Raw genomic sequence first — 60948 nt, 5'->3', positions numbered from 1 at the left:
TTTTTATAGTGAAGAAAAGTCAAACATACTCTTCCTATTTATTTGAATACTTCATTTCTTTTTCTTTTCACTACCCAATATGAAATTGGAAGAATTCATTATTTGACCCAACAAACCTAATAATATGTACCTTTGATCGAGTGGATCTATAAAATAAGGATACTAACAAATTCTCTCTAAAATATCACATGAGTCAGAACTATCCAAACCTCATTACACTCAAAAGGCTAGAGTTTTTATACTGAAGAAAAGTCAAACATTCTCTTCCTATTTATTTGAATATTTCATTTCTTTTTCTTTTCACTACCCAATATGAAATTGGAAGAATTCATTATTTGACCCAACAAACCTCAGCCCATTATGAACTAAAAGATATTTCATACAACTTGAGGTAAAACAATAAAACTTTAAAGATTTAACATATATTTTAAAGATTTTAGCTCACGATTTAAAATAAATGATATATATAACTAGAAAGTTTGCTCCAAACAGGAAGTGACAGGTTTAATTCGAGGGTGTCAAGTTAAATATTCACAAAACTAACTATACGTAACTATATGTACAAGAATAAACGAAATTCTAGATATTTGTAGAAAAAATTGTTAGAATAATTTATATTGAGATTTGAAAGTTTATTGCAATGCAACTCCCCTGGCCTCTTAAAATTGTTGCACTTGTGCCTAGTAACATTTTTAAGAAACGAAGCGATAAAAAAGATCATGTTCTTTGCTCATGAAGTCTTCTCTCAGCAGCTATAACTGCCGCAATTGATGGAGGAAAGTCTCTCAGGTTTGTATTTGTATTAGGATTTTCATCGGTTTCTGGTGCCATTAGAGGTGCTCTTGCCAGCAAGCATTCCACGTCCTTAAAGGTCAAAACAGGTTGATCTTGATTTTTTGTGTTGCCACTGATGAATGAGTGGTTGCTTCTGCTTCTGTTCAATTTATATATGCTCTCTTCGACTGTGTCTTTTACCTAACAGATGCAAGAACAAAGATATAAGAACAATTCTTCATGTATGAATTTCTGAGACAAAACTTAGACCTGAGGCAAGAAAGGGTAGAGAGAACATTAATTCATGTTCTTTGCTTTCATTCACTCAAATAAATCTTAATATTTCCAAAACATCTACAAAAGTATAGAGAAGGCTGTTGGAAATTCCACCGTCATTGGGGTCTGACCCCTAGTCGCCTTAATGCGGCATTTGAATTTCCTTTATTGGAGCCTTTGATAGGTGGATTTAGTCCCACATTACTTAGAGATATGGTTTAGAGATATGGTTTGTGTAGTGTCTATGAAGCTTGCGCAACCCTTACTTTATAGCCCAGTTTTATAGGGATTAGTTAGGTCCAACCCAAATTCTAAGAACCCATTTTGTATGAATAAGTTAGCCTCAACCCAAAATTTCTAAGATGGTATCCGAGCTTATCTAAATATGTTTGTTGGGTTTCCCGCATTGTCCACAATTCAGGCTCATTGAGACCTGAGCGTGAAGTGTGATGGAATCCACCTTCATTGCGATCCGCCCCTAATCGCCTAATTGCGGCATTTAGCTTGCTTTCATTGCAACCTCAAACACCTTAATTGTGTTGAGTTTGAATGGGTGGATTTAGTCCCACATTGCTTAGATATATGACATGAATTGGGTTTATAAAGTTTGAACAACCCTCACCTTACAAACCGGTTTTGTAGGGATAAGTTAAGCTCAACCCAAAAATTCTAAAAGAGACATTTCGAAGAGTTTAAACAAGCAAACAAACTCGTCTTGTGATTGGATTAGAATATCCATAAACTATTTTTTTTTTCGAAGAACCTAAACAAAACTTATATAGTAAAACAAACTCATCTTGTGATTTAAACACAAACATGGAAATATAGCTTAGAATATGTCCATAAACTATTTTTTGTTTTTCAAAGAATCTCGTAATATGTTATATGCTTGTACAAAATAGACTATAAAAAGCTTGTACAAAATTTTCTCACATTTGCTTGTACAAAATTTTCTCACATTTGCTAATCAATTGTAAAAACAATTTATACACGAGCACTTAAATGAAAACAATTATTGAATAACTTTTAATCAAGCTATTTACCCCAAATACATTTAGTGGTTACTGATGGTTGTTTTTAGAAATTAGGTTCACCCTAACTCAAACCTTAAAAAAATGGTTTGTAAAGGGGTAGCTTTCAAGTGTCAACCACCACTTATAAACATATTTTTAGATTATATCTCGTTTAATGTGGGACTTTTAACATACTTAAACGTGATTTGAGTGGTTTATCGGCCCAATGAATGGTTTATCGGCCCAATGAATTTTGGATAGACTGTGATACTATTTTAAAATTTTGAATTAATCCTAACTTAACCTTTGCAAAACTGACACGTAAGGGGAGGATTGTCATTGCCACCACTTGTATATACATATTTTCAAGTCATATCTTATCTAATGAGAGACTCTTATCCGTGGCAATTGTCTCTTAAGAAATATTAGCTAATCAATGAAATGAGCAAATCCATAAGTCCTCACAGAAATCATATAGAAGTAATGCAACAGATATTTAATATGATTTAAGGAGTGGAGTGAAGTATTAACTATAATAAAAAAATTCATTTAAAAGAATAAAGTAATGTCAAACATATCTTTATATGACTTGAGAAACAAAAAATTATGCAACTAAAATTCAAATATTCAAAGCAAAAAAACTTGGACATGAATACTAGAAATGATCTAGAGTTAATTCAAGTGAAGAGCACATCCAAAGACAAGGATGATTGAATTCGAGTGGTGATAGAAAGAGAGAGACTTACTAAGAAACGATGAATGAGGGTCTTATTCCTTTGACCAATACGATGTACACGACTGATTGCTTGTGCTTCAACAGCTGGATTGAGTAATGGCTCTACAAGGACCACATGTTGTGCTTCCAAAAGATTAAGACCATTGGCTCCATGTTGGATTAAAAGCAACAACACCTGAATAGATTTTGGTTCTGACCCCTCACATCCTTTTGAGTCATTCTGTTTTCCTCTAAATTGACTGATGGCGGTGTGAGCTTTCCTGAACTCACAAATTCATACCAAAAATAACATTGATTAATTTTTAATATGAAATTGAACCAAAATAGGATTTCGATCATGATTTTTGCCTTCCTATTCCATTTTTTACGCCTCTAAAAGTCTTCTAGTTCAGCATAAATACTCAAGTAAAATATGAAATAGAAATGGCATAGATTATTATACCTGCCTCCGTTCATCCGGATGAAGGTGATGTTATTGGTGGCAAAGGCATGTTCCAGTACATCAAGTACATCTTTCCAACTTGAAAATACAAGAACTTTTGATTTATGATTTGCAGCCTTAATCCACAAGATTCTTCTTGTGACTGCTTCAATCTGCAAAACATCATCAATACAAAGATGAAGAATAGTATTAAAAAAAATCCAATGCTGACTTTTTAGCAGGAACATGAAAATTACAAATTGGAATGTATTATTAACAATGATATACACATTAATAATAATAGATATTCTAATTTTAAAAATAGTTAGCATGTTGTCTTTTGTATATTCTATTCGAATTTAATTCTTCTCACTTGGAGATTGTCCTCGCCTTACCGTACAAGTCGGTGTTGTGGGGTTGACTTAAGTCCAACCTAAATTCTATGATATTAGAGTATAACCTAGATTCGTTGGACCATCCGTCATTATGCCACCTGGATCACACTTCAAATTCTCAATCCTAGAGGGGTGTTGATAATCCCACATTAGATAGTGAAATGACCAAAATAGTAATGGTATGTGTTAGACATCCCTCCCCGTACAAGTCACTGTGTGGGATTGAGTTAAAACCAATCAAAACTTTAAGATGGTGTCCAGATTATCATCGATTTGTTAGGACACTGGTTATCGGGCAACTTGGTTCATGCTTCAAATATTTATAGCCCTGAGTGTGAGAGGGGTGTACTGAGATTCTACATTGAGTACATATATGTTTTGAATAGTGGTTATATGCGGTCAGCATTCCTCATCTACCCACTCTCTTCGAACAACAAAAGGAACACAGCTATCGACATACTTTGCCATGCCATTCATTCATAAGTAAAATCTCAAGTAGAAAGCAGTACAAAATCATGCCAGTTCAGACTTAGGCATCACAACAAGTAGATCCCAGTGGTAGTGGCGTGTGTAAACGAAGATGGAATATGATCATTATTCATCTAGAGATTATCAATACACTTAAAGTTGCAATGCGATAAAACACCTTGGTTCCATACGAGCCTTTGACAGTAATGGATGATTCATGTTTTCCACAGCTGTCAGGTGTATGCAGCATTGATGAATTGGGAGATTCCTTTTGTGCATCAACAGCATAGGCAATGTTTCCAAAATCAGTATGCTGTCGACATGTAGGGCACATCACCCAATTATGAGTCTTGCTATGTTGAAGCCTCTTCTCAGTCATAGCAAATAAACCTGTGAGAAATAGATGCATAGTTATGTTTTATACAATATTCTTAAATTATGTCAAAATTCAATTCTCCTAGAAACATATGCTGTTAAAGATTGATAAATGACTATCACATCTCTAACACAACTAAAGAAAGATAATATGAAGTTTTGTCATATAATACTTACATTTACAGCAGGTAACGTGCCCACATTGAAACACCATTCTCTGATGGCCTAGCTTTTCTTGGCAAATTGGGCATGTTTCCTCATAAGTTTTAGATATGAGTTCACCCTTCTCTTCTGTAGAATTTGACATAGCATTTGTGTCTTGAGTGCATGAAGAGTTAACTGGACTTTCCAATGGCAGTTTTTGCTTAGACTGAACCAAACCCTGAAAGGTAATTCAGCTTAGATTTGATGCCCAAACCATAAGATCTATTGGACTACCAGCTATCAGGTCCCCGCTATCTGACCACTTGGGTCATGCTTCAAATGTCCAGCTAGACGTGAGGGGGTGTTAAGAGTCCCACATTGGATTAGATATGAACTTCCAATATGTTTAAACGTGAAGCCGGTTATATAAGACTGAGTTAGGAACAACTCATGTTCTATTATAAATCATTCTCAACTTAGTCTTTGAAAGTCTCACGTTTGAGACAACTCAAAACTGGCGTGAGTGGGTGCTAAGAATCCCACATTGAATGAGATATGAACTAACAATATGTTTATAAGTGATGCCAGATTTATAAGGTTGAGTTAAGCCCAAACCCATGTTCTAATAACATTAATGTTCAAATGAACTATTCAGAATTTCCATGCTTCTACATAATATTTCATGATTATTGTCAAGAGCCAACTCTCAAATAGCTTTATATATCTTTAAAAGTCCGCGGTATGTGTATACTTTTTAGTCACCATTAATTGCTCAAGGGGTTAATTTTGATTACCTAGAAATTTGGCAAATACACAGAGGAAATTATATTAATCACATAAAAAATTCTAAGGCTTATTTTTCTATACCTTTAAGTAGCGTAGCTTTCCTTTTATCTGTGACAACAAGGCCAATGACATAAACTTCTCCTGGGAAAAGTTTGAGCTAGCCGCATATAATTCATTTTCACCTAGAGAATCAAGAGATTTATCATCTTCATTTGCCCTTAGGTGTAAACGAGAAACCGCCATCTTTATTTCATCATGGGCTCGCAGATATTGATCTTGAGCTAATGCCAAAGACCTTGCATAAACAAACTCCTTTCGCATTCCCTTACAAAGCCATGAACAAATAATCAGAATCCATTGAATATACATTGTTAGTATGGATGATCTCAAATTTTAAAAAGATTGAATCAGAAAAACTCAGTCATTAATTTCCAGGTGAGCACAATCAACCTATCGCGTATGTATTTATTATTTTAGGATGGGAGGGTAATATTGAAATCAAAACTCTCTAGATTAATACCTCGTATATGAATCACATCTGTCAAATTCAACTATAGATAAGCATAGATTATATTTCATCAAGTTATACCTCCAAAATATGTAAATGCTTGGTGGCTGCTGAGATACTGTCCTTTCCAAACTGAGTCTTGCAATAGTTCTTTATAACTCCAAGAAGAACCTCCAGCATAGATGCCGATCTCGAAGCCTAAATAGATCACCATAATTAATATGGAAGATTAGTAAGTAATTGTCACATATTTCTCAAGCCGGTTTTGTAGGGTTGAGTTAGGTCCAACCACATTTCTTAACAGTAATATACATTGCTAAGGGACAAGATGAATTTAGTACAACAATTCACAAAAACTGGATAATTTTTTCAGGGTAATGCAGTGAAATGTTGAAGTTCTTTCAATTTTTATTTCATTTTTGTTAAGTGACAATTCTGGACTCTGTTTCAATCGACCATGAAAAAGGAGAAACATTATATTTGCAAATGTCATAGACAAAGGAATTTAACTGAAATTAATTACTTACCATAACTCTTTGTCCAACATTCCTTTTTCCAGACTCATCATAATCAATATCAGATACTGATGAACTGTGATTAGACTTTGATAGCTTTGCGAGGAATTGATTACGTGCAAATATTTTCTTTTTAAAACCTACTGCTTCCTCAGCAGATGAAATTAGCCCTCCACGTTCATCCTTGAGAACAAAGAGTCTAGCTTCATAGTTCTGAAGATAAAATTAAAACATGAGACCATATTACATTTGTTAAAAGTTGTGTGAATCAAATTGCAAGATAAGCTCAATTTTCCAAACCTGAAACAATTCATCTAGTTCACACAGAAGGCATGGGGGGCCATCACAATTAGGTTGACAATTTCGACATTTACCAACACGCTCAATATCTTCATCATTTGGTTTTTCCATTGTCTCATCGATTTCTAACAAACGATCTAATAGCACTTTCCTAGAGGCTTCTAACTGATCCAAACTGGTTTGAATTTGATACTTCAGAGAGCTTATGCTCCGAAAACTGGATCAGAAGTAACACGCATTAGTAACAATGCATGTTATAGTAAATTTACTAATTGTCATTTATCAAAATGTCTTAGAAATGAATTTTCAAATCTTAAATTATAAAAGAAACTGTTATGGCAATGCAACATAACCAATCAATACAACTTTGCTATGAGTTTTCACAAAAATCCACTGCTTTACGAATATCTTTGTTGAACAATCTTATACAGCAAAACATCACTAACCGAGTAGCTACTCGTGACGATTTTGAATTGTTTGAATTTCCTGAGATGGCTTCTTCAATCTTTCTAAGCAACTCGGTTGAGAAATCCTTGTTCTGCTCAGCATTATGAAGTGCTTCTAACCACCAAAGTGTATTTTGATTTTTTCTGGTGTCACGATATAAGTTACAAACCTTCAAAGTGTCCAAAAGCCAATTACAGAAAACAGTAAGTGGAGACTACTAAAACAAACCAAGAACAATCCCGCTAGATAAGGAATCTATTTAAAAGGAAACATCAAATATTAAGGTTTTTGGCAATCCATGATAAAATATCAACTTATATTTCAAGATGCTAAATTGGACTTAAAAAATAAAAGAAAAAGCCTCAAAAGTCCAATACAAACAGATAATTTTTATTTCTTAAGAGCCATTAAGGATATTTACCTGCATGTAAGAACTTTGAAACTCCTGTTGAGCTGTAGTTAGCTTTGAACTGAACACAGATAAATATTTAAGTTTTAAATCTTCGCACTCTGTTATCAGATATTTGACGGAACTTGCAGACAAATCATCAAATTCTCTATCATTTAAGTCATTTTCTGAAAGGCTAGATTCAACATTTGATGGTTCTGCAGAAGTTATGTTATCGCAGTTACTTATTTTGTGCCTCTTCACATGATCATGATCAACCTTTGCAAGAGAATGCCTTTTGGTTGTATTAATTGCAGAAGTGCCAGACACTTGCTTTCGTTTGGATGGCAAGATCAAAGAAAAATTCTCAGCCAACGGGGATATATTAGCAAGATTATGATGAATGTGAATATTTAACAAAGGATCAAGGCGGAAATCTTCAGAATGCTCTTCAGCAAAAGTAAGAGCTTCAATGTACAGCAAAGCAGCTTGAGAAAAATCTTTTTGTATTGTAATGATTGCGGCAAGTGCATTCAGAGCGATAACTAACCTCCTGAGAGCTTCCTCACCTTCTACCTTGGTCTTGCTTATAAGGACCTGCAGATTAAGTTCCACGTCAATTGAAAACGCAAAACACATGTGCATTGTTCGTAAAAGCTTATCAAAGATCATTACAAGTAACACACCATTAGTACTTCCTCCATTGTCATAGGAGACTGGTGCAGGGATCGCAACCCAGAACTTCCAACCTGGGGATGACAACAAGCCTGGCGAAGCTTCAGCAAAGCATCCAATAGCTTCCTTGCCTCCGTTTGGGTCATTGAAGGATCAGACAAACCATTCAAAGCTACAGAATCTGGAATCCATGTGAAACATTGCAAGATCAATCATTATCCTATATGCATTGCTTTCAAATGACTTATAAAAATTAAATTAACAACACTGAGCAAAAACCTGGGACTTTTCTATTAAGAATATCATTTCTCAAACTTTCGATAAACTCATGGGAATCTCTAACACAAGCTTCATGTTGCCTCTGGTAAAAGTGCTCTTCTACTGGTGATAGTGTAAGCCAAGAGAGGCACTCCTCTTGTGAAGGAAGTTCCAATTCATCTGCAACATGTTGTTTACAAGAACGCCACATGATTTGTTTGAAAATTCTGTGTGTAAATTCCATAGCTCCCATATCTCCCTTCTGCAAAATTATGGATAAGAATAGAAATGTACAGAAAAAATAAATTAATGAAAGAACTCTGCTGAAAGAAATGATTCAGATCAAGGACGTGACAAATCAGATAAATCAAAACTACAACATAGAAAGGCTGCTCCATTCTCTAGACACACAAAACTTTTAGCATGTGTTATGACAACAAAATAAAGGTTTCCATGTTAACTCTAGCTTCTAAGACTGTTATATTGTTTTTGAATATAAGTTGACAATAAGAGAACATAGCTGCACTACTATTATACTACTCCATGTTTATTTATTAAAAAAAAACGGAGTACTAAGAAACATCAATCTGCAACAATTTAGTATAACATAAGTTATAGATAAAATACCTCGTAAGGATCTCGAATAACTTCACTCCACCATCTGTATATATTGAAAGGACTAGTTTTACTGAACCTTAAAAGTCCATATAAGTCATCAAGCTTTCGCTGAATTGGGGTTCCTGTAACGCACCAACGATGCTTGGAATGGAGTCTAAGAGCCATTTCAGTTGCAGCGGTAGCAACAGTGCTCTCCACCATTTGAGCCTCATCCAAACAAATCCTCCACCAATATATTCTGGTAAGAAGAGTTGGGATAACTGGGTACCTACAAGAAGAAAAAGAACAGGCTACTAAAAACCTTGGATCATAAAAGCACATACAGAAAACTGAACTTATTCTAATAAATAATATTATGCATATCATGTATCATGTGTGGTTCCTGTAAATATTTAAAAAATATATCCACCTCAAACTCACAGGAAATCAGAATCTGAACTTATTCTAATAAATAATAAAAGCACATGCAGAAAACTGAACTTACTCTAATAAATAATATTATGCATATCGAGTATCATGTGTGGTTCCTGTAAATATTTAAAAAATACATATCCACCTCAAACTCACAGGAAATCAGAATCTGATGATACAAATGGGAAAATATCATACTACTCTTTAGAGCTAACCTTTTTTGAAACCTCAAAAGATGTCGATCACCTATATGTCTATCAGAGTCATGGGACAAATCCTCTTTAAGCACATCATATGTAGTGATTACGATGTCTGCACTGGCAAGATCATCGATATCCATTGAAGTTGAATTGGAGAAAGATGTTTCACGCGCACCTTCATAAATACAAGTTTTCAGGGCTCCTGGACGTGTATGACTGCAGTGACAAGTGACAAAGAAAAGTTAACGAGTATGAGACAGATATAAGTTCATTTAGTTTAAATCACTAAATAAGAATTACACAATGTGATCACAATTCATATTCATAACCAAAATTAAAGAAAGGAAAAATAATCCAACTATGCATGTCTAAAAGAAACTAAAACTTGAAAACAGCTGGCAATTATGTTAATATGTATCATGGTTTTAAAAACTTTAGATTGAGTCTCAACATTCCAAAATAAAGGTGGCACAGCTGGCATATCAAATCTGTGCTCCTTTAACAATCTTAATGCATTACTTATGCCCTAACAGGAGAGTTATTATAATCCTTAGGCCAAGTTAACCATTAACACAAATTGATGCAACATGCAAGCATGCAACTCGATATGGGTAACACAGAAAGTAGGACCTTGCAGGCATTATAAAAAACAGTAGGCGCCGAGCTCTAGGTTGATACAAACATTGATAATTTCATTAAGAAAAAACTATACCGAATAATTTCATCATGCCACTGGGGCAAAATAGGAGCTGGGCAAACAATGAGTGTAGCACCAGAGGCGATAGGAGATTCAGTAGCTTGCATTAGTTCAGAGCACATTTGACATACATATTCCCCATTCCTCAAAGCTATAGTAGTTTTATGTGTCTTGCTTTCCAATCCTTGTTTTGATTTCAGTGACTTTCCTTTAGGCGAATAACCAACACAATCTGCATGTTGCCAAGCATCACAAACGTCACATTGAACCCATAGTCCTTCATATTGGAGACTTTCGCTGACAGCTCCACATATGCACTCCACGCGCTCTCTTTTAAGTCTTTTTAAAGCGGCTTTTTCGTTGCCATTGACTTGGGGAACTGAGTCAATTAGTGTGTCGCTTCCATTTGCTGATCTACGGTGAGCAAAGATGCAGGCAAGCAATTCTACAGTTTTTCCTAATCCCATCTCATCTGTTACATTGAAACATTTCATCAGAGAGAACGGAAAACACGATTTGCCAAAATAGCAATAAAGAACAATTGCCTTCAAATTACAGCTACTTAAGCTTCAGAACAAGAGCATTATAATTACGTGCTTAATATTTTAGACTATCGAACATAAATAAATACATAGAACAATATAAAGTAAACATAAGATAATTACAAGTTTCCATAAGAGTTGTCATTGAACCACAACGAGAGACTATGCAAGTAGAACAACACGGCCATACAGTTTGTCAATATGCAAATAAACAACACTACACTTTCAACTTTCTAGCTCTTAAATTTCAGAATGCATAGGTATTACAGCCTCGAGATTCCACACCATAGAGCATAAATGAACATTAGAAAGCAAAAATAAGAGTAAAATTTAAAAATTTAACAAGGGTTTCCTACTCAATGGAATTCTTTAGTATCTCAAGAAAATTTAGGAAGAGGAATTTTGTTCAAAAGAAAGAGGAATATGACACTTGAAACCTGGATTGATGTTCACTATGCAATGTCCATTGTTGACAAGATTAATCATTAGATATTGAAGTTTTCTTAGAGGATTCTTGTGACTTGGTGGGAAAATATGACAACAGGTTTGATGCTTTGAAGCTCGGATTATCCAAAATGGGAGAAGTATCTGTGTCGGACTTGTATCAGATACCGATACTCCTAAGATACTTCCGGATACGGTCATAGAAATATCCAAAAGTACATTATTGTTTTGTTAAAATTAAGTTACCAGATACATTTAAGATACTCTGTGGATACGGCTTCATTGTGGTGCAATAGAGACAATACAACTGGGAGGGTTAAGTTTTTAAAACTCTTTTTTCACAAATCTTTGGCATGTTTTTTAAACGATTAAATACACTTCTAGTTTTTACATCTTAAAAGAAAACTACGTCTCTCCTCCATAAACATAGAGAAGTCCCACATTCACTTTTTGTCTTAGGTGATACAACTTTTGTGTCGACAACGACGTTAAAATATAGTTTAATCTATGCAATAACTCTACAATTTTTGTTTTGATCATAACTATAATTTACAAATTGTGGTCATTATTGTTATACGTTAAGGAGTTATTGATGCCTATTTCTTTACAAGTATTCTACACCTATGTAAGTTTGTGTATTACATTTTATTAACATGCCTAAGTCGTGTCAAATTGAATTTCAAAAATTTCTTGTATACAATATACCTTATTGTTCAACAAATTAGTTACTTCTATCCCAATTTTCCCAGATATGTATATAACAGCGGCATTGATAACATTTCAACAGCACAGAGAGCAGGATGCTATCAGAAGAACCATACTGATCTTGCCCTCACAAGATTCCATGGATTACTCATCGTGCAAAATATTTGACTGAATAGTCAATTCATTAATAAGTCAAAGGAGGCCAACTGGTAAAAAGCTATTTGTTAATAAAAGATTGTTTTTACCACTGTAAAATATAACAACTTATTCAAAATTTAAAAATTAATAAAATCCACTTGATTATTAGAGAAAAATAAAAGAAATATGCAGCATAACTTGGGACCTACCAGCAAGAATGCCTCCGAATACATAAGGTGAAGAAGTCTCTGGGCACAAAGAAATATTTCCACTGAAGCCATTATAACTTAAATAAGTACACGTAAAATGAAATCATAATTGTAGGGGGAGAGAGAAAGTGAAGCCTCCCATATGAGTTATGTAACAAAAAAAGAATGCATGTAAGTTATATTTTGCTAACTGGTTAAAAAACTTACCTGAACGGATTGAAAAACATTTTAGAGCTTGTGTCCAGAAAATCAACCGCCACACATAATGGAGAATGAAATTGATTTATTTCTCTTTCAATCTGACTTTCTTCCATTGCTTTTTCTCGTTTTACCATCCAAAAAGCTGCACGCCGTTGATATGGCCGAAGTTCAGGAAGTAACTCAGGTATGTCATCTTCAAGCATTGGCTCTGCTCTGTGCACATATATACAAAAGATAAGCTAAAGGCTACAAGCTAGATAACAAAATCGAGCAATGTTACTAAATTCCGCTACACTACATTGTTATAATGCCGCTATATGGTGAATCTTAATACTAAATAAAATATCCAGAACAATAATCATTTCGGCAAATTCTGCTACACTAGAGCACCGATATAGCTTCTATTACTATTTGACAACACTGAATTGGAGATTGATTATTGCTAAAGACTTAAGCTAGTCTGTTATTGTATAATGAGTGACAATTGAGCATTATAAGAATTGTTTCTGTCCTAAAATTAGTGATCAAGACAAAAGAGAAAACTCAACTTACTTTGAAGGCTTAATGGCTTCATAAAAACCAGCAGGATCGAACCTTGAGCATTCCCCTTCATAGCTCCCGTTGTCTTCCATGTCTGTCTGCGAATCAACTTCCATTTCCATATAGCTACTTAACCCATACCTAACCTCTGAAGTCATCATTTCTGGTCGTAACCAAGACATGACATTCATCATACTCTTTTTCCATAGCTGTCTAGAACTCTCAAGAAGCGACTCACATGCATTGAAGGCACTCTTTAGTACCTCAACCCTCACCCTCAGGGAAGGTATGTCCTCAGAAAGCCTAATCCCAGGAACCACCCTCAATGTAACAAATTTCAAACTCGTCAAATGAACAAGACCAGAAACACCTTCATCAGGTCCATCAAAAATACCCGATAACATCACTGTGCATGTTTCACTATTGTCAGTTGTAGCTCTTCTAACAAACTCTAAATGAATATCGGTGTAAGGTAATACAGGCCAATGGCCAAGTTTGATTCGACCAAGAACATTACCGACATTACATAACCGAAATCTTAACGAGAATTGGGGATCCTGAGAAAAATCTTCAGACAGTTCAAAACCATTAAAACCTTCTCTTATATTTAAATCCCTAAGAACAACTTCAGAAATATCAAGGTGTTCATCTGACAACCAACCAGAGCGGTCAACTTCAACAACATACGGTTTATCAATATCATCAAAATTACGTTTTTCTTCTTCTCCCGCTTCTACAATATTATCTTTATCCAATTCTGTTTCCGTAGTACCATTTGTTTCTACTATTATCCCACCCGATCGACGTGGTTTATTTTTCCGCCTACCCATCAATTATCACCACTGCATAAAACCAGAAAGATAAAAAACACATCAAACAAAAAGTCAAGTTACACTTAGACTACCTATGGCTCTACTTATAATCACTTAAAAAAACTTGTCCCTGAATATAAGTCTCATATCAAGTTACTGAACACATTTCTTTGTTTATTTCCAAATATAATCCCAATTACTATTAGTACTACTAACTAATGTTTTAAAAAACGGTCCGTTGCCACGAAAACAGTCGCGACAAAACAGTATCGAAAGGTGTCAATACCGATACCGTTATTCGCCGTTTTGGTGATAAAGAACAAATTGTGATTAATTCACATTGCAATGACCGCAATCAGTGTCACAACACATGTACCGACCGAAATCGCGAGAACCTTTAGGCGACCGAAATCGCGAGAACCTTTAGGCGACCGAAATCGCGAGAACCTTTAGGCGACCGCAATGCCCCGCAACCGACCGATATTTGTCTTGGGAAATGAAAAGTTGGGGTTTGAAACATCTATACATGAAAAGGTATTTAAGTAACATTCATATACAAATTTAACACATTAAACATTGTACTTATTTTTCTTAATATAGGTAAAAATGACAAAAGGAGCTTATAAAAAGGGAGTAGAGTACTAGTAACATACTAAAATTACTAATGATGTTACATAATTGAAACTAAAGCACAACATGAAGACACAAGAACTCAAAAAGATGTAATAACAACAAACTAAAGAATAACTAAACATGAACTCAAAAGACCTATGAAGACACGTGAAAACACGACACCGACACTAATAATAATTTAAAAAATGAATAAATTAAACTTAATCACAAGTGTCACCGAAACTTCCAAGCTTTTTTAAGACATGTGAGACTATATAGCAAAAGACACACACTCAGTCAATGTAGAAACATTCAAAAGTTGGAAAATGCAATTAAACAGCAAATGCTTAGAAAGAAGAAAACCTTAACTGAATAAAAGGATAGGTACAAAATATAGAATGAAGATAACACTGCCATAGGCTAGGCATAGTCTAACAATACAGAAAATCCCTAAAAAACTTTACAATTCTACAAATGAGGAGTTTTTGGAATTGGAACCTGGAGAGAAGAAGAGAATCACCGAAGTAAACAAGAGTATGAATCGTTGAACGAATAGAACACTGTTGATAGAGCAGTGTCTGTTATCTTTCTTTCTACGATCAAGCTAATTTTACAACGGAAAGCCGCATCAACAGGTTGTTTTGTTTGCATCAAATTCAACGGTCGTGATTTCACTCTCATTTTAGGAAAATGACCATTTTGCCCTCTTTTTTATTTCATTTGCTTTTCCAAGCAAACACTAATTTGTCGATCAAATTTCTTTTCAACAAAAACATGTGAATTTAAATGCACCTAACGATATTTAGTTATTTACCAAAAATATTTTAACTCAAGAATCACGGTATAAATTTAGAGCATTAACTAACTAATTAATTAATATTATTTTATTTTAATGTTTTCTAAAATCTGTTGACCTAGCATAGAAAAAAATTACTAAATCGTTGAAATCGTTTTGTTTTTATAAAAATTGATTCGATGAGTAATATATATACTGTCAACCAATGAAAACCATTAATCTCGCAAAATCAGACTGAAAATTTTAAAATACTGGTATGATATGGCAAAATGATATATTTTTATTGGATGATAGTGTAAAACTATTTTACACTGTCATATATATATATATATATATATATATATATATATATATATATATATATATATATATATATATATATATATATATATTATGATATAATATGATACGTTAAAAAAAATTAATTATTTTCAATAAAAATTTAAATATTTAATTTTATTTTAAATATAATAAATAACAATAAGTATTTAATTAATTTGTAATCTAAATTATTTTATAATAATTGAGATAATCTCAATTTCACTATTTAAAAATATATATATAATATTGATTATAATTATAAATACTATTAAAATATAATTAATAATATTAAATTTTTAATTTATGATAATGTTAGTGTTCTTTTGTATAATTTATATTATAGACTTGTTTATAATTTTTGTGTAATTGATGTAATTATAAAAATGTACCAAAGAAAGTGAGATAGGATCTAAATATAGAAAAATATATTAAATTTTAAATTTTTGATAATGTATTAATTATTTTGTACTGTATATACTCATGATTAAAATTAAATTAATATTTATAATTTATATATAAAAAAATATAAGCTAAGTATTTGTATTTGATAAATAAATAAAAATTACATAACAAATATTTGATAAATATTAAAAAATGCTACAAATATTTATATTTTTTGATAAAAAATAATATGAATCAAATATGATTGGTGAGTATAAAAAAAATACGACAAGTGTATTTTCACTAACTTATGATGCGTATTTTCACTAGAAAATGGGCATGCCTTCCATATTAGGTTCGTCCAAAAAAAACCTGCAAAAAAAATAGGACAGGGTCGGATTCTTATAATATGAGTGCATGCCTAAATCATTTATCCGCCCCACTAAAAATAGTATGGGTGGGTGCATTGCTCCTTAAAATCTAAAACTTAGAAAAACTATGTTTGATGCGTTATCGTCCGCATACCAAAAAAATGGGGTGGACATACCTAATAGGAGGTGCAAGCCTAAAATATAGGCTCGTCTCACCAAAAATGTAGATAAAACAGACATCTTTGACGGGTCAGATCCGTTTTACCGCTTGTAACAATTTATGCCACTAATTATTTAAATATTTGTTTAATATTATTTTAATACATGAGAGAGAGAGAGAGAGCGCTTTCATTCCAGTTTAATTAACTTTTCATTTCTGTTTTTGGTTAGTTACAAAATAATACAATTGTCTGCTTTTATATTGCAGACCTGATGACCTGCAATAGTAGGTTTTGAATACTGCTTAGACTGAAATTTATCAATCTTGAGCTTATACTAGATATATACGTTAATAACACCCCCCCTCCACACACACACACGCGCGCGCGCGCGCGCACACACACACACACACACACACACACACACACACACACACACACACACACACACACACACACACACACACACATATATATATATATATATATATATATATATATATATATATATATATATATATATATATATATATATAGAGAGAGAGAGAGAGAGAGAGAGAGAACATCATCCTATTTATCAGTGTCATGGATATGAGTGGTTTGAAGTTGTTTGGTCAACACTTTCTCCCTAACAAAAAAATAGGTCAATCTCCATGTGTTTGGTTCTTGAGTGAAAAATAGGGTTATGAGCCAGCATAACAGCAGATTGATTATCACATAAGATTATAGGAAGCTTGAAGGAGATAAACAATTCCTTGAATAGAGTTTGTAACCATAACATATCACTTATTGCTTAAGCAAAACTTTTATAAGTCATCCCTGCCAACACTTCCTTCAAGCAAGGTAACCTTAGAAACATGTGATTGCACAAGACATTTGTCAGTAGTAAAGAGGAAATGGACATGGTTATCTCTATAAAACTAATTGGCACTAATCAAATTCTTTGTGATAGTGGGAATAAGTAAGAGATTGTGAAGTGCGAGAGGTGTGTAGGGTTGAAATGGTGATGAAAAGACAGTTGAATCAAAGGACTGAATGTGCAAACCTTAACCATTTCCCATGAAGATATGATCAGGACCTTCAAAGGGAGCTAGTTGCTGAATGTGTAAAACAAAACAAAAATCATGGAACATAACCTACCCTTGTACAGTTGCAATTGAGTCCTATCATACAAAAATGGGGCATAAGTTTATTAATTATGATAGTAGAAGTGGCGAAGAAGTAAGGTTGTTGAACTGAGCCTAAAGTGGTCGGTATATTCTGTTGGTGTAAGCCCTAGAGGCCAATACTTTTGGTACTTGTATCGAATTATTTATTAATAATAAAAGGCTTTTCCTTTATTATGTTTGTCTAATAAAGTCCCTAGAATAGATAGTCCGTTTAATGTATCAAGTGTGACTTAATCATGAGATCACGTTAAACATAAGGACATTATTCTTAAAGTATCCATAGTCGAGCTTTATTGTGAAGTGGGATAACATTAAATCATTAAGATTATTATGTATATAGACTGATGATCACATCTCATGGATCATGGATAAGGAGTTATCAAGTCTTAAACATAGGTATGAATATTAAGAGTAATATTTATACTGGATTGACCCGCTATGAGAATACTATATAGAATGTTATGCAAAGTGTCATAAGTTATTCTTATGGTGATAACGATGTATACCACCCTTCGACCTGAAACCACTATGAACCCTAGATGTAGAGTCGAGTGCCTTATTGTTGATCAAACATTGTTCGTAACTGGATGACCATAAAGACAGTTGATGGATAGTCCACGAAGCATGCTAAGGGACATGAGTGACTTAGATGGAATTTGCCCATCCTGCGTAACAGGATAAATGTCTATGGGCCCAATATTAAACTGAACAAGGATGACACGGTCTATGCCTTGGGTTCAATATAGACATAAGGGCAAAAGGGTAATTGTACACATAAGTATTATCTCAAAAGGATTTGTCAGATCACATGACATTTTCGTATCTTGGGTAGCAGTGATGTGTTGCTAGATACCACTCACTGTTTATTATGTTAAATACGTGATTTAATATAATTGTCAATGCCGCGAAAACCTACAGGGTCACACACAACCACGCGCTTAAGTGATTTTGGCATATTATAAGATATGGGCCACATACACTTGAGTGGGCTTTTGTAGCTTGCAGCCCACACAAGTGGTTCTATAAATAGAACCCTTATGTAGAAGCATTGGTGCAATTGCAATTTCGTTTCTCTCTCTCTCTCTCTCTCTCTCTCTCTCTCTCTCTCTCTCTCTCTCTCTCTCTCTCTCTCTCTCTCTCTCTCTCTCACACACACACACACACACACCACACACACACACACACACACACACACACACACACACTCAAAGCCTTCATTCGTAACAGTTAGCACTGAGATTGAAGGAATCCGTTCGTGTGAACTAAGTAGAGGCGTTGTCATCGTTCAACGTTCGTGATAGCTCCGTAGATCTGCATCAAAGGTTACAATCGCCACAAGAGGTAATGATTCTATCACTGATCATGCCCATTCGTAAGGATCACTAAAGGAGAAATTTTAAATTCTGCTGCGTTTTGGATCGCTCTTCTCCTTCATATTCTTTTACTTTGATGTTTCAGAAAAACGACTAATAATAAGTTTTCCATTATTGTATGTGTAAAAACACATTCCTTTTAAATGCCAATTTGTAATGATAGATTTGTGCATTCATGCTGACTTCAAGGTACATTTGTTGTAATCAATAATAAACTGATAACCTTGCTCTCAAAACTGGAAGGTTCTTATAATTACCCATGTAGCATAATCAAGTCAAATTCCCATTTTAAGTGATATAGTTGTTAAGTTGTAACATAATGCGATATGAATTGGTTACATTGTTAAACAGACTATAAATTCGTTAAGTTATTAAATAAATTATACATTTGTTACTAATATAAGTCAAATTAGCATACTTCTGTCATATGAATAAATTTATAAGTGAATACTGCATTTAAACCTTAAGTATAAGAAAAGACCAAATTCATTTTGCTCAGGTTTTTGTGAAAAACATAGATCATTTCCAACACTTAGATGGTCAACAAATTTTCATGTACACTAACATAAACATGAAGTAGTTAGTTCCTCAATTCAATGTAACATTGCAAAGTTATACATAACACATAAGTACACCATTAAATAGACATAGTTCTTAGAGGATGAAAATCAACCTTACATTAATGAAGTCAACAAAACATATAAATGCATCAAAAAGTGAGGTATGCATTATATGATCTCCTTCTTGATGTGCTTAGCCTTAGTTGCATATTGCATTGGAATTAGTGTTGGTGTAAGCCCTAGAGGCCAATACTTTTGGTGCTTGTATCAAATTATTTAAAGGCATTTTCTTTATTATGGTTGATTAATAAAGTCCTTGGAATAGATAGTCCGTTTAATGTATTAAGTGTGACTTAATCATGAGAACACATTAAACATAAGGACATTATTCTTAAAGTATCCGTAGTCGAGCTTTAGTGTGAAGTGGGATAACATTAAAGCATTAAGACTATTATGTTTGTAGACTGATGATCACATCTCATGGATCATGGATAAAGAGTTACCAAGTCTTAAACATAGGTATGAATATTAGGAGTAATATTTGTACCGGATTGACCCGCTATGAGAATACTATATAGAAAGTTATGCAAAGTGTCATAAGTTATTCTCATGGTGATAATAGTGTATACCACTCTTCGACCTGAAACCACTATGGATCCTAGATGTAGAGTCGAGTGCTTTATTGATGATCCAACATTGTCCGTAACTAGATAACGATAAAGACAGTTGATGGGTACTCCACAAAGCATGCTGAGGGACATGAGTGTCCTAGATGGAATTTGCCTATCCTGCGTAACAGGATAAATGTCTATGGGCCCAATATTGAACTGGACAAGGGTGACACGATTTATACCTTGTGTTCAATATAGACATAAGGGCAAAGGGGTAATTATACACATAATTATTATCACAGGAGGTTTTTGTCAGATCACATGATATTTTCGTGACTTGGGTAGCAGGGATGTGTTGCTAGATACCGCTCACTGTTTATTATGTTAAATGCGTGATTTAATATAATTGCCAACGTCGCGAAAACTTATAGGGTCACACACAAAGGACGGATTGATGAGAGATAGAATAATTAAGGAACATCGTAAGGTACGGTGTACTTAAGTAGAATACGAAATATGGTAAGATACCAAATACTTAAGTGATTTTGGCATATTATGAGATATGGGCCAAAATGCACTTAAGTGGGCTTTTTTGCTTAAAGCCCACACAAGTGGTTCTATAAATAAAACCCCTTGGGTAGAAACAATGTAACTCACTGAGACAGAAAACACAACTGAAGAGTTGGAATTTCGTATCTCTCCTTCTCACTCAAAGCCCTCATTCATAACAGCTAGCACTGCGATTGAAGGAATCCGTTCGTGTGGACTGAGTAGAGACGTTGTCATCGTTCAACGTTCGTGATCGCCCCGTGGATCTGTATCAAAGGTTTTAATCATTATCAGAGATCTGCACCAAAGGTTTGAATCGCCACAAGAGGTAACGATTCTATCACTGATCATGCCCATTCGTAAGGATCACTAAATGGAGAAAATTTTAAATTTCGCTGCGCCTTGGATGACAATTCTCCTACAATTAGGACTTCATCTTGCAAAATATCATCCAGAGAAGTTGGGACAACAACCCTCTTAGCAGGGGTGTTTCTAGAGCAAGTCGACGAACTACAATCATTTTTGGCAGAAGTTTGTGGGAGTACAAAGAAGGTTTGCTCGGCTGATTTGCTCAACTACAAATGATATAAGTGAATTGTAAATACATTATGATTTAATACCAGAATAAGCAACATATCGCTTAAAGGAAATTAATTGGGAAAGAATGTTAGATAACTTTTCTTTTGTATGTTTACTTATCTAATGGATATTATTTGGTAAGTGAGAATACACAGAATTATGTTAGAATCCGACGATGAATTTCGAAATACCTAATACCAGTCAAGAGTAGAAAATGATTGGGTATGTAAGTCCACAAGATGGGCATTTCGAGGACTTCGGGGAATAGGTCTCACCATAAAACTCGCCTGAATGGATAAGGCATAGTAATTTTCTCCTTTCAATGAGAGTAATCTTGTCCTGATATATCAATTTGACTGGATAGCTAGGAGTTGATGTTCATTTGTCATGTAAGTGATAAGAGTTGCATTCTTTTATACCCTTATCTATTTGTCGTGTAAGTGATAAGAGTTTACGAATGCGGTAATAGATGATCGTGTGATCACACATTATAAGAACTTAAGAGTTTTGAACTCCTAGTTTGTTCGCCTAATACGTAAATGTAGTATTATGTTAATTGAGTAATAATATGTACCTTTGATCGAATGGATCTATAAAATAAGGATAGTATCAAAGTATCACATGAGTCACAACTATCCAAACCTCATTACACTCAAAAGGCTAGAGTTTTTATACTGAAGAAAAGCCAAACATACTCTTCCTATTTATTTGAATACTTCATTTCTTTTTCTTTTCACTACCCAATATGAAATTGGAAGAATTCATTATTTGACCCAACAAACCTAATAATATGTACCTTTGATCGAGTGGATCTATAAAATAAGGATAGTATCAAATTCTCTCTAAAGTATCACATGAGTCACAACTATCCAAACCTCATTACATTCAAAAGGCTAGAGTTTTTATAGTGAAGAAAAGTCAAACATACTCTTCCTATTTATTTGAATACTTCATTTCTTTTTCTTTTCACTACCCAATATGAAATTGGAAGAATTCATTATTTGACCCAACAAACCTAATAATATGTACCTTTGATCGAGTGGATCTATAAAATAAGGATACTAACAAATTCTCTCTAAAATATCACATGAGTCAGAACTATCCAAACCTCATTACACTCAAAAGGCTAGAGTTTTTATACTGAAGAAAAGTCAAACATTCTCTTCCTATTTATTTGAATATTTCATTTCTTTTTCTTTTCACTACCCAATATGAAATTGGAAGAATTCATTATTTGACCCAACAAACCTCAGCCCATTATGAACTAAAAGATATTTCATACAACTTGAGGTAAAACAATAAAACTTTAAAGATTTAACATATATTTTAAAGATTTTAGCTCACGATTTAAAATAAATGATATATATAACTAGAAAGTTTGCTCCAAACAGGAAGTGACAGGTTTAATTCGAGGGTGTCAAGTTAAATATTCACAAAACTAACTATACGTAACTATATGTACAAGAATAAACGAAATTCTAGATATTTGTAGAAAAAATTGTTAGAATAATTTATATTGAGATTTGAAAGTTTATTGCAATGCAACTCCCCTGGCCTCTTAAAATTGTTGCACTTGTGCCTAGTAACATTTTTAAGAAACGAAGCGATAAAAAAGATCATGTTCTTTGCTCATGAAGTCTTCTCTCAGCAGCTATAACTGCCGCAATTGATGGAGGAAAGTCTCTCAGGTTTGTATTTGTATTAGGATTTTCATCGGTTTCTGGTGCCATTAGAGGTGCTCTTGCCAGCAAGCATTCCACGTCCTTAAAGGTCAAAACAGGTTGATCTTGATTTTTTGTGTTGCCACTGATGAATGAGTGGTTGCTTCTGCTTCTGTTCAATTTATATATGCTCTCTTCGACTGTGTCTTTTACCTAACAGATGCAAGAACAAAGATATAAGAACAATTCTTCATGTATGAATTTCTGAGACAAAACTTAGACCTGAGGCAAGAAAGGGTAGAGAGAACATTAATTCATGTTCTTTGCTTTCATTCACTCAAATAAATCTTAATATTTCCAAAACATCTACAAAAGTATAGAGAAGGCTGTTGGAAATTCCACCGTCATTGGGGTCTGACCCCTAGTCGCCTTAATGCGGCATTTGAATTTCCTTTATTGGAGCCTTTGATAGGTGGATTTAGTCCCACATTACTTAGAGATATGGTTTAGAGATATGGTTTGTGTAGTGTCTATGAAGCTTGCGCAACCCTTACTTTATAGCCCAGTTTTATAGGGATTAGTTAGGTCCAACCCAAATTCTAAGAACCCATTTTGTATGAATAAGTTAGCCTCAACCCAAAATTTCTAAGATGGTATCCGAGCTTATCTAAATATGTTTGTTGGGTTTCCCGCATTGTCCACAATTCAGGCTCATTGAGACCTGAGCGTGAAGTGTGATGGAATCCACCTTCATTGCGATCCGCCCCTAATCGCCTAATTGCGGCATTTAGCTTGCTTTCATTGCAACCTCAAACACCTTAATTGTGTTGAGTTTGAATGGGTGGATTTAGTCCCACATTGCTTAGATATATGACATGAATTGGGTTTATAAAGTTTGAACAACCCTCACCTTACAAACCGGTTTTGTAGGGATAAGTTAAGCTCAACCCAAAAATTCTAAAAGAGACATTTCGAAGAGTTTAAACAAGCAAACAAACTCGTCTTGTGATTGGATTAGAATATCCATAAACTATTTTTTTTTTCGAAGAACCTAAACAAAACTTATATAGTAAAACAAACTCATCTTGTGATTTAAACACAAACATGGAAATATAGCTTAGAATATGTCCATAAACTATTTTTTGTTTTTCAAAGAATCTCGTAATATGTTATATGCTTGTACAAAATAGACTATAAAAAGCTTGTACAAAATTTTCTCACATTTGCTTGTACAAAATTTTCTCACATTTGCTAATCAATTGTAAAAACAATTTATACACGAGCACTTAAATGAAAACAATTATTGAATAACTTTTAATCAAGCTATTTACCCCAAATACATTTAGTGGTTACTGATGGTTGTTTTTAGAAATTAGGTTCACCCTAACTCAAACCTTAAAAAAATGGTTTGTAAAGGGGTAGCTTTCAAGTGTCAACCACCACTTATAAACATATTTTTAGATTATATCTCGTTTAATGTGGGACTTTTAACATACTTAAACGTGATTTGAGTGGTTTATCGGCCCAATGAATGGTTTATCGGCCCAATGAATTTTGGATAGACTGTGATACTATTTTAAATTTTGAATTAATCCTAACTTAACCTTTGCAAAACTGACACGTAAGGGGAGGATTGTCATTGCCACCACTTGTATATACATATTTTCAAGTCATATCTTATCTAATGAGAGACTCTTATCCGTGGCAATTGTCTCTTAAGAAATATTAGCTAATCAATGAAATGAGCAAATCCATAAGTCCTCACAGAAATCATATAGAAGTAATGCAACAGATATTTAATATGATTTAAGGAGTGGAGTGAAGTATTAACTATAATAAAAAAATTCATTTAAAAGAATAAAGTAATGTCAAACATATCTTTATATGACTTGAGAAACAAAAAATTATGCAACTAAAATTCAAATATTCAAAGCAAAAAACTTGGACATGAATACTAGAAATGATCTAGAGTTAATTCAAGTGAAGAGCACATCCAAAGACAAGGATGATTGAATTCGAGTGGTGATAGAAAGAGAGAGACTTACTAAGAAACGATGAATGAGGGTCTTATTCCTTTGACCAATACGATGTACACGACTGATTGCTTGTGCTTCAACAGCTGGATTGAGTAATGGCTCTACAAGGACCACATGTTGTGCTTCCAAAAGATTAAGACCATTGGCTCCATGTTGGATTAAAAGCAACAACACCTGAATAGATTTTGGTTCTGACCCCTCACATCCTTTTGAGTCATTCTGTTTTCCTCTAAATTGACTGATGGCGGTGTGAGCTTTCCTGAACTCACAAATTCATACCAAAAATAACATTGATTAATTTTTAATATGAAATTGAACCAAAATAGGATTTCGATCATGATTTTTGCCTTCCTATTCCATTTTTTACGCCTCTAAAAGTCTTCTAGTTCAGCATAAATACTCAAGTAAAATATGAAATAGAAATGGCATAGATTATTATACCTGCCTCCGTTCATCCGGATGAAGGTGATGTTATTGGTGGCAAAGGCATGTTCCAGTACATCAAGTACATCTTTCCAACTTGAAAATACAAGAACTTTTGATTTATGATTTGCAGCCTTAATCCACAAGATTCTTCTTGTGACTGCTTCAATCTGCAAAACATCATCAATACAAAGATGAAGAATAGTATTAAAAAAAATCCAATGCTGACTTTTTAGCAGGAACATGAAAATTACAAATTGGAATGTATTATTAACAATGATATACACATTAATAATAATAGATATTCTAATTTTAAAAATAGTTAGCATGTTGTCTTTTGTATATTCTATTCGAATTTAATTCTTCTCACTTGGAGATTGTCCTCGCCTTACCGTACAAGTCGGTGTTGTGGGGTTGACTTAAGTCCAACCTAAATTCTATGATATTAGAGTATAACCTAGATTCGTTGGACCATCCGTCATTATGCCACCTGGATCACACTTCAAATTCTCAATCCTAGAGGGGGTGTTGATAATCCCACATTAGATAGTGAAATGACCAAAATAGTAATGGTATGTGTTAGACATCCCTCCCCGTACAAGTCACTGTGTGGGATTGAGTTAAAACCAATCAAAACTTTAAGATGGTGTCCAGATTATCATCGATTTGTTAGGACACTGGTTATCGGGCAACTTGGTTCATGCTTCAAATATTTATAGCCCTGAGTGTGAGAGGGGTGTACTGAGATTCTACATTGAGTACATATATGTTTTGAATAGTGGTTATATGCGGTCAGCATTCCTCATCTACCCACTCTCTTCGAACAACAAAAGGAACACAGCTATCGACATACTTTGCCATGCCATTCATTCATAAGTAAAATCTCAAGTAGAAAGCAGTACAAAATCATGCCAGTTCAGACTTAGGCATCACAACAAGTAGATCCCAGTGGTAGTGGCGTGTGTAAACGAAGATGGAATATGATCATTATTCATCTAGAGATTATCAATACACTTAAAGTTGCAATGCGATAAAACACCTTGGTTCCATACGAGCCTTTGACAGTAATGGATGATTCATGTTTTCCACAGCTGTCAGGTGTATGCAGCATTGATGAATTGGGAGATTCCTTTTGTGCATCAACAGCATAGGCAATGTTTCCAAAATCAGTATGCTGTCGACATGTAGGGCACATCACCCAATTATGAGTCTTGCTATGTTGAAGCCTCTTCTCAGTCATAGCAAATAAACCTGTGAGAAATAGATGCATAGTTATGTTTTATACAATATTCTTAAATTACGTCAAAATTCAATTCTCCTAGAAACATATGCTGTTAAAGATTGATAAATGACTATCACATCTCTAACACAACTAAAGAAAGATAATATGAAGTTTTGTCATATAATACTTACATTTACAGCAGGTAACGTGCCCACATTGAAACACCATTCTCTGATGGCCTAGCTTTTCTTGGCAAATTGGGCATGTTTCCTCATAAGTTTTAGATATGAGTTCACCCTTCTCTTCTGTAGAATTTGACATAGCATTTGTGTCTTGAGTGCATGAAGAGTTAACTGGACTTTCCAATGGCAGTTTTTGCTTAGACTGAACCAAACCCTGAAAGGTAATTCAGCTTAGATTTGATGCCCAAACCATAAGATCTATTGGACTACCAGCTATCAGGTCCCCGCTATCTGACCACTTGGGTCATGCTTCAAATGTCCAGCTAGACGTGAGGGGGTGTTAAGAGTCCCACATTGGATTAGATATGAACTTCCAATATGTTTAAACGTGAAGCCGGTTATATAAGACTGAGTTAGGAACAACTCATGTTCTATTATAAATCATTCTCAACTTAGTCTTTGAAAGTCTCACGTTTGAGACAACTCAAAACTGGCGTGAGTGGGTGCTAAGAATCCCACATTGAATGAGATATGAACTAACAATATGTTTATAAGTGATGCCAGATTTATAAGGTTGAGTTAAGCCCAAACCCATGTTCTAATAACATTAATGTTCAAATGAACTATTCAGAATTTCCATGCTTCTACATAATATTTCATGATTATTGTCAAGAGCCAACTCTCAAATAGCTTTATATATCTTTAAAAGTCCGCGGTATGTGTATACTTTTTAGTCACCATTAATTGCTCAAGGGGTTAATTTTGATTACCTAGAAATTTGGCAAATACACAGAGGAATTATATTAATCACATAAAAAATTCTAAGGCTTATTTTTCTATACCTTTAAGTAGCGTAGCTTTCCTTTTATCTGTGACAACAAGGCCAATGACATAAACTTCTCCTGGGAAAAGTTTGAGCTAGCCGCATATAATTCATTTTCACCTAGAGAATCAAGAGATTTATCATCTTCATTTGCCCTTAGGTGTAAACGAGAAACCGCCATCTTTATTTCATCATGGGCTCGCAGATATTGATCTTGAGCTAATGCCAAAGACCTTGCATAAACAAACTCCTTTCGCATTCCCTTACAAAGCCATGAACAAATAATCAGAATCCATTGAATATACATTGTTAGTATGGATGATCTCAAATTTTAAAAAGATTGAATCAGAAAAACTCAGTCATTAATTTCCAGGTGAGCACAATCAACCTATCGCGTATGTATTTATTATTTTAGGATGGGAGGGTAATATTGAAATCAAAACTCTCTAGATTAATACCTCGTATATGAATCACATCTGTCAAATTCAACTATAGATAAGCATAGATTATATTTCATCAAGTTATACCTCCAAAATATGTAAATGCTTGGTGGCTGCTGAGATACTGTCCTTTCCAAACTGAGTCTTGCAATAGTTCTTTATAACTCCAAGAAGAACCTCCAGCATAGATGCCGATCTCGAAGCCTAAATAGATCACCATAATTAATATGGAAGATTAGTAAGTAATTGTCACATATTTCTCAAGCCGGTTTTGTAGGGTTGAGTTAGGTCCAACCACATTTCTTAACAGTAATATACATTGCTAAGGGACAAGATGAATTTAGTACAACAATTCACAAAAACTGGATAATTTTTTCAGGGTAATGCAGTGAAATGTTGAAGTTCTTTCAATTTTTATTTCATTTTTGTTAAGTGACAATTCTGGACTCTGTTTCAATCGACCATGAAAAAAGGAGAAACATTATATTTGCAAATGTCATAGACAAAGGAATTTAACTGAAATTAATTACTTACCATAACTCTTTGTCCAACATTCCTTTTTCCAGACTCATCATAATCAATATCAGATACTGATGAACTGTGATTAGACTTTGATAGCTTTGCGAGGAATTGATTACGTGCAAATATTTTCTTTTTAAAACCTACTGCTTCCTCAGCAGATGAAATTAGCCCTCCACGTTCATCCTTGAGAACAAAGAGTCTAGCTTCATAGTTCTGAAGATAAAATTAAAACATGAGACCATATTACATTTGTTAAAAGTTGTGTGAATCAAATTGCAAGATAAGCTCAATTTTCCAAACCTGAAACAATTCATCTAGTTCACACAGAAGGCATGGGGGGCCATCACAATTAGGTTGACAATTTCGACATTTACCAACACGCTCAATATCTTCATCATTTGGTTTTTCCATTGTCTCATCGATTTCTAACAAACGATCTAATAGCACTTTCCTAGAGGCTTCTAACTGATCCAAACTGGTTTGAATTTGATACTTCAGAGAGCTTATGCTCCGAAAACTGGATCAGAAGTAACACGCATTAGTAACAATGCATGTTATAGTAAATTTACTAATTGTCATTTATCAAAATGTCTTAGAAATGAATTTTCAAATCTTAAATTATAAAAGAAACTGTTATGGCAATGCAACATAACCAATCAATACAACTTTGCTATGAGTTTTCACAAAAATCCACTGCTTTACGAATATCTTTGTTGAACAATCTTATACAGCAAAACATCACTAACCGAGTAGCTACTCGTGACGATTTTGAATTGTTTGAATTTCCTGAGATGGCTTCTTCAATCTTTCTAAGCAACTCGGTTGAGAAATCCTTGTTCTGCTCAGCATTATGAAGTGCTTCTAACCACCAAAGTGTATTTTGATTTTTTCTGGTGTCACGATATAAGTTACAAACCTTCAAAGTGTCCAAAAGCCAATTACAGAAAACAGTAAGTGGAGACTACTAAAACAAACCAAGAACAATCCCGCTAGATAAGGAATCTATTTAAAAGGAAACATCAAATATTAAGGTTTTTGGCAATCCATGATAAAATATCAACTTATATTTCAAGATGCTAAATTGGACTTAAAAAATAAAAGAAAAAGCCTCAAAAGTCCAATACAAACAGATAATTTTTATTTCTTAAGAGCCATTAAGGATATTTACCTGCATGTAAGAACTTTGAAACTCCTGTTGAGCTGTAGTTAGCTTTGAACTGAACACAGATAAATATTTAAGTTTTAAATCTTCGCACTCTGTTATCAGATATTTGACGGAACTTGCAGACAAATCATCAAATTCTCTATCATTTAAGTCATTTTCTGAAAGGCTAGATTCAACATTTGATGGTTCTGCAGAAGTTATGTTATCGCAGTTACTTATTTTGTGCCTCTTCACATGATCATGATCAACCTTTGCAAGAGAATGCCTTTTGGTTGTATTAATTGCAGAAGTGCCAGACACTTGCTTTCGTTTGGATGGCAAGATCAAAGAAAAATTCTCAGCCAACGGGGATATATTAGCAAGATTATGATGAATGTGAATATTTAACAAAGGATCAAGGCGGAAATCTTCAGAATGCTCTTCAGCAAAAGTAAGAGCTTCAATGTACAGCAAAGCAGCTTGAGAAAAATCTTTTTGTATTGTAATGATTGCGGCAAGTGCATTCAGAGCGATAACTAACCTCCTGAGAGCTTCCTCACCTTCTACCTTGGTCTTGCTTATAAGGACCTGCAGATTAAGTTCCACGTCAATTGAAAACGCAAAACACATGTGCATTGTTCGTAAAAGCTTATCAAAGATCATTACAAGTAACACACCATTAGTACTTCCTCCATTGTCATAGGAGACTGGTGCAGGGATCGCAACCCAGAACTTCCAACCTGGGGATGACAACAAGCCTGGCGAAGCTTCAGCAAAGCATCCAATAGCTTCCTTGCCTCCGTTTGGGTCATTGAAGGATCAGACAAACCATTCAAAGCTACAGAATCTGGAATCCATGTGAAACATTGCAAGATCAATCATTATCCTATATGCATTGCTTTCAAATGACTTATAAAAATTAAATTAACAACACTGAGCAAAAACCTGGGACTTTTCTATTAAGAATATCATTTCTCAAACTTTCGATAAACTCATGGGAATCTCTAACACAAGCTTCATGTTGCCTCTGGTAAAAGTGCTCTTCTACTGGTGATAGTGTAAGCCAAGAGAGGCACTCCTCTTGTGAAGGAAGTTCCAATTCATCTGCAACATGTTGTTTACAAGAACGCCACATGATTTGTTTGAAAATTCTGTGTGTAAATTCCATAGCTCCCATATCTCCCTTCTGCAAAATTATGGATAAGAATAGAAATGTACAGAAAAAATAAATTAATGAAAGAACTCTGCTGAAAGAAATGATTCAGATCAAGGACGTGACAAATCAGATAAATCAAAACTACAACATAGAAAGGCTGCTCCATTCTCTAGACACACAAAACTTTTAGCATGTGTTATGACAACAAAATAAAGGTTTCCATGTTAACTCTAGCTTCTAAGACTGTTATATTGTTTTTGAATATAAGTTGACAATAAGAGAACATAGCTGCACTACTATTATACTACTCCATGTTTATTTATTAAAAAAAAACGGAGTACTAAGAAACATCAATCTGCAACAATTTAGTATAACATAAGTTATAGATAAAATACCTCGTAAGGATCTCGAATAACTTCACTCCACCATCTGTATATATTGAAAGGACTAGTTTTACTGAACCTTAAAAGTCCATATAAGTCATCAAGCTTTCGCTGAATTGGGGTTCCTGTAACGCACCAACGATGCTTGGAATGGAGTCTAAGAGCCATTTCAGTTGCAGCGGTAGCAACAGTGCTCTCCACCATTTGAGCCTCATCCAAACAAATCCTCCACCAATATATTCTGGTAAGAAGAGTTGGGATAACTGGGTACCTACAAGAAGAAAAAGAACAGGCTACTAAAAACCTTGGATCATAAAAGCACATACAGAAAACTGAACTTATTCTAATAAATAATATTATGCATATCATGTATCATGTGTGGTTCCTGTAAATATTTAAAAAAATATATCCACCTCAAACTCACAGGAAATCAGAATCTGAACTTATTCTAATAAATAATAAAAGCACATGCAGAAAACTGAACTTACTCTAATAAATAATATTATGCATATCGAGTATCATGTGTGGTTCCTGTAAATATTTAAAAAATACATATCCACCTCAAACTCACAGGAAATCAGAATCTGATGATACAAATGGGAAAATATCATACTACTCTTTAGAGCTAACCTTTTTTGAAACCTCAAAAGATGTCGATCACCTATATGTCTATCAGAGTCATGGGACAAATCCTCTTTAAGCACATCATATGTAGTGATTACGATGTCTGCACTGGCAAGATCATCGATATCCATTGAAGTTGAATTGGAGAAAGATGTTTCACGCGCACCTTCATAAATACAAGTTTTCAGGGCTCCTGGACGTGTATGACTGCAGTGACAAGTGACAAAGAAAAGTTAACGAGTATGAGACAGATATAAGTTCATTTAGTTTAAATCACTAAATAAGAATTACACAATGTGATCACAATTCATATTCATAACCAAAATTAAAGAAAGGAAAAATAATCCAACTATGCATGTCTAAAAGAAACTAAAACTTGAAAACAGCTGGCAATTATGTTAATATGTATCATGGTTTTAAAAACTTTAGATTGAGTCTCAACATTCCAAAATAAAGGTGGCACAGCTGGCATATCAAATCTGTGCTCCTTTAACAATCTTAATGCATTACTTATGCCCTAACAGGAGAGTTATTATAATCCTTAGGCCAAGTTAACCATTAACACAAATTGATGCAACATGCAAGCATGCAACTCGATATGGGTAACACAGAAAGTAGGACCTTGCAGGCATTATAAAAAACAGTAGGCGCCGAGCTCTAGGTTGATACAAACATTGATAATTTCATTAAGAAAAAACTATACCGAATAATTTCATCATGCCACTGGGGCAAAATAGGAGCTGGGCAAACAATGAGTGTAGCACCAGAGGCGATAGGAGATTCAGTAGCTTGCATTAGTTCAGAGCACATTTGACATACATATTCCCCATTCCTCAAAGCTATAGTAGTTTTATGTGTCTTGCTTTCCAATCCTTGTTTTGATTTCAGTGACTTTCCTTTAGGCGAATAACCAACACAATCTGCATGTTGCCAAGCATCACAAACGTCACATTGAACCCATAGTCCTTCATATTGGAGACTTTCGCTGACAGCTCCACATATGCACTCCACGCGCTCTCTTTTAAGTCTTTTTAAAGCGGCTTTTTCGTTGCCATTGACTTGGGGAACTGAGTCAATTAGTGTGTCGCTTCCATTTGCTGATCTACGGTGAGCAAAGATGCAGGCAAGCAATTCTACAGTTTTTCCTAATCCCATCTCATCTGTTACATTGAAACATTTCATCAGAGAGAACGGAAAACACGATTTGCCAAAATAGCAATAAAGAACAATTGCCTTCAAATTACAGCTACTTAAGCTTCAGAACAAGAGCATTATAATTACGTGCTTAATATTTTAGACTATCGAACATAAATAAATACATAGAACAATATAAAGTAAACATAAGATAATTACAAGTTTCCATAAGAGTTGTCATTGAACCACAACGAGAGACTATGCAAGTAGAACAACACGGCCATACAGTTTGTCAATATGCAAATAAACAACACTACACTTTCAACTTTCTAGCTCTTAAATTTCAGAATGCATAGGTATTACAGCCTCGAGATTCCACACCATAGAGCATAAATGAACATTAGAAAGCAAAAATAAGAGTAAAATTTAAAAAATTTAACAAGGGTTTCCTACTCAATGGAATTCTTTAGTATCTCAAGAAAATTTAGGAAGAGGAATTTTGTTCAAAAGAAAGAGGAATATGACACTTGAAACCTGGATTGATGTTCACTATGCAATGTCCATTGTTGACAAGATTAATCATTAGATATTGAAGTTTTCTTAGAGGATTCTTGTGACTTGGTGGGAAAATATGACAACAGGTTTGATGCTTTGAAGCTCGGATTATCCAAAATGGGAGAAGTATCTGTGTCGGACTTGTATCAGATACCGATACTCCTAAGATACTTCCGGATACGGTCATAGAAATATCCAAAAGTACATTATTGTTTTGTTAAAATTAAGTTACCAGATACATTTAAGATACTCTGTGGATACGGCTTCATTGTGGTGCAATAGAGACAATACAACTGGGAGGGTTAAGTTTTTAAAACTCTTTTTTCACAAATCTTTGGCATGTTTTTTAAACGATTAAATACACTTCTAGTTTTTACATCTTAAAAGAAAACTACGTCTCTCCTCCATAAACATAGAGAAGTCCCACATTCACTTTTTGTCTTAGGTGATACAACTTTTGTGTCGACAACGACGTTAAAATATAGTTTAATCTATGCAATAACTCTACAATTTTTGTTTTGATCATAACTATAATTTACAAATTGTGGTCATTATTGTTATACGTTAAGGAGTTATTGATGCCTATTTCTTTACAAGTATTCTACACCTATGTAAGTTTGTGTATTACATTTTATTAACATGCCTAAGTCGTGTCAAATTGAATTTCAAAAATTTCTTGTATACAATATACCTTATTGTTCAACAAATTAGTTACTTCTATCCCAATTTTCCCAGATATGTATATAACAGCGGCATTGATAACATTTCAACAGCACAGAGAGCAGGATGCTATCAGAAGAACCATACTGATCTTGCCCTCACAAGATTCCATGGATTACTCATCGTGCAAAATATTTGACTGAATAGTCAATTCATTAATAAGTCAAAGGAGGCCAACTGGTAAAAAGCTATTTGTTAATAAAAGATTGTTTTTACCACTGTAAAATATAACAACTTATTCAAATTTAAAAATTAATAAAATCCACTTGATTATTAGAGAAAAATAAAAGAAATATGCAGCATAACTTGGGACCTACCAGCAAGAATGCCTCCGAATACATAAGGTGAAGAAGTCTCTGGGCACAAAGAAATATTTCCACTGAAGCCATTATAACTTAAATAAGTACACGTAAAATGAAATCATAATTGTAGGGGGAGAGAGAAAGTGAAGCCTCCCATATGAGTTATGTAACAAAAAAAGAATGCATGTAAGTTATATTTTGCTAACTGGTTAAAAAACTTACCTGAACGGATTGAAAAACATTTTAGAGCTTGTGTCCAGAAAATCAACCGCCACACATAATGGAGAATGAAATTGATTTATTTCTCTTTCAATCTGACTTTCTTCCATTGCTTTTTCTCGTTTTACCATCCAAAAAGCTGCACGCCGTTGATATGGCCGAAGTTCAGGAAGTAACTCAGGTATGTCATCTTCAAGCATTGGCTCTGCTCTGTGCACATATATACAAAAGATAAGCTAAAGGCTACAAGCTAGATAACAAAATCGAGCAATGTTACTAAATTCCGCTACACTACATTGTTATAATGCCGCTATATGGTGAATCTTAATACTAAATAAAATATCCAGAACAATAATCATTTCGGCAAATTCTGCTACACTAGAGCACCGATATAGCTTCTATTACTATTTGACAACACTGAATTGGAGATTGATTATTGCTAAAGACTTAAGCTAGTCTGTTATTGTATAATGAGTGACAATTGAGCATTATAAGAATTGTTTCTGTCCTAAAATTAGTGATCAAGACAAAAGAGAAAACTCAACTTACTTTGAAGGCTTAATGGCTTCATAAAAACCAGCAGGATCGAACCTTGAGCATTCCCCTTCATAGCTCCCGTTGTCTTCCATGTCTGTCTGCGAATCAACTTCCATTTCCATATAGCTACTTAACCCATACCTAACCTCTGAAGTCATCATTTCTGGTCGTAACCAAGACATGACATTCATCATACTCTTTTTCCATAGCTGTCTAGAACTCTCAAGAAGCGACTCACATGCATTGAAGGCACTCTTTAGTACCTCAACCCTCACCCTCAGGGAAGGTATGTCCTCAGAAAGCCTAATCCCAGGAACCACCCTCAATGTAACAAATTTCAAACTCGTCAAATGAACAAGACCAGAAACACCTTCATCAGGTCCATCAAAAATACCCGATAACATCACTGTGCATGTTTCACTATTGTCAGTTGTAGCTCTTCTAACAAACTCTAAATGAATATCGGTGTAAGGTAATACAGGCCAATGGCCAAGTTTGATTCGACCAAGAACATTACCGACATTACATAACCGAAATCTTAACGAGAATTGGGGATCCTGAGAAAAATCTTCAGACAGTTCAAAACCATTAAAACCTTCTCTTATATTTAAATCCCTAAGAACAACTTCAGAAATATCAAGGTGTTCATCTGACAACCAACCAGAGCGGTCAACTTCAACAACATACGGTTTATCAATATCATCAAAATTACGTTTTTCTTCTTCTCCCGCTTCTACAATATTATCTTTATCCAATTCTGTTTCCGTAGTACCATTTGTTTCTACTATTATCCCACCCGATCGACGTGGTTTATTTTTCCGCCTACCCATCAATTATCACCACTGCATAAAACCAGAAAGATAAAAAAACACATCAAACAAAAAGTCAAGTTACACTTAGACTACCTATGGCTCTACTTATAATCACTTAAAAAAACTTGTCCCTGAATATAAGTCTCATATCAAGTTACTGAACACATTTCTTTGTTTATTTCCAAATATAATCCCAATTACTATTAGTACTACTAACTAATGTTTTAAAAAACGGTCCGTTGCCACGAAAACAGTCGCGACAAAACAGTATCGAAAGGTGTCAATACCGATACCGTTATTCGCCGTTTTGGTGATAAAGAACAAATTGTGATTAATTCACATTGCAATGACCGCAATCAGTGTCACAACACATGTACCGACCGAAATCGCGAGAACCTTTAGGCGACCGAAATCGCGAGAACCTTTAGGCGACCGAAATCGCGAGAACCTTTAGGCGACCGCAATGCCCCGCAACCGACCGATATTTGTCTTGGGAAATGAAAAGTTGGGGTTTGAAACATCTATACATGAAAAGGTATTTAAGTAACATTCATATACAAATTTAACACATTAAACATTGTACTTATTTTTCTTAATATAGGTAAAAATGACAAAAGGAGCTTATAAAAAGGGAGTAGAGTACTAGTAACATACTAAAATTACTAATGATGTTACATAATTGAAACTAAAGCACAACATGAAGACACAAGAACTCAAAAAGATGTAATAACAACAAACTAAAGAATAACTAAACATGAACTCAAAAGACCTATGAAGACACGTGAAAACACGACACCGACACTAATAATAATTTAAAAAATGAATAAATTAAACTTAATCACAAGTGTCACCGAAACTTCCAAGCTTTTTTAAGACATGTGAGACTATATAGCAAAAGACACACACTCAGTCAATGTAGAAACATTCAAAAGTTGGAAAATGCAATTAAACAGCAAATGCTTAGAAAGAAGAAAACCTTAACTGAATAAAAGGATAGGTACAAAAATATAGAATGAAGATAACACTGCCATAGGCTAGGCATAGTCTAACAATACAGAAAATCCCTAAAAAACTTTACAATTCTACAAATGAGGAGTTTTTGGAATTGGAACCTGGAGAGAAGAAGAGAATCACCGAAGTAAACAAGAGTATGAATCGTTGAACGAATAGAACACTGTTGATAGAGCAGTGTCTGTTATCTTTCTTTCTACGATCAAGCTAATTTTACAACGGAAAGCCGCATCAACAGGTTGTTTTGTTTGCATCAAATTCAACGGTCGTGATTTCACTCTCATTTTAGGAAAATGACCATTTTGCCCTCTTTTTTATTTCATTTGCTTTTCCAAGCAAACACTAATTTGTCGATCAAATTTCTTTTCAACAAAAACATGTGAATTTAAATGCACCTAACGATATTTAGTTATTTACCAAAAATATTTTAACTCAAGAATCACGGTATAAATTTAGAGCATTAACTAACTAATTAATTAATATTATTTTATTTTAATGTTTTCTAAAATCTGTTGACCTAGCATAGAAAAAAAATTACTAAATCGTTGAAATCGTTTTGTTTTTATAAAAATTGATTCGATGAGTAATATATATACTGTCAACCAATGAAAACCATTAATCTCGCAAAATCAGACTGAAAATTTTAAAATACTGGTATGATATGGCAAAATGATATATTTTTATTGGATGATAGTGTAAAACTATTTTACACTGTCATATATATATATATATATATATATATATATATATATATATATATATATATATATATATATATATATATATATATTATGATATAATATGATACGTTAAAAAAAATTAATTATTTTCAATAAAAAATTTAAATATTTAATTTTATTTTAAATATAATAAATAACAATAAGTATTTAATTAATTTGTAATCTAAATTATTTTATAATAATTGAGATAATCTCAATTTCACTATTTAAAAAATATATATATAATATTGATTATAATTATAAATACTATTAAAATATAATTAATAATATTAAATTTTTAATTTATGATAATGTTAGTGTTCTTTTGTATAATTTATATTATAGACTTGTTTATAATTTTTGTGTAATTGATGTAATTATAAAAATGTACCAAAGAAAGTGAGATAGGATCTAAATATAGAAAAATATATTAAATTTTAAATTTTTGATAATGTATTAATTATTTTGTACTGTATATACTCATGATTAAAATTAAATTAATATTTATAATTTATATATAAAAAAATATAAGCTAAGTATTTGTATTTGATAAATAAATAAAAATTACATAACAAATATTTGATAAATATTAAAAAATGCTACAAATATTTATATTTTTTGATAAAAAATAATATGAATCAAATATGATTGGTGAGTATAAAAAAAATACGACAAGTGTATTTTCACTAACTTATGATGCGTATTTTCACTAGAAAATGGGCATGCCTTCCATATTAGGTTCGTCCAAAAAAAACCTGCAAAAAAAATAGGACAGGGTCGGATTCTTATAATATGAGTGCATGCCTAAATCATTTATCCGCCCCACTAAAAATAGTATGGGTGGGTGCATTGCTCCTTAAAATCTAAAACTTAGAAAAACTATGTTTGATGCGTTATCGTCCGCATACCAAAAAAATGGGGTGGACATACCTAATAGGAGGTGCAAGCCTAAAATATAGGCTCGTCTCACCAAAAATGTAGATAAAACAGACATCTTTGACGGGTCAGATCCGTTTTACCGCTTGTAACAATTTATGCCACTAATTATTTAAATATTTGTTTAATATTATTTTAATACATGAGAGAGAGAGAGAGAGAGCGCTTTCATTCCAGTTTAATTAACTTTTCATTTCTGTTTTTGGTTAGTTACAAAATAATACAATTGTCTGCTTTTATATTGCAGACCTGATGACCTGCAATAGTAGGTTTTGAATACTGCTTAGACTGAAATTTATCAATCTTGAGCTTATACTAGATATATACGTTAATAACACCCCCCCTCCACACACACACACACGCGCGCGCGCGCACACACACACACACACCACACACACACACACACACACACACACACACACACACACACATAATATATATATATATATATATATATATATATATATATATATATATATATATATATATATATATATATATATATATATAGATATAGAGAGAGAGAGAGAGAGAGAGAGAGAGAGAGAGAGAGAGAGAGAGAGAGAGAGAGAGAGAGAGAGAACATCATCCTATTTATCAGTGTCATGGATATGAGTGGTTTGAAGTTGTTTGGTCAACACTTTCTCCCTAACAAAAAAATAGGTCAATCTCCATGTGTTTGGTTCTTGAGTGAAAAATAGGGTTATGAGCCAGCATAACAGCAGATTGATTATCACATAAGATTATAGGAAGCTTGAAGGAGATAAACAATTCCTTGAATAGAGTTTGTAACCATAACATATCACTTATTGCTTAAGCAAAACTTTTATAAGTCATCCCTGCCAACACTTCCTTCAAGCAAGGTAACCTTAGAAACATGTGATTGCACAAGACATTTGTCAGTAGTAAAGAGGAAATGGACATGGTTATCTCTATAAAACTAATTGGCACTAATCAAATTCTTTGTGATAGTGGGAATAAGTAAGAGATTGTGAAGTGCGAGAGGTGTGTAGGGTTGAAATGGTGATGAAAAGACAGTTGAATCAAAGGACTGAATGTGCAAACCTTAACCATTTCCCATGAAGATATGATCAGGACCTTCAAAGGGAGCTAGTTGCTGAATGTGTAAAACAAAACAAAAATCATGGAACATAACCTACCCTTGTACAGTTGCAATTGAGTCCTATCATACAAAAATGGGGCATAAGTTTATTAATTATGATAGTAGAAGTGGCGAAGAAGTAAGGTTGTTGAACTGAGCCTAAAGTGGTCGGTATATTCTGTTGGTGTAAGCCCTAGAGGCCAATACTTTTGGTACTTGTATCGAATTATTTATTAATAATAAAAGGCTTTTCCTTTATTATGTTTGTCTAATAAAGTCCCTAGAATAGATAGTCCGTTTAATGTATCAAGTGTGACTTAATCATGAGATCACGTTAAACATAAGGACATTATTCTTAAAGTATCCATAGTCGAGCTTTATTGTGAAGTGGGATAACATTAAATCATTAAGATTATTATGTATATAGACTGATGATCACATCTCATGGATCATGGATAAGGAGTTATCAAGTCTTAAACATAGGTATGAATATTAAGAGTAATATTTATACTGGATTGACCCGCTATGAGAATACTATATAGAATGTTATGCAAAGTGTCATAAGTTATTCTTATGGTGATAACGATGTATACCACCCTTCGACCTGAAACCACTATGAACCCTAGATGTAGAGTCGAGTGCCTTATTGTTGATCAAACATTGTTCGTAACTGGATGACCATAAAGACAGTTGATGGATAGTCCACGAAGCATGCTAAGGGACATGAGTGACTTAGATGGAATTTGCCCATCCTGCGTAACAGGATAAATGTCTATGGGCCCAATATTAAACTGAACAAGGATGACACGGTCTATGCCTTGGGTTCAATATAGACATAAGGGCAAAAGGGTAATTGTACACATAAGTATTATCTCAAAAGGATTTGTCAGATCACATGACATTTTCGTATCTTGGGTAGCAGTGATGTGTTGCTAGATACCACTCACTGTTTATTATGTTAAATACGTGATTTAATATAATTGTCAATGCCGCGAAAACCTACAGGGTCACACACAACCACGCGCTTAAGTGATTTTGGCATATTATAAGATATGGGCCACATACACTTGAGTGGGCTTTTGTAGCTTGCAGCCCACACAAGTGGTTCTATAAATAGAACCCTTATGTAGAAGCATTGGTGCAATTGCAATTTCGTTTCTCTCTCTCTCTCTCTCTCTCTCTCTCTCTCTCTCTCTCTCTCTCTCTCTCTCTCTCTCTCTCTCTCACACACACACACACACACACACACACACACTCAAAGCCTTCATTCGTAACAGTTAGCACTGAGATTGAAGGAATCCGTTCGTGTGAACTAAGTAGAGGCGTTGTCATCGTTCAACGTTCGTGATAGCTCCGTAGATCTGCATCAAAGGTTACAATCGCCACAAGAGGTAATGATTCTATCACTGATCATGCCCATTCGTAAGGATCACTAAAGGAGAAATTTTAAATTCTGCTGCGTTTTGGATCGCTCTTCTCCTTCATATTCTTTTACTTTGATGTTTCAGAAAAACGACTAATAATAAGTTTTCCATTATTGTATGTGTAAAAACACATTCCTTTTAAATGCCAATTTGTAATGATAGATTTGTGCATTCATGCTGACTTCAAGGTACATTTGTTGTAATCAATAATAAACTGATAACCTTGCTCTCAAAACTGGAAGGTTCTTATAATTACCCATGTAGCATAATCAAGTCAAATTCCCATTTTAAGTGATATAGTTGTTAAGTTGTAACATAATGCGATATGAATTGGTTACATTGTTAAACAGACTATAAATTCGTTAAGTTATTAAATAAATTATACATTTGTTACTAATATAAGTCAAATTAGCATACTTCTGTCATATGAATAAATTTATAAGTGAATACTGCATTTAAACCTTAAGTATAAGAAAAGACCAAATTCATTTTGCTCAGGTTTTTGTGAAAAACATAGATCATTTCCAACACTTAGATGGTCAACAAATTTTCATGTACACTAACATAAACATGAAGTAGTTAGTTCCTCAATTCAATGTAACATTGCAAAGTTATACATAACACATAAGTACACCATTAAATAGACATAGTTCTTAGAGGATGAAAATCAACCTTACATTAATGAAGTCAACAAAACATATAAATGCATCAAAAAGTGAGGTATGCATTATATGATCTCCTTCTTGATGTGCTTAGCCTTAGTTGCATATTGCATTGGAATTAGTGTTGGTGTAAGCCCTAGAGGCCAATACTTTTGGTGCTTGTATCAAATTATTTAAAGGCATTTTCTTTATTATGGTTGATTAATAAAGTCCTTGGAATAGATAGTCTGTTTAATGTATTAAGTGTGACTTAATCATGAGAACACATTAAACATAAGGACATTATTCTTAAAGTATCCGTAGTCGAGCTTTAGTGTGAAGTGGGATAACATTAAAGCATTAAGACTATTATGTTTGTAGACTGATGATCACATCTCATGGATCATGGATAAAGAGTTACCAAGTCTTAAACATAGGTATGAATATTAGGAGTAATATTTGTACCGGATTGACCCGCTATGAGAATACTATATAGAAAGTTATGCAAAGTGTCATAAGTTATTCTCATGGTGATAATAGTGTATACCACTCTTCGACCTGAAACCACTATGGATCCTAGATGTAGAGTCGAGTGCTTTATTGATGATCCAACATTGTCCGTAACTAGATAACGATAAAGACAGTTGATGGGTACTCCACAAAGCATGCTGAGGGACATGAGTGTCCTAGATGGAATTTGCCTATCCTGCGTAACAGGATAAATGTCTATGGGCCCAATATTGAACTGGACAAGGGTGACACGATTTATACCTTGTGTTCAATATAGACATAAGGGCAAAGGGGTAATTATACACATAATTATTATCACAGGAGGTTTTTGTCAGATCACATGATATTTTCGTGACTTGGGTAGCAGGGATGTGTTGCTAGATACCGCTCACTGTTTATTATGTTAAATGCGTGATTTAATATAATTGCCAACGTCGCGAAAACTTATAGGGTCACACACAAAGGACGGATTGATGAGAGATAGAATAATTAAGGAACATCGTAAGGTACGGTGTACTTAAGTAGAATACGAAATATGGTAAGATACCAAATACTTAAGTGATTTTGGCATATTATGAGATATGGGCCAAAATGCACTTAAGTGGGCTTTTTTGCTTAAAGCCCACACAAGTGGTTCTATAAATAAAACCCCTTGGGTAGAAACAATGTAACTCACTGAGACAGAAAACACAACTGAAGAGTTGGAATTTCGTATCTCTCCTTCTCACTCAAAGCCTTCATTCATAACAGCTAGCACTGCGATTGAAGGAATCCGTTCGTGTGGACTGAGTAGAGACGTTGTCATCGTTCAACGTTCGTGATCGCCCCGTGGATCTGTATCAAAGGTTTTAATCATTATCAGAGATCTGCACCAAAGGTTTGAATCGCCACAAGAGGTAACGATTCTATCACTGATCATGCCCATTCGTAAGGATCACTAAATGGAGAAAATTTTAAATTTCGCTGCGCCTTGGATGACAATTCTCCTACAATTAGGACTTCATCTTGCAAAATATCATCCAGAGAAGTTGGGACAACAACCCTCTTAGCAGGGGTGTTTCTAGAGCAAGTCGACGAACTACAATCATTTTTGGCAGAAGTTTGTGGGAGTACAAAGAAGGTTTGCTCAGCTGATTTGCTCAACTACAAATGATATAAGTGAATTGTAAATACATTATGATTTAATACCAGAATAAGCATATAGAAACTTATGTAGTAAATTAAGAATCTAGACATACAATAGGTTCATGGTGAACATCCACTCCAAGGTCTGTGTCCATTACCAATAATGAAGTATTTGAAGTATGCTGGCAACATATGAGTAAACAAATTGAGTGCAATTAATTGATCAGAATGTTCAAATGACAATGCATGATTCTGAGTCAAGCAAAAAGAATATATTCACAAAGTTAATGATTTGTACCTCATTTGGTTTAAGAAATTCATATAAGGTTTTGTAAACACCATGCTCATTAAGGATTGTCACAATTGAGAATTGTCCATACAAGATTGATATTTGATTTTAAATGCTAGATCTTCTGTTCAAAGGTTTGTCTAGGTGTATTAGATATATTTTCGGGTTATCTCTCCAGCCTAGTTCAATAATCAGATTAGTCATTGAAATGTAGTTTAATTAAAATGAAAACTTGTGAATAATGAGTAGGTATTGTAGTTTTAATTACCTCTTTCACGAGTTGTCTCAATTCTCTATCAGTCCTATTAATGTATGGGATACAATCTTTATCCCAAAACACAAAACATCCCACATGATTATCGAACTCTACTTTGATTTCTATTTTGTATCTAACACATGAAAAGAATAATGATATATGTAAGTAAAATAGGCTCATTAGTAATACTTGTAAATTGGAAAATGAAATTGAAATCTTACTTTGAAACAGGTTCAACATCTTTAACTCCACATACACATAGAAATTTGGTTATATGGGACTTGTTTGATGTCTTGCAAGCCGGGCACGCCTCAAAATACCATCCAAACTTAGAGGCCTTAAATCGTTTGGTAGTCCCAATGATTGTGGCAAAACAATCCTAGATTGATATCATAGTTTGTCAGTAAATATATGAATAATACTATCACTTTTGAATGCCAAAAACTGCGACAAACCTTGTCGTTTTCACTGATTTGACGGATACTCTTGACCTCTTTCGGTTTTGTCTATTTTTTTTGCCAGATTGTACAAATGAATATGATGTTTGGGCGAGAGAATGAGATAATGTAATTGTTGATTAGGTTGATGCTAACATGTGCCAATAGGTAAATGCAAAATACACGAAGGATATGGAAGTATATTGAATAATAGTAAAGTATGGCTTAAATGCAAAGTGTAAAACAAAATTTAATACTTGGATTTAAAAGCGTGAACTTAGTGATGGTTTAAGTTAATGTGAAGCTTCGATCCATTCCATGCGTTTGATAGGCTAGACAATTCAGGCACTGCACCTTAGATAAAGACTTTTAGTTACATAATAGAACCAAATACAATGCAGGCAACAAAGTCGTGTTTAGAAATATATGGCTAACCTTGATTTTGCTTACACCACGCGTGTGTTAAGATAAAGAGTGTTGGACCAGGATAGTTGTTAAAGCTATTATAGTTCATGAATTATTTACTGTAATCTTCCTATAACGCGACCTCAATCACATTTCCAGCTTCATCACGTAGAGTTATATTGGCATAAGATTTCTTACCACCACCACCCACTTGCATTTTAACAATATCTTGTAGAACACTTATAATGTTTAAAGCATAAGAAAATAAAAAAAAGTTACAATGTATTCATAAAGTTGAATTGAAGTTAGCTGAAAACATATTAAATGTCAAAGAATATGAAACACACATGATATGTAAACATAAAATAAAGCTCACCATATAAGAGATTAGTGTTGATACTTCCACTCAAAAAATCGACAGTTGGCTTAAACATGAATTGGTGTGGCCGTATTTCGGGTATTGCCATTTTTGAAACATTGGTTCCTCCATTGAATACAAGTTTCAGTTTGTTGGGGCATACTTTGAAAGTGTTGTCATTAACGATAGGCTCTCCATTATAAAGATAATAGGTTTCATGCTTAATAAGTTGTTCAATCCAATCTTTAAGCTCCCGATTCCGAGTTGTAACATGAATTTGGTCACCCTGCAATGTGGTTGTTCATTTAACAAAATGAACAAACGATATATATAAACAGAGCGACAAACAGTTACCTTCGTATCTTGTATGACCATTTCGAGATGATGCAGTCCATTTTTCTCTTTAACAACCCAAAGGTCAACAACTCGAATTAACATATTTTGTACCTAATTTCCTTTCACAAAATCCTTGATGAGAATAGGTGGTCTTGACATGGTTGCTTATAAATGTTGCAAAATATAAAGAACTCATCATATGAAGATAAGTTAGATAAAACAATTTAGAGATATATGATGGATAACATGAAAAACATGAATAATATGAAAAGCAAAGTAAAACCACTGATAGAATTAAAACCACCGACAAAGCAAAGTAACATGCTACATGAAAAACACACCAGTTACAACTAAAATCAATGACAAAGCAAAGTAAAAAGACTTACAGGGTATAAAAATCATGAGATCCTGTATGAAGAGCAACACAAATTCATATCTCGCCAAATAACTTGCATCATATAACATATATTATTTGAAAAGAAAACAACATCTGAATATCAAAAGATTTCATTACAAAAACTTCATTGTAAAATCAGAAGCATGAAAAATACAAAGCTTCAGGCAACTAAGAAATAAACATCAGTGTTAGTCAACCTTATGTCAAAAATCACAGTTGTTGATACAAACATCACAAAATCGACAACATTAAAGCATATGGGTTTTCAACGATTTCATCAGATAAGAAAAAATATACCATCTGATTAAAAGTGCAGACCTTTCTCAACTGTTGTGTTTGAGCGACTGAGCAAATTGCCGGTGACACCATGTGAAAAGGTGCAGATGTCAGAGAGAAACAGAGAAATGGAGAAAGAAAGGAGAGAAATGTAGGAGATAAAGTTGGAGAGAAGCATATAAATGTGTACTGAGAGAGACTTGGCGTGTCAATTGGTTTTGGTGAAAAGGGGGGAAATACTTTTGTTTAAAGTGGTCAAAACTTGATTGGCACTTGACATGTAATTAGATGATTGATTAAGATTTATTTGTGACATTTGTTGATTACAAATTTGTCCAGTTATTAGTGTAAATTAAAATAATTGGAAGGGGAAATTGGTGACATCATCCAATATTATTTTGAAGGTTGATAGTAGAGAATGGAGGTGAATGTAATTTCTTCTTTAAAAAATAAATTTATGCACCGACATTGTAATCTCAATCACTTACTTATCACTTACTTATTTAAAATGTTTCATTTTTATTTTAACTACTTGAAAATTAATTCAAACCAATGATAATACATAATAATTAATCTCCCCTATAATTAAAAACCCTTAATAATTTAATATACATATTAATTAAACTAATACAATATTCATGGTGGAGACTTAAGAAAAAGAAAGATCTTAACCCGAATCCAAATTGATGGAGAAGAAGAAAACATCATAGCCATAAACCAACACTTGCTCCACGTTACTCCTCTTCTCTCAACTAACCTTCATCGTCCATGGCGGTTTCGGGTTTGAGAAGTGGCGCTTTACCGTTAATTCATCATCACCGTCTTCGTTCACCATTGGCTTCTCCTTCCCTCGTGAAGCTCAGTGTTCGTTCGAAGTCCAAGGGATTCACTCTCTTTGCTCGCTACGCTCAAACTCAGGACATTTTCTCCTCTCGTCGATTCCAAGGTTTCTTCTTTCGATTTCCTCTACTCGCTCACAACAATTTACGAAAATTGAGTTTGAAAAAATTAAAAAAAAAATCAATTCAATTAGTCTATAAATTATCATTGTTTCTCTTATTTGGTCATGAAGTATAGAAATATTAATGTAATTAATAGTTAACAGTTATTTATTAGAATCCAGTTCTGAATATTTCACCCTATTAACACGAGGTGTATTTTATTATTTTATTTTATTTTTTAAATTTACAAAGTTATAAAATTGTTCAAATTCAGAAATGTGTAGTGGAGTGATGGAGTAGAACAAAAATAATCATGTAATTGTTGTTAGAAAGTAAATAATAAGACAATTGTTTCATAGTTGGTAATAAAAAATATAATAAAAGTTTTCTTACACCAGTGTTACTGTTAAATTAATTGATCTCTGGCTGTGGAATGGTTTGGGTTTTTGTGCTGAAATGGCTGTAATTTGTGTGCTTATGTTCTGTCAGATAGTATCGAAAAACTGCCCAAGCTTGTGGAAGACATTGTTCAGACATCTGTAGAGACGGGTCCTAGGGGTGTTATTAGGTTGGCTCAAGGTGTTCAAGCCTTCCTTGGAGTTGGTCAAGAGTGGTTAACTGATGCATCAAAGGTAAACTAACATTCTATTTGTTTATTTCCTAGACATGACATTTTGTGTTTTTTTATATCTTGTTGAAGTTTGCGGTCAAACAGCAGATTATATGTATACCTATCTTCTCAATGAGAGAATATAGTTTCACTCTTAAATTAGGACATGACCATTTGTGAAGCACATGTTGGTATGGCATGTAGTGTTGTTAAATAGCAGCTATAACGTAGCAGAATTTGAACAAACGGTTATTGGTGTGATATGCCATTTAAGTACAAAATGATGTCAAATAGAAGCTATAATACTATTATGTTGTGGAATTCAAACAAATTGCTATTTTTTGCAATTGACGACACTTATGGTAAGGAAGGATTGTTTTTAAAATGTATAGGTCTGAGATATCTTGCTTGCTAACCTTTGTTTTTTGTCAATGAAATCAAAAAGTTGCATCTGTTCCTGATTCCTTTAGAATAGTAGTTTGTTTGTTCTATTTTTCTCTCAACATTTTTTTTCATCAAAAGAAGATAGAATTGTTTAGCACTCTTGCATTTTTTTTGCAGTCAACAAATTCATCTGCTGGGTTACCGAAAGAGTTGCAACTTGGTCTAGTGTCCCCCTTTTATTTGAGGAGGTTGTTTGAACGCCTCGGGGCAACCTACATTAAATTAGGACAGGTATAAGTGGATACCATTACTTCCTCCCCACTCTTCTCAGTTTATGTTTTGTAATTGTTAAAAAATTACAGGGTTTTAGTTAAGGAGGGAGGGAATAAAATATTAATGACCTCAAATTCTGTTATGGTTTCTCACACTAAAGACTAGGCACCAACCATCATTTAGACTAATACTAGACTTCTAATCCTAATTTATTGAGGAAACAAATTATGAAATATAAAGTTTAATATATAATTGAACTTTATGATTGGAGCCTTTGTACCAATGGTTATTTTTGGTTTCTGTCTGGCAGTTCATAGCATCCGCACCAACACTGTTTCCAGCTGAGTACGTACAAGAATTCCAGAACTGTTTTGATAGAGCTCCTCCAGTTCCTTTTGAGGAAATTCAATCAATATTGCGCAAGGAACTAGGAAGACCAATTGAAAGTGTTTACGAATATGTCGACCCAACACCCCTTGCTTCTGCGTCTATAGCACAGGTATATTTTGTGCACCTGTCTCTTTCAATAACATTTTATTAAACTTACAGTGTTCATGCCATTGATGTATTTCATATAGGTTCATGGTGCAAGGCTAAAAGGCTCACAGGAGGATGTGGTTATAAAGGTCTTAAAACCAGGAATAGAGGACATATTAGTGGCGGATCTTAATTTTGTTTATGTTGTTGCTCGGATATTGGAGTTCTTGAATCCTGAAATAAGTCGGACATCACTGGTATAAGAAATATGGACACACTTACTTCTACATGAATACTCTTGCTACAAATACAATATGAAAATAATGCGTCTTTTATGGCATTTTTTCACTGCCAATGAAATTTTGAACCGTGTTACATTCATTATCCTTTGTTCTTGTCCCTTTTATTAAATTCATTTTCTTTCTTGTTTCTTATATAGTTAGTTGAGGATGCTTAAAGCTTCTTTATTTGTATTCCTCTGTTATTAGTTTTGTGGTCAACAACCATACCACTGAATGAGATTGGCTACACGGATCTATCGATGTCATAAACTGTTTCATGTATTAGGTTTAGTCGTTTAGAGAAAGACATACCATTAACCTCTAAATAACCCTTAGCGGATGTCTATAAAGTTCCATTTGGTGCTCATTTGGGTAAACAACTTAATTAGGCACTTATTTAATGAGGTTATTGTGTAAGTGTTTATGTATAACCTATTCCGTCATTGAAATGAAATAAGAGTGAAGTTCATATAAGCTCTGCATAGGCTGTTTTTGGAAGCAATTATGGGGGCTTAGGATCATATCATAATCTGTTTTCGTAAGATCTTCCAAACACTTGCACAAGTGCTTCATTTCTTGTAACATGTGTTTTGTTTTAGTAGGTTGGTATTGTGAAAGACATACGAGAATCTATGCTTGAAGAAGTTGACTTTTACAAGGAGGCTGCAAATATTGAGGCTTTCAGGAGATATTTAGAAGCAACGGGTCTCACTGGGCAAGCAACAGCTCCAAAAGTGTATAAAAACTGTAGTACACGTCAAGTTTTAACCATGCAAAGACTATATGGAGTTCCTCTTACTGATCTAGACTCCATTAGTTCATTAGTTACTAGCCCAGAAACAAGTGTTATAACTGCTCTCAATGTGTGGTATGACTCCAAATCTCTCTTTGCATTTTGCGTCTCTGAGCCTTCCTCTTTTAACATGATAATATATCTTGGTATAAAATATTGCTGCAGGTTTGGAAGTTTGCTTGCATGTGAATCTTTTCATGCAGATGTACATGCTGGAAATCTGTGGCTTCTACGTGATGGCCGTATTGGATATCTTGACTTTGGTATGCTTTTTCTTCCTTGTGCGCAGTTTACTGTTGGTCATACTTGTGGTGTATCGTTAGGCCGTACTTTAGTCATCTGTTAACTTGCCAAGGTTTCAGAGTTCTCTATACATTTTATTTGGAATTTATCATCTTCGCAAACTCTAAGCATTGTTATTTCCCTTGTTCTTTTACAAACTATGCCTTTTCTCTTCTAAATGACCACACATTTTACAATACTCTCTGATGTTTATATTGTACATACATATACATGTATAGATATTGTGTACATTTACAATCTATATCTATATTCTAAAAAACAAAATTCAATCTACAGGAATTGTTGGTCGTATATCTCCCAAAACATGGGCTGCTATGGAAGTCTTCTTAGGATCAATTGCCATCGAAGATTATGACTCAATGGCATCTTCCTTAATTCAAATGGGTGCTACAAGCAACGATGTTAATGCTAATGCCTTTTCCAGAGATTTGGAGAAAGTGTTCTCATCAATTAAGGCAAGTGTGCTACGTAGGACAATGTTCACGTGTGCTAATTTGGGGAGCATTTTTCAGCTTTGTACATCAACTTGACCTAAACCCATTTGGAGTTATTGCTTACATTCTGCATTTGTGCGTGCTATTCAAGTGCAGGAGTTGGACACTGAAGTTGTTGTAGCAACTAGAAGTGGAACAGCCAGAAATCCAGCTGCTATCTCTGCTAATGTAGTTGTTGATGAGAGGCAGATGAATGCACTATTTCTCGATGTGGTAAGATTTTTCAAATTGTACTAACTGGATTGTTAATGCAGTTTTATGTCTGACAGTGAAGGTCCAGAGTCCATTATCAACTACCAGTTTTTCATTTATACAATGATCCTCTCAACCTAGGAATTGCTATACTAGTTGTTTGATGAAGGCTAATTATTATGTAGTACTTATGCCATCTTTGTACTCTTTGTACTCCACAGGTTCGGGTTAGTGAATCTTATGGATTAAAGTTTCCTAGAGAGTTTGCGCTTCTCCTGAAGCAGCTCTTGTATTTTGACCGGTACACGCGGTTGTTGGCTCCCAATTTGAACATGCTTCAGGATCAGAGGATTTCTATTGCCTCAAACAGAAGAAGCAACTATAGAGAAATTTAATTAGTCATTATATAAGAATATAAGAAATATAGATGTACCTTATTTTAGCTCAAAAGATTTTATCTGTATTGTTGTTACTTTTGTATATATAGATGAAATAAGCCATTGTTGTAGTAAGAAGTTCCAGGATACAATAAATTTTCAATTAACACAGTTTTAAAAAATAAACACAAATAGTTACATCCATATACACCAGAATCACATTTATACAAATATTATATTTTCCATGTTTCCAAAATAGTACCAAAGTTGAATAGAAAAATACACTGTCATGAGCGAGATAACTCACTCCAATTGCCCTTGTTCAAAACACCATATAGTTATGAAAAATAAAATACATCATTGTCTCAGATGCTTCATCGCTATATCTCAAATTTGAATAAAGAATTCCTTTCTTGACATTTCCAGCTTCAAGTTTAGATTCAACAAATTCAATTTTCAGCTCTGTTGGAAGTTAATATTCTCCACTGAGCATGGCCTTTTTCCCTTCAACAGAGGATGAATCACCTCTTATCACTAGACTTGGAGAGGAATAGCCCATGAGTTGATGAAGTGCTGAAGTTTTTGGCTGTGACTCGTGTTCCTCTATTTCTGATGATTTTTCGGACGGAGTCTTACTTGTGCTAGGTCCTCTTGAAGCGATTTTCTCTTTCGCTGTTATAGCTTCAGTGGTAGTGGGAGAGACTCTTGGATTGCCCCGTGCACCACCACGCAAGTGATGAAACGGTGCAACAGAAACAGGATCTCCTTCCGAGGAGTAGCTTTTACTAGCAGAATGACCATAATCATCGGAATATGACACAGGGTCTGCAGCATGAGAATTGATGCCGTTTATCAGCATGTTGTGTACCTCAAGTTCACTTGATGGCAGTCCAACAGTGTTTGGAGCATAAGAAACGATATGAATTCTATTATGTAGAGAAAATTTAAGCACCTCTTGACATGCACCACATTTGAGCTTATGACATACTCTTTTGAAAAGAAGAAAATCTGCAGGAAGTTGCAGAAGCTTTAAGCATTTAAGACAAGTGACAAACGGCGCTCCACCTGCTACTGGCCGGTAATGTCGCTTACTAGCGTTAGGTTTTTCCCTACTATAGCTCATCTCGGGGGCCCTGTATCTCTGATCACAAGATTTTGTTTCACGGCCGTGTACGTGTTTGGTCATTAACCATTGTGGACTTGAAGGATAAGAATGCTGAGATAAGACACGGCTATGAGCCGAATGGGGCCTATAAAGATCTTCACGCTGGTAAGGAAAATGCGGAGGAAAATTTCCCAAGCGTTGCTGTTCTTGTGGATAGCAATTGAAACTAGGATGATCAACATTGAGTGTGTTGCCTGGTGCTATCCCTGAAAAGTTATGCCGCCTTTGGTGCATGTTGATGCCATGACTGTAGCTTGCATTTGCATCCTCACTAGGGTAATCCAAACCATGATAAAATCTTCCGTCATGAGAATCATGGCTTTGGTATGAAGAAATACGATTTACCACGGACGGTCTTTCATACGTTTCCCTGGTTCTGTTGAGCTGATCCTGCAGTTTATAAACCATTCTCAACAGTTTCATCTTCTCCTGATCAGGGTCCTCAACAGAGTCAGGTGAAACATAGCTTGAACTAAGGTAAAGTTCGTCGTATATTTGATTCGACGGACTACCACTTTCGTAACCAGATTGGGAAACATTTCCACGGAGAGGCATTTTGAATGGAAACTCGTCTTTTTTTGTTCTCGTCCGAGGTGCATGATCATGTCTTGTCGTCTCCAGCACCTCATTTTGATATTGCATTTGATTATTAACAACGCTTTTTCCCTTTCTGGAGCCTCCCTCAAAAGAATATAAATTATGACCGAGCGACCGCTCGTCCGTCCCATCATTAGAAGAGACACTGCCATCATAAGCATGAGAACTTCTAGTGGTTGGAGATTTAGTCAAATCTCCCAGTGAATCACTAATCTTCAAACCGATGTTATTGACTTCTGTATCATCAAATGTATCTGCAGACATTACACGGTCAAAGCTACGGCGAATATTTTCAGGTGAAGATGCACGATTATCAGATGTACCTAGTTTAAGTTCACGAGGAGAAACACGTAAAATGCTTCTTTTTTCAGGTGCAATGTTCTCAAAACTCGACCTTTTAGAAGTAGATGCATTTCCACTATCGATCCCATCAACATCTGTTGCTAGGCTTACACCAACTAGAGATAATTTCTCATTTTCGACACATTGTCCATCTGATACAAAAATTAACTTCTGGTCTTCTCCTTGTGACAAGTTTCCATGATTTAACTCTCCCGTCACTTCTAAATCACTTTCATTAATGTCTGCTTCAGGCTTCACCGCTACTAGATCTGATATTTCATCGCTGGCATCTTCTCTTTCCAATGCACTAACTAACCGATTTCCTGCTCTTTCTAATGGCATGTTTTCATTACTCTGCTCTTCTAGTTTCAAGTTAGTCTCATTCTCTTTTTCTACTGAATTGTCTGCCAACGATTCGGCTGAGGCTTCAGTATCACAGCGTGGGAGCTCATTTGGAAAACCATTGTTGGACGACGTATGCCTTCTGATATCTGATAACTTATTGATATCCATCACATTTTCTAGTTCTTCATCTGGTAAGTTCAATGGTCCAATCCGCTCTTCATCGTATTCACCGTTTTCAATTTGTCCCCTTTCACTATTTCCATCCAATGAACATTCTCCCGAGGAAGGACTAGTTTCTTTTTCCCTCAAACCATTCTCCCGAGAGATAACTGGTTGCTCTTCATTGTAATTGCCATTTTCAATTTGATCCCTTTCTGTATTTCCCTCCAAAGAACATTCTCCCGAAGAAGAAAAAGTTGTTTCCCTTAAACCATTCTCTCGAGTAATAACCGGCTGCTCACTATTTTCGATTTGATCCCTTCCTACATTTCCCTCAGAAGAAAAATCTGCAGAGAAACAACTGGTTGCTTTTTCCGTCAAAACATTCTCTTGGGGACTAAGATCCGATACATTTCTAGGAGCTGCATCAATCTCATTCGAGCTGGATTCTGAGTTCGCAGCTTTACTTTTTCTTTTCTTAGCTGCATCGAGCACAAACAAGTTATTCCAGTAACAAATATCAAGAACTATAAGAGGCTTATGTATAGAATCAGTATCCTCATTCAGAAATAAAAGATTTCATAGAAGTTAATACATACACAAGTAATGGAAACATCATGTTTCCAAAGAGAACAGAACTTTAAAACAATTTTGTCAAACGCGGATGGTAAAAAACAGCGTTTTGTTCAAATTCCGCTACGTTATAGTGGTATGGCCACTATTTGACAACAGTCTGTACCAAACCACGCATCGTGGGACAATGGCAGGTTGTTAAAATTCCACTACGCTATAGCTGCTATTTGACAACACTCCTTTAAAAGTAAGAACATAAACAATAACAGATTTTAAACCTTGAAGAGTCGTGCCACATCCACCGCACTTGTACACATCCAAATCCGGAGCCTCTTGAAGCAGCTGCCAGCATTTAGGACATAACACGAATCGAGGTTTTGGAACTGACTCAGTAGACATTCTTACTCCAGTTTTGTAACTAATTATAGTTCAAAAACTGGACTTTGCACGAAAGATCTCAAACCGAAATACCTATTTCATCCACAAAATCTTCCATCTGGAAAAGAAAAAGAAACAAAGCTCTCCCAAGCTTTCACTGCCTGCATAAAATAAGACCAAAGTTTTAACTTAAAATCATGAAAACAATTATCTTTATCGAAACGAGTATGAAATTCAAGGAAATGAAACTGCAAGATGCATGAATCAAACAACTACAGATGAAAAGAAAACTTAATTTAGTAAAATTCAGGTGCCAATGCTATGAAAAGATATACAAACTAATGAAGTAAACTTTCTGAAACAGGAAATACTCTTCAAAAGAAACATCTTCTAATTTTGGAAACAAATCTATAATTCTCCAAACTTATCAACCATATATCTACTATAATAGTTCCATTTAAGGACTATATAAAACATTAGGTCCCAACAAAAAAAAATCATACCCATCAAGTGAAAACACCTAAAAATGAAAAAACATAAAATAACATGCAAAACCCACAAAGGAAAAAGAAAAAAAAAATCTTAATTTAAATAAAAAAAAAGATCTTTTTACAAGAAAAGAAGAAGATATTCACATGAACAACTACCTTAATTCACATGTAAGATCTGATGAGAAGAAGGAGAGAGAAAGAGAAGAGAAAATGAAATGAAAAAGAAACCTGGTGAGAGAAAGTGGAGTTGAGACAAAATGAGAAATCTTGTCTTCGCCGCAAACAAAGGTTAAGAGAGGGACAGACACAGTTTCATAATGCTTTCTTGTTTGTTTATTTGTGTTTTTTTATGTACTAGTGTTTGGGAAGTGGTTTTGGTCAACTCTGACAGAGAATAAGAAAATGGATTTTGTGTTTCTTCAACATCAGTTCTATCTCATTCTCATTCTCCACTGTCCTCTTCCCTATCTTAATCTCTACTATATCTTTGTGTTGTTTCTTGTTGTTGAATGGTTGTGTTTTTCTTTTTCTGTTTGCTTTAAGAAGGTAAAGGAAAAAAAGGGTAAGAAGTGATGGAATGGAAGGAACAAAGAAACAAGTGTACAAACAATGGTTTCAGAGTCGGTACTTTTCCCCATTAAAAGCGCAACCTACTCAATGTTGACGTGGCTTCCGTAGTCCCTTACCATTTGACTTTTACTACTTCCTTGTTCAAACATTATTATTATTATGCTTTTCTTTCTAAGGAATTGCTAATTCCAATTCCACCATAAGAGAAGAAAAAACAATTCATAAAATTCAAAATCGTCTTTCAAGATTTTGGAAATATATATTTGGATGCATCATTTGTCTCATTGAAACACATTCAAGTTCAATATAATTTTATATGTTTTTTAAAATTTATTTCAGAGATGTATCTCTCGAATACCTCCACGAACACCACATGCATTCTTCACTATAACGTTTTTTTTTATATATATTGAGTTGAAGATGCATCTGAGTATTCACACTAGACATAATTTGAAGATGTATCTCCGGAACTACACCTGATAATAACTTTTTACTTTATTTTAGAGATGCTATGATGAAATTGATGATATATTATAGGTATCCTATCCAATTTTATATTTTAAACCATGGAACTGATATGATGAGAATGAGATATATAAATTAATAAGTTTGAAGTACACAATGAAGTCAAATTAGAATAGAATCGAAAATAATGTTCATAATACAAATGTTAACTACGTATGACAGACTCGGGCCCTCCTTGTTCTTACGCTACCTCCTGTATTGGAGTGTCTTATGTGCCTCATTCATCATGGCATCTAAAACGTCTCTCACCTCTGAGCCATCAGGAAAAATCCTCTATTTATACCCACTTGCGTAATCTCCATGATACGACGACATTTAGGAAACACATCAACAACATGATATGTCCCAACCTGCTCCTCCTCTAGGACATCCTAATGAGAGAGTCTAGGTGGATCTCCCAGAACATCCTGTATCATATACGAATGTGAAACCCTGAAAAACCACTGGATGTAGCTGTGTGCAACACTCTAGTTGTGATGATACTTCGTGCCTCCTCCGATATCAGATGATTAAGATAATTATCATACACGGTATCCATATCTCTACGTGTCATAACGGGAGGAATAACACAACAAGGTATCTGAGAATAAACTGAATGAAGATGAACTTCCGTATGACGCACCCAGGCAAATGAGGACACGTTAGACGTGAACAACAAGCCAACATCTAAAGTATAAGGTTATGTCGTCAAAGGGACGTGTCTCACTGTGACCGGTGTACATATGTACGTGTATATCCTCTGGTACCGTGCGGCAATGATACACTCTGCATGGCTCCGCCGTCTGATTCCCTCTAAGGGGGACGAACGCAGAAGTATGTGGCATATCCTCTATGTATGTCGGAACACATGACCATCTGGATATGCGTGAAAAATGCTGGAGGATCCAAGCCTGAAAATGAAACATATGAATCATTAGTAATAATGTTGCAAAAGTATTATGAAAATGACACACAAACACTTAAAGATACATAAATATTACGTCAACAATGTGATGTTGCTTGTCACCTATTTGGTCTTTCATATACAACCTTCAGATAATTTGGAGTACAAGTAAACCAAACAAGCAATCTCTAGTTGTACTCATGGATCCGCTCCAAGTCATCAAAGTATCGCGGGTAGATCACATCCACATAAGTGACACTATTGTCCATAAAAATTAAGGTACAAACCAAATACAACAAGTATGCTCTTAGACTGTATGCTCTATTATGCGCAACCTCCTCCTCGTCACCCGCGACCTCCTCTGCCGCATTCAACTGTTATGTATACAATCTCTCCAGGTATCAAAACCTAGAATGACCCCCTTTGATGGCTTCTTTATCATGCAGGGCATCCTCTGGGTTAACTTTCAGATAGTCTAAAATCATCTTCGATGCGTCATCTTTGTTAACCCTGCCGTGGTATAACAGTTTCCCCCTGATCGGAAGATACAACATGCACAAGATATCATCTAGTGTGATAAACATGTCACCATGTGGAATATGAAATGATGAAGTCTTCGAGTGTCATCTCTATACAAATGCGGACAATATACTATGGTTAGCTGTAACATAATCGATCCGGAGTAAAAAGGCAACAATGATAAGTCTGACATACCTCCTCTAAACCCAATGGGTGCCTGAGGTACCTCATGTGTCTAGGGTGCCACCCGTGCATCGGGTGCCTCTGGAGCCTAGGGTACTACTTCCCACTGCCACTGAGACAAGGACAAGGGCTACATCTTAAAGATGCCATAAGTTCGTAGTTAATGATGTCAGGATACTACAAGTTCGTAGTTAACATCTAGCGTTGAAAGGACTACTCGGGGCCAAGACATCACCCCATGCAACAAATATAAGTGAAAAGAGAGAAGAACCTTTGAACATGTTATGAGTAAGCTCATAAGCCATTTCCATCATATCCCCCACAGGGAGATTTTGGAAGAAGGATAAATTTGACGTCAATAAAATATCAACAACCTCCTCAAGAGTGCGTAGAAGTCGGGAAGAAAATAACCAAGCACTTTTACAAAAATAACATTTATACATTACAAAGTTTTTACTCAGGCCACTTAAGGCATCTATTTCTTGTTACTTCAAGACTTTATTAGATATTTTCCTTTGTGTAGACTCTAGCTTGACTTTACTTGAGATGAGGCTTGAGTTAGCTTCTATTAGGTTTCCATCATCGGATAGTCAAGTCCAACTAACCCTAATTATTTAGTTTGCCTCTTTAATTGCTTAACCATTTATGCTTGACTTGTCATAATTAGATAAAGATTGTCATCATCAAAAGTAAAATAGTTGTCCTTATTACAAGCATATCATCTACAAAACAAGGTTCCATATTCTCCTCTTTTTTGATGATGACAACGCATCTTCCAGGGGAGGTGGTAAAGAAAATAACACATATGTGCTTGGAGTAATTAAACTCCCCTTGAGTTAAATAGAGAGTATAATATGTTCCTCATAAGACTTTACTTCTTCCCCTTTGTCAAAATCAAAAAAGGCGGGTAAAGATGCATTATGGAAAAATAAATATGCACACATAGACAAATAAGAGTTTTGAAAAGGAGAAATATTGCTTTTGTTAAATAAGAGAGAATGAGAGACATTTGAATAAATTGCGTGTTTAAATAGAACCACAAAGACTATTTTATATATAAAGAAATTTACAACTAATTACATGCTATAGTCGATGCGAGACTTTTATATATACAAATATTCTTAACATATACAAATATCAACACTCCCTCTCACTATTGAGCATATAAGTAAAATGCACCAAAATTGTCACATATGTAATTAGTTCTGGGACTTTTCAGGCATTTTGTAAATACATGTGCCAATCGATCATTAGAGTTGATAAAGCTTATGATGATATTTCCTGATTCAATCTTCTATCTAATAAAGTGACAATCTATCTCAATATATTTGGTCCTCTCATGGAATATTGGATTTAAAATAATGTGCAATGCATCTTGGTTATCACAGATAAGCGTCATTGATCTTGCTTCTTCAATTTTAAGTTCCTTGAGAAATTGCTTTAACCAAATGAGTTCACATGTTACCATTTCCATGGCCCTATACTCTGCCTCAACGCTTGATCTTGCAATTACATTTTATTTCTTACTTTTTCAGAATATAAGGTTTTCTCCAACAAGTACATAATACCCAGAGGTGGATCGCCTATTAATGAGTGACCTTGTCCAATCAACATTGGAGTATCCAGCTATCTAAGTATGTCATTCATCTTCATACACGAGACCATTTCTTAGAGCATGTTTGATGTATCTCCGAATTTGGATAGCAACATCCACGTGTTCCTGGAAAGGAGAATTTAATAAATGACATACTCTGAATCTGAGTATGTCATTCATCTTCATACACGATACCATTTCCGGAAGCACATTTGATGCATCTCAGAATTTGGATAACAACATCCACGTGTTCCTGGCAAGGAGAATTTAAGAACTGGATTACCACACTAACTGCAAAAGAAATTTTCGGATGAGTGACCATGAGATAATTCAACTTTCCAACCAATCTCCTATACCTTCCTGAGTCAGATAGAGGCTCCCTCCGATTTGGTAGGAGTTTGACACTTGGATCCATAGGATTATAAGCTGGTTTAACGTTCAACAAATTTGTTTCTTTAGAAATATCCATAGCATATTTCCGCTGAGAAATCACAAAACCATATTTAGATTGAGTTACCTTAATACCTAAAATATAGCAAAGTTTACCAAGGTCATTTTTCTTAAATCGATTCGAAAGATGTTGTTTTAACTGGAGTATTCCCTGTTGATCACTACCATTTTTGACAATATCATCTACACACATAATAAGGTAAATACACCCTTGAGTTGAGTGGCGATAAAACACAGAATGGTCAGCTTCACTATGGGCCATACCAAACGGTTACACTACACTTATGAATCTACCAAACCAAGCTCTCATAGATTGCTTAAGACCATAAAAAGACAAGTGTAGCCTACAAACCATAGTCGATGACTCTGTAATACCCCAATTTTGACCCTAAGATCCCTCATGCAACTTCATCATGTACATTAGCATTGGGATCATACCTTGACATCCTCCTTACC

The 60948-nt window shown here is 34.4% G+C and overlaps 4 protein-coding genes across 8 annotated transcripts; 1 reads left to right on the top strand and 3 right to left on the bottom strand.

Moving 5' to 3' along the window:
• Positions 1-441: 441 nt before the first annotated feature.
• LOC127118620 (uncharacterized) lies at positions 442-37620 on the bottom strand. 4 transcript variants are annotated; one of them, XM_051048845.1, is made up of 20 exons: positions 37484-37620; positions 13197-14026; positions 12651-12857; positions 12444-12505; positions 10421-10877; positions 9724-9924; positions 9107-9365; positions 8501-8741; positions 8233-8402; positions 7580-8143; positions 7158-7327; positions 6712-6928; positions 6424-6624; positions 5978-6094; positions 5470-5712; positions 4636-4840; positions 4262-4473; positions 3242-3393; positions 2810-3059; positions 442-975 (listed from the first exon to the last, which is right to left on the bottom strand). In XM_051048845.1, exons 2-20 carry the CDS (start codon positions 14012-14014, stop codon positions 718-720), a joined length of 5004 nt encoding a protein of 1667 aa, XP_050904802.1. In that variant the 5' UTR covers positions 14015-14026; positions 37484-37620; the 3' UTR covers positions 442-717. The 4 variants fall into 4 exon arrangements, with proteins under 4 accessions (XP_050904802.1, XP_050904803.1, XP_050904800.1 ...); XM_051048846.1 differs by having other exon boundaries at positions 37506-37584; XM_051048843.1 differs by lacking the exon at positions 37484-37620 and adding an exon at positions 15107-15262.
• On the bottom strand, positions 22817-37620 carry LOC127118621 (uncharacterized). The gene is made up of 20 exons (XM_051048848.1): positions 37484-37620; positions 35572-36401; positions 35026-35232; positions 34819-34880; positions 32796-33252; positions 32099-32299; positions 31481-31739; positions 30875-31115; positions 30607-30776; positions 29954-30517; positions 29532-29701; positions 29086-29302; positions 28798-28998; positions 28351-28467; positions 27843-28085; positions 27010-27214; positions 26636-26847; positions 25615-25766; positions 25183-25432; positions 22817-23350 (listed from the first exon to the last, which is right to left on the bottom strand). The coding sequence occupies exons 2-20, from the start codon at positions 36387-36389 to the stop codon at positions 23093-23095; spliced, it is 5004 nt and encodes a 1667-aa protein (XP_050904805.1). The 5' UTR covers positions 36390-36401; positions 37484-37620; the 3' UTR covers positions 22817-23092.
• Positions 37621-47227: 9607 nt separating this feature from the next.
• On the top strand, positions 47228-51922 carry LOC127118619 (uncharacterized aarF domain-containing protein kinase At5g05200, chloroplastic). The gene is made up of 10 exons (XM_051048842.1): positions 47228-47539; positions 48024-48166; positions 48706-48819; positions 49112-49300; positions 49380-49535; positions 50162-50427; positions 50518-50615; positions 50932-51110; positions 51246-51362; positions 51563-51922. The coding sequence occupies exons 1-10, from the start codon at positions 47362-47364 to the stop codon at positions 51734-51736; spliced, it is 1614 nt and encodes a 537-aa protein (XP_050904799.1). The 5' UTR covers positions 47228-47361; the 3' UTR covers positions 51737-51922.
• On the bottom strand, positions 51914-56379 carry LOC127118618 (protein ENHANCED DISEASE RESISTANCE 4). Of its 2 annotated transcripts, none has more exons than XM_051048841.1 (3): positions 55925-56379; positions 55178-55438; positions 51914-54808 (listed from the first exon to the last, which is right to left on the bottom strand). In XM_051048841.1, the coding sequence occupies exons 2-3, from the start codon at positions 55296-55298 to the stop codon at positions 52191-52193; spliced, it is 2739 nt and encodes a 912-aa protein (XP_050904798.1). In that variant the 5' UTR covers positions 55299-55438; positions 55925-56379; the 3' UTR covers positions 51914-52190. The 2 variants fall into 2 exon arrangements, with proteins under 2 accessions (XP_050904798.1, XP_050904797.1); XM_051048840.1 differs by having other exon boundaries at positions 55997-56379.
• Between the last annotated feature and the right edge of the window lie 4569 nt (positions 56380-60948).

Source organism: Lathyrus oleraceus, chromosome 2, assembly GCF_024323335.1.
Source record: "Lathyrus oleraceus cultivar Zhongwan6 chromosome 2, CAAS_Psat_ZW6_1.0, whole genome shotgun sequence".
Lineage (NCBI taxonomy): Eukaryota > Viridiplantae > Streptophyta > Magnoliopsida > Fabales > Fabaceae > Lathyrus > Lathyrus oleraceus.
The sequence above is the reverse complement of the archived record's forward strand: the minus strand, read 5'-3'. Positions and strand labels throughout refer to the sequence as shown.

Excerpts from the sequence above, each read along its gene's own strand:
- LOC127118620 (XM_051048845.1), bottom strand. The coding sequence starts at position 14,014 with ATGGGTAGGCGGAAAAATAAACCACGTCGATCGGGTGGGATAATAGTA. Across the intron at positions 10,878-12,443 it reads ATTCGGAGGCATTCTTGCTG|ATGAGATGGGATTAGGAAAA; the intron begins GTAGGTCCCAAG and ends TCAATGTAACAG. Across the intron at positions 9,366-9,723 it reads CTTTTGAGGTTTCAAAAAAG|GTACCCAGTTATCCCAACTC; the intron begins GTTAGCTCTAAA and ends TTCTTCTTGTAG.
- LOC127118621 (XM_051048848.1), bottom strand. The coding sequence starts at position 36,389 with ATGGGTAGGCGGAAAAATAAACCACGTCGATCGGGTGGGATAATAGTA. Across the intron at positions 34,881-35,025 it reads ATGTTTTTCAATCCGTTCAG|TGGAAATATTTCTTTGTGCC; the intron begins GTAAGTTTTTTA and ends TAATGGCTTCAG. Across the intron at positions 29,303-29,531 it reads TCGTCACGAGTAGCTACTCG|TTTTCGGAGCATAAGCTCTC; the intron begins GTTAGTGATGTT and ends CTTCTGATCCAG.
- LOC127118619 (XM_051048842.1), top strand. The coding sequence starts at position 47,362 with ATGGCGGTTTCGGGTTTGAGAAGTGGCGCTTTACCGTTAATTCATCAT. Across the intron at positions 48,820-49,111 it reads CCTACATTAAATTAGGACAG|TTCATAGCATCCGCACCAAC; the intron begins GTATAAGTGGAT and ends TCTGTCTGGCAG. Across the intron at positions 49,536-50,161 it reads AAATAAGTCGGACATCACTG|GTTGGTATTGTGAAAGACAT; the intron begins GTATAAGAAATA and ends TTGTTTTAGTAG.
- LOC127118618 (XM_051048841.1), bottom strand. The coding sequence starts at position 55,298 with ATGTCTACTGAGTCAGTTCCAAAACCTCGATTCGTGTTATGTCCTAAA. Across the intron at positions 54,809-55,177 it reads ATGTGGCACGACTCTTCAAG|CTAAGAAAAGAAAAAGTAAA; the intron begins GTTTAAAATCTG and ends TGCTCGATGCAG.